Source organism: Nomascus leucogenys, chromosome 25, assembly GCF_006542625.1.
Source record: "Nomascus leucogenys isolate Asia chromosome 25, Asia_NLE_v1, whole genome shotgun sequence".
NCBI classification, from domain to species: domain Eukaryota; kingdom Metazoa; phylum Chordata; class Mammalia; order Primates; family Hylobatidae; genus Nomascus; species Nomascus leucogenys.
The window spans coordinates 13,327,369-13,399,457 of NC_044405.1; the positions used below are offsets into that span (position 1 = coordinate 13,327,369).

Here is a 72,089-nt window from a genome sequence, read left to right on the forward strand (position 1 = left end):
AATTAGATCAAGTTGGCTAATTATATTCTTAAGATCCTCTCTACCCTTACCAATTTTTTGTTTAACAAATTTTAAAAATTTCTGGCAGGAAACTGTTGAAATCTCCATGGATGATTGTGACTTTACTATTTTACCTTTCAGTTTTAATAGGTTTTATATTATGTATTTTGAAGTAATGCTATTGTGCGCATATGTATTTATTATTTATAGGTCTTCTTGATGTATTTTCCCCTTTGTCATTATGAAGTGTCATTCTTCATCCCCAGTGATATTTCCTGTTCTGATGTCTACTTTGCTGATCACAGTTTTAGCGGGTTTTGGTTTGTTTGTTTTTCTTTTTGGTTCAAGTAAGTTTCTTATAAAGAGCATATAGTTGAGTCTGGGTTTTTAATCCTGTCTTATGATCTCTGCCTTTTAATAAGAATATTTTGTCAATTTATATTTAATGCAATTATCAATACGATTGGGTGTATAACTACGCTCTTGCTATATATTTTCTAAATGTCTCATCATTTTTGTTCATTTTCCCCCTTTTTCTGCCTTCTTTTGAATTGAGAATTTAGTTTTTAAGATCCACTTTTATCTCCACTATTAACTTTTAACCATTCCTTTTTGTTTTAATTTTAACGATTGATATAGGGCTCATAAAAAAGACAGTTCTTGTTTTCCTTAGTTTTGATATGCAAAGACTTTAGTTATCACGCTTTAGTTACATAGCACAAGCCCCAAAACAAAACAGTTTAGGTACAGCAGTGTATTAATTGGGACTAACGGCTTGAAGTACAATTTTTTTCTGTTAACTCTTTAGTCCATAAAACTATTAGGTAAATATCAGATTTGCATCAAGATCCATGATTAGTCATGTCACTTTTCTCAATATCTATCAATAATCAATTACTATGTATCTGTTTTGTATTCATACAGAGACAGGAAAGCATACAGTAGTGTTGCTTCTTTGTCTTTCAGTGATAAAGGCATGACATTATAGAAAAATTGATAAATGACAGAAAATCAGCCAACAAAAATGAAAGTGCAGCAAATAAATGAAAAGTATCAACACTGAAAGTGAAATTCAAATTGGATCTTGATGGATTTATGGAAGAAATAGTTAATTGAGAGAATGCTGACACAACTACCATCCAAGAGATTTCATATGTGCAGTCAGGGGAACTTACGGAAGACATATTTACAACTTAAATGAAGAAGTTGATTGCAGGGAAAAGATGAAAGTTTTCCCAGAAGATGTGATGCTGAGAAAAAAAATTACATTGAAGAAACTCTCCAAGATGTTTAAAGACAATGAATTCACAAACAATAAAATGTTGGACAAATAATCAAATTTATAAAGAAGTATGGCAATTCACCAAAGCATAAAAAATATTGAGAGTCACATGATGAGAAGTTGTGCAAATACTGTACAAACTACTCTGAATACATTTCAAAGAAATATATAAAACCTGTATTTTAATTATCAATGTTTTAAATTACAGTGTACTATATAAATACTAGTTTTAGGGTTGTTTTTTGTTTTTTACTTTTCTATACATATGTAACCAACAGTAAGACATTTTTAATATTTTGAAAAATGTGTTTATTTATTCTTTTATTTAGAGAGAAGACCTCACTCTGTTGTCCAGGCTGGAGTGCAGTGGTATCAAAAAGGCTCATTGTAGCCTAGACCACCAGGCTGAGGTGATCCTCCCACCTCAGCTTCCTGGATAGCTGGGACTATAGGTACGTGTCACCGCTCCTGGCTAACTTTTTGTAGTTTTTGTAGAGACAGGGTTCCGTCATGTTGCACAAACTGGTCTCAAACTCCTGGGCTCAAGTGATCTGCCCACCTTGGCCTCCCAAAGTGCTGGAGTTACCGGTGTGAGCCACTGCACCTGACTGACAAGTGTTTTTAATGATTGCAGGAACAAGTTTGTGTTTTCCCATTAATTATTAAGATAACTTTGCCCAGTTTCAACTTGCACAGTGGTTACTAAGGCCCTGCACTGATGTGCATAAAGAATACCATCTGTACATTTTTTTAACTTAAAACACTCAACCTTCAAATAATATTTATAATACCTGCTATATAGTTGTAAAATATTGCAATTCTGAAGCCAGCATTACCATGATACTAAAACCTGGCAACCTATAATCCTGAAATGTAAGACCTCAAAATATAAGAATCCTAGAAGTAATCCTAGGAAACAACATTCTGAAAATCAGCCTTGGGAAAGAATTTATCACTAAGTCCTCAAAAGCAATTTTAACAAAACAAAAATTGACAAGTGGGACCTAATTAAACTAAAGAGCTTCTGCACAGTAAAAGAAACTATCAACAGAGTAAGCAAACACCCCACAGCATGGGCGAAAATATTCACAAACAATGTGTTCAATAAAAGTTTCATATCTGGAATCTATAAGGAACTTAAACAATTAAACAAGCAAAAAACAAATATTTTAAAAATAAGCAAAAGGCATGAACAGATACTTATCAAAAGAAGACATACAAGTGGCTAACAAACAAGAAAAAATGCTCATAATCACTAATCTCAGAGAAATGTAAATCAAAACCAAGATGAGATATCATCTCACACTAGCCAGAATGGCTATTATTTAAAAACTCCAAAAATGTTTAATAATATCTTTTATGGAAAAGTTCCTGCCAAGGCTATAGGAAAAGGGGAATGTTTATACACTGTTGGTGGGAATGTAAATTAGTTCAGCCACTGGGGAAAGTAGTTTGGAGATTTCTCAAAGAGCTTAAAACAGAACTACCATTTGACTTAATAATCCCATTTCTGACTATATATCCAAAAGAAAATAAACTATTCTACCAAAAAGACACATGCACTTGTATGTTCATTGTAGCACTGTTCCCAATAGCAAGATATGGAATCAACCTAAGTGCCCATCAGCAGTGGATTGAATAAAGAGAATATGGTATATATACACTACAGAATACCACACAGCCATAATAAAGAACAAAACCATCTATTTGCAGCAACAGAATGCAACTTGAGGCCATTATCTTAAGTGAATTAATGCAGAAACAGAAAATCAAATACCACATGTTCTCACGTGTAAATGGGAGTTAAACACGGGGTACTCATGGACATAAAAATGGCAACAACAGAAACTGGACACTGCTAGAGGGAGAAGAAGGGAGGGAGGGAGACCGGGGTTGAAAAACTATCTGTTGGGTACTATGCTTAGTACCTGGGAGATGGGATCAACCATACCACCAACCTCAGCATCACGCAATATATCCATGTGACAAACCCGTACATGTATTCCATAAATGTAAAATAAATGTTCAAATAAAAAAAATTATAACTGTCTATCCATTTTTTCTCTACAGTTCTTTGCCCTACTGTCATAGGTTTTTCCTCCTTTCTTTATATATATTTTGAATACCACAGAAATAATTATTATTTTGGTTTTAAATAATCCATTACCTTTAACATTACTTAAAACATGAAAAAATGTCTTTTGTATGTATTATTTCTTTTTCCTTTTATTTTTTTTTTGAGATGGAGTCTTGCTCTGTTGCCCAGGCTGGAGTGCAGTGGTGCAATCTCAGCTCACTGCAACCTCCACCTCCTGGGTTCGAGCGATTCTCCTGCCTCAGCCCCCTGAGTAGCTGGGATTACAGGCACGTGCCACCACACCCAGCTAATTTTTGTATTTTTAGTAGAGACAGGGTTTTACCATGTTGGTCAGGCTGGTCTCGAACTCCTGACCTTGTGATCTGCCCGCCTCAGCCTCCCAAAGTGCTGAAATTGCAGGCGTGAGCCACCATGCGTGGCCCTATGTATTATTTCTAACATGAGTCATCTCTTTTTAAAAATGTAAATTATCCTGGTACCATTTATTAAATAGGGAATCCTTTCCCCCATGTCCAACAATGATAGACTGGATTAAGAAAATGTGGCACATATACACCATGGAATACTATGCAGCCATAAAAAAGGATGAGTTCATGTCCTTTGCAGGGACATGGATGAAACTTGGAACCATCATTCTCAGCAAACTATCACAAGGACAAAAAAACAAACACCGCATGTTCTCACTCATAGGTGGGAATTGAACAATGAGAACACATGGACACAGGAAGGGGAACATCACACACTGGGGCCTGTTGTGGGGTTGGGGGAGTGGGGAGGGATAGCATTAAGAGATATACCTAATGTTAAATGACGAGTTAATGGGTGCAGCACACCAACATGGCACATGTATACATATGTAACAAACCTGCACATTGTGCACATGTACCCTAGAACTTAAAGTATAATAATAAAAAAAATGTAAATTACCATCCTGTTACTTTCTTTTTGTCTACCATTTCTTTCAGTCCCAGTATGCTGTTGATAAAATCTATCAGCTACTTATTGTCAAAATAGCTTTATTTGCTTTCATTTTTGTAAATTTCTTGATTTTTTTAGAATTTTCACTTGAATGAATTTCCAGGTTGACTTGTTTCTTTTGCTTTAAGTAATAGAATGTTGTGCTACTGTCTTCTGACATACATGCTTATCATAAAAAGTAGTTATTACATTGGTTCCATTGTTAGTAATACATCTCTTTTTCTCCAACTGTTTTTAAGTTTTCTTTTTAAAAATAGCTTTCTTCAACTTAATTCTTTTATTCATTTTGCTTTGAGTCCACTGCATTTCTTTTACCTGTTGGTTTATAGTTTTACCAAGTTTTAAAAATATCTCAACCACTGCCTTTACAAATAGTTTTTGCCCTCCCCCCATTTCCTGGGATTTCAATTATGTGTGTTGTTAAGCTGCTTAATATTTTCAATTCCATAATTTCTGTCTTTTCTTGGTCTGTTTCTATTAATTTTTTATCTTGTTTTGGATCAGTTTTTTTGTTTATATGCATTTCTGTCATTTTTTTAATGTCTAAGGGAAATTCTGAATTGTACGTTGTTAGGATCTGGATTTTGTTTTATTTCTTTAAAGAGAGATGAACTTTGTTTTCAAATGCAGTTAAGTTATCTGAGATCAGTGGTGATATTGTTTGCTTTTAAATGTGATTATAATGGCTTCAGAGCCTTGACTCTAGAGCTGATTCACCCCCCCTACTAAGGTGTGATTATTCTGAGAACTCTATCTGATATTATAAGTTTCTCACTCTGGCTGGAGCACATACAGGTTCTTCTAAGGCCCATATGACCTCCAGGAATTTCTCTGGCCCATTGCTAATGAAGACTCATTTTTCTCTCTCATGGAGTTTTGCTTTATGCAGGCACAGTTCAGTTCTCACTCAAGGACTCCAGAGGACCTCTATGTAAATCTCCACAGTTCTCTCTGTGCAGCCCTCTTCTCTCTGTTAGTCTGCCTTGATGATTCTAGGCCTCCATAAACTTTGATATCTTGCCCTTAAATTCAGCAAATCATGATATTCTCCCTCGGATTGTCTCATACCGTGCTGGATGCTGGAAATCACTTTCAGTGAGCACGCTGGCACAGTAAAGGGTATATATTGTTTTCTTTCTCTCAGAAATCACAGTTTTGTGCTGCCTATTTTTTTTCATGCAATAAAAACAGTTTATATACTTGTTCTGGATTTCTAAATGTTTAAAAAAGTTGCATAATTCTGGTAGTCATTAATTCTTCATCAGCAACAGTTGAATTCTCAGAGACTTCTTTAACTGCCTAGATGACAATTATCCTATTTCTTTATTCTTCAAATCTAGTAAGTGAATCAGAGTCAGTCTTAGTGATGATCAGTATCTCTGTATTTTTGTCTAAAAAATAGAATGCTATTTTAATCTATAGATTCAAGTGTCATTTTATCTCTTTGAAGTTTTCAACAAGTAATGTTTCCAGTATTAATGTTCTTTCTTATTGTTCAAAACATCAAGTAGGCAGAGGTTGAGTCTCCATTGTCATGCATCTATATTTACCAACATATTAAGGATTTTTATTATGCCTTTGTCTTTTCATATAATTTACTTTTGTGTGGTTTCTTCTAGATATTCTCCATTTTTCTGGATGCAATTGCTGATGTATAGTGCCTATGTATTTCTTTCTTACATACTTCCTTAGTTGTTCACTTCAATTTCTAAGTTGAGATTAAGTTAACTTCAATTTGTTCTCTGATTACTTTGGTAATTCTACTTGTGATGTAGTTTCAGCAACTGCATCTTGCTTATGCTTTTTGTTCTTTTTCATATTTGGAAAACAGAACACAGGCATATATATTTTACTGATTTTTTTCTCTCTGCATTCCTCATAGAACAGATCCAGATATTAGCTAAGGGATCCTCTGGGGCAGGAGTGGTGTGGCATTGCAGTTTGTATCTTTTTTTAAATCCGTGTTTTTATAATGGAATACCATCACACTAATTTTCTTACTCCCTAAGTACTGGATAATTGTTTCTCCCCCTATCAGCATTCACTTTTCTAAAGGTAATGTGGCTCAGATTTAGATTCCTAGGTTTCTAAATCTACATTTCTAATCTCTATATTATCACATGCTAGTTAATGCTTTTCTCTTTTGCTCCTCTCCACTTCTGTGAGCTTCATTCTGTTGGGAGCTCAGAGTATATGAAATGAATAGAATATATCAGCCTGAATTCTCTTACAACTTCAAATTCTTTCCTTTTATGGTTAGACAACACTGAGTTAATTTATAATGACTTTCCTACTTTTATTAATATCATAGTCACGTTATTCCATAAAATCTTACAATTTTAAGAAAAATAGTTTTTGAGTTACATCTCCCAGAGTAGAGGCAATGATACCTGGAAAAAACGACCATCCTGAACATGTAGTGATTATACGTGTGAAAGCACTCACTCTGATCACTCTTTGTTTTAGTTGAAATATAGCCGTATTTGGCAGGTTTGCTTCTCAGTTTATGGTTTCAGGCTATAGTTGTTTCTCTGAAGATGCTTATCTTCTTATTTTTTCCTGTTTTCTTTTTGTTCTCAATGAAATGAATTTTAATAGAAGAATGAAATGGAAAATATTCAAATTCAGTGTCTTATAGTGTCTATAGTTTTGGGCACTCATTTTAAAACTGAATAATACTTTTCAATGCATATGACACATTCTCTACCCTCCTTTCTTCCATTCTTCTGAATGTGTAACAAACAAGTATAGATGCTCTGAATGGTAATAAATTAAAAAATCATTTCATGATGGTCCTATTCCTGTAATTCTATTTTCCAATTGACCTCCACTTCCTATCCTAACTGCATAAAAGTGAAATAAATCAGTGACTATATAATTTTAAAAATAAGTGGTCCGAATGATTTTGCTGGGATAAGTAATAAAAAATGTTGAAATCTTTGAGGTTTTCAATTTGCTTAAAAAGAAAAAATTTTCAGGCTTTGGCAAAGCAAACATGCATTTTGCTAAGTAATATTCCCCCCTTAAGTTTGAGATTTATTTTGGCTTCATACATTTCTTTCTTATATGAATACTATTAAAGTAAAAGTTATTTCAGAGTTACCAGGTTGAAGACTTTTATAGATGTATGTGCATGCATATTTATTTTTTCCTAAAAATATAGTTGTTTTAGTCTGGGCTGCCAGAGCAAAGTACCATAGACTAGGCACTTTGTAAACTGGATGGGTTTATAAACAACAGAAATTTATTTCTCACAGATCTTGAGTTCAGAAATATGAGATTAGAGTGCCAGCATGGATGCAGTCTTGTGAGGACCCTCTTCTGACTTGCAGACTGCCGTCTTTTCTTTATATCCTCACACAATAGAATAAGAGCAAGAGAGTTCTCTGGGGTCTTTTTTATAAGGGTGCTAATCTCATTCACATGGGCTCCAGTCTCATGACGCAATTAGCTCCCAAAGACCCCACCTCCTAGTACCACACATTATGGGTTAGGATTTTGGCATATGAATTTGGGTGGGGGGAGAACAACCACCATTTAGTCCATTGCAGTAGTGAAGGTGGAGGAGACATAAAATGAAGTAAGTAAATCTTCCGTAAATCTTTCATAAATTATAGTATAAGAAAATATCATGAATGGTTCAAATTTGTGATTTTTATCACTAGAAAAGAGATTATGGGACTGTGATATGGTCTGGCTGTGTTCGCACCCAAATCTCACCTTGATTTGTAATAATCCCAATATGTCAAGGGCGGGGCCAGGTGGAGATAATTGAATCATGGGGGCAGTCTCCCCCATACTGTTTTCATGGTAATGAATAAGTCTCTGTTGGTTTCATAAATGGGAGTTCCCCTGCACAAGCTCTTTTGCCTGCTGCCATATAAGACATAACTTTGCTCCTCCTTTGCTTTCTGCCATGATTGTGAGACCTCCCCAGCCATGTGAAACTGTGAGTCCATTAAATCACTTGTTCTTTATAAATTACCCAGTCAAATATGTCTTTATTTGCATGAAAACAGACTAATATAGACTGATTCATCCGGCTCAGAAATATTTGAATAGGACATCTAAAAAGGGCCTTGCAAGGTATGTATTATGTGTTTTGATGAAGTTGGATGGAGTTTTCATGAAAGTTACACATAAATGCACAGACCAGCCAAGGTGAATAAAGAAAGAAATAAAAATTAGCAGAGATGGACAGAATAGAAACCAAACACGACTCACTTATTTACTTCTCTTTAAAGTGCCAAAGCACATACTTAATTTTTTTTTTTTTTTTTGAACTGGAGTCTCGCTCTGTCACCCAGGCTGCAGTGCAGTGGCGCAGTCTAGGCTCACTGCAACCTCCACCTCCCTGGTTCAAGCAATTCTCCTGCCTCAGCCTCCCAGGTAGCTGGGATTCAAGCAATTCTCCTGCCTCAGCCTCCCAAGTAGCTGGCACCAGCCACCACACCTGGTTAATTTTTTTTGTATTTTTAGTAAAGACGGGGTTTTACCATATTGGCCATGCTGGTCTTGAACTCCTGACCTTGTGATCTGCCTGCCTTGGCCTCCCAAAGTGTTGGGATTACAGGCATGAGCCACCATGCCCAGCCACATAATTAATTTTTATCAGAGATTTCACAGATTTTAAACTCCTCAAGTTACATTTCTCAAGTAGTAAAATCACTTATTTCTGAGTGCATTTAAGATGGACCTTGAGTTTATTTAAAATGCAGATTGCCAGGTCCTGTTCTATGCCTGTTAAATCAGAATCTCTGGACTTGGAACTGAGAAGTTTGAACTTTAAGCAAAATCCTGGTGAATTCTACCGACTAAGGTTTTAAAGCCATTCATCTGACATGTGGAGTACAATCTCTTTACTTATCTTTAGTGAATATCCTGCATAATATTCACAAAGATTGTAAGTAAATAGTTAAATGTATCAATGTTAAGACTTGAACAATTTAAGAAATGTTCCCAAATGCAGCTGGTTTTCTTACAAAATGGGAGGTATAGTTGAGTGTATGTATTGGAAGATGAAGACTAAAACTCTCTTTAAGGATAATACCAAAGGTAATTTTCTTAACCCATACTTTTTAAAATATTACATTGGCTTTGGTCTTCTTGTTGAACGGTTAATAATTTGACCGATAAATCTATAAATTCTTGTTAAGAACTTAACTATAATCTTAGCTACAGAAAGATGATACAAAAGGAAGGGAACTACATAGGGCATGAAATTTGACCTAAGAGTTATGAAGAGTTTGAGAAAACAAGAGAAAGTATGAAAGATTATCATAGAGCAGAAGGTAATTGCATGGTATTAATTTTAAATGCTGCCACTATACACAGGCTAAGGAAGAACAAAGAAGGTTTTTGTTGTAAAGTCAGGTTTCAGGAAGTGATGTGGCTAAGATCTGGACCTGAAAGCTAGGTAATATCACTTACAGAAAATACCATTACAGAAAATATCGAAAAAGTCACTACCCACAATTTAGAAGAAAAAACCTAAAGTTATCTTTGTCCCATAATAATCAAGCAGTTGTCATTTAGCTCCTTTCAAGGTAACAAGGGATTTCATAGAATATTATACTTCAATAGCACTTCATCAAACTTTCATTTGCAGTAAATCTAATTATCTCGTTTCTTTTTTTTTTTTTTTTTTTTTTTTTTGAGACGGAGTCTTGCTCTTTCACCCAGGCCGGGATGCAGTGGCGCGATCTCCGCTCACTGCAAGCTCCGCCTCCCAGGTTCACGCCATTCTCCTGCCTCAGCCCCGAGTAGCTGGGATTGCAGGATTATCTCATTTCTTACAAAAGTTACCCATGGTGCTGAGAAAACTAAAAACTGGCCTTTAGATGATGCTTGGTATTGTTCCCATTTATTTTTAAAACTTGATATTTCTTCAGAGAATAAACTTTGAATGTTATATTATGACAACATGTCGGGTATCGTCAATTTGAATTTTGTTAGATTCATATTTTTAGAATCCCAAGATAAATTGCTCAGTTTTTATGTTTAGTTCAAATTTGAGAGCCTTAATGTAAACTTGCACAATTTTGTTTCACTGTATGTTTTGGTATTCTTTGGGAGGTGAGGAGAGTTCATTTGCAGTACAATTTTAGCATATTTTGTAATATAGTCAGTCAAAAAAAGCTTCACATGTATATATTTCTTCTTTATTTTAGACTGTAGGTTATGTATTTTAAAACCAATGGTTAGATGTCCCGTTATACAGATTTACTTCTTCCTATTTGGTGATTTTTTTGATCCATTAAAAAGAGAAAATTGTACAAACCTAATGACTATTGACAAGTATTCAGAGAGATAAAAAAGATCCATAATTAGCACAATGGAAGGACTTCCAAATCCACACTCTTTTGACGTTTTCTCACCTAAAAAGTATTTATTGCAGTTTTACTGGTTGATTGGTTGTCATTTTGCTTTCAGTTGTGTTTCTATACAGAAATTGCGTGGAACTGAACAGGAATTGCATTACAATTGAAATTGTTTCTAATATTATTCACTAATGGGCAAATCCATTACTTTAGGTCCATTTCATATACAAGTAAATGCAGTTACTCCGAGGGCAATTCAGGTAAATAACTACCGCAGCAGGGACCCAAGGATAGCAGTAGAAAGTGGTGCTGCTCTAAGTTTCTCGTCTAGTGGATACCAAAAGAAAACATTCTTATCACTGTGTACATGCTAGGCGTAATTGTTTTGGTATGTGTTCAGTACAGGCTTTGGCAAAAGTCTTTCTATGTAAATCCAAACAGTAACTGTTGAATTACTCATTTAAACTTACATGTTTCACAGCACAAGTTGTTAGTGAAAGGTTTCAACTTCTTATTTTAGACATTAGACAGATACCTCAAATGTTTGGGAATTCTTCGTTTACATCTCAGCAATGAAAATATTTGGCTTTTTTCTTTTTTTTAGCTAGCCAAGAGTCCCTGTGCAGTGCAGCAATCTTTTGGGGTCTTATCTTCACAGCACTGAAGAATTTCTATGTGGACACTAAAGTAATATTAAAACCACTCACTCTCACCGGTAATTTACAGAATACAGTTTTAATAAATGGCAATATCGACAACAATAGCAATGATGAAACATCTGAGGTGAGAGAGAATGTTAATTTTAGCAGAGAGTGTCTTGTCATCTGGACAAGCCTTACCAGTTCCTAGCCTCTAGTTCGTATACATTTATGCAATCATTTTGAATATCTACTCCCTGTATGCTGGTAAAAAAACGAGTGTCAGGACATTACATGTGAAGGGATGATTCAACATTTAAGTTTTTAAGAGTATATTTTTTCAGATCTTGTTCCCCAAAGTTAAACATTGTGGTAGATTGAGACTTTCATTATTAAATATTCTTACAGAAAACAGGAAATCATAAGGTCTCATTTATAATCATTAAGAGAAACCTGAAGGACAATTACTCATTGGGTGGCAGCCAACTCAATTACATTATTGTATAGGACTTTGGTATCATAAAAGAATCCTCCGAACTGTATTAAAAAATTGTGAGAAGGAGTTTACACAGGTCAGCCTATAAAACTACTGCATAATTTCTATCTGTAAATTAAAATAGAAAAGAAATAAGATTGAATTAAATATGATAATAGTAAATTCCATGTCTAAGTGTGCTAAACTAGCTGGCCTTTCCTATTCTTGAATAAAATTATTCTGGTTGCCATAATGCATCCTGAAGCTTACCTAGATGAGGAGAAATTCAAAGTATTCCAACGTTTGCCCTCATGAATAGATCAAGCCTTGGGGCAAACCAGTGATCTCTTGGCAACAGGACCAGAAGGTACGTAATCTCTTGTTTTAATTATATTTCATCTGCTGAAAAATTGCTTATCTCTCTGAGATTTATCTTAGAGATGACTGAAAGTAATTTTGTGACCTTCACATTGTCCGTATTTAAGTTAGATAATTGAAAATTTGGTGAGGATCCCAAAACCTCAAGTATGTATGGAGATTATGATTTCCAACTCTGAAGAAAAACTGTGGGGTTCAAATCTTGGTCCTGTTCACCTCTGATGACTAGCTCTGTGGTTACAAAACCCTCCTGCCTCCCTTTATCCATCTGAAAAAAAAAATTGGTATGACTACATAGTTTGGCAAGTGGGGGCTAACTGAGCTAATAGACAACTTACACCATAAGTTGACACAAAGCACATGCACAATAAGCATAATTAATATTACATTATTTTATTTTGTATGAGGTGGCAACAAATAGTTATCACATGCTTAATTTTAAATAAGCATTAATAGTGGTAGAAATTAAGGAAATATATTTATTAGAGAAAACTCTGAGAAATATGAATGCTTTATCTAGTTATATTTGTTTCTTATGTATCACATCCTCAATTTTAAATAAGAAGCATTAATAATAGTAGAAATTAAGAAAATACATTTATTAGAGAAGTCTATTAGAAATATCAAGGCTTCGTCTAATTATATATTTGTTTGTTAACTGAACTTGAGACATATGAATGTTCACCTACTTTAAGATATTTTATCACCTATTTGAAGAGGGACTGGCCACTATAAGAACAACTGGCACGTAGCAAAAACTAGTCATTGGGTACATTCTAAAGAGTAACATACATTTTGAAAGTGAGCTGTTGTTGGCTGGGCGCAGTGGCTCACACCTGTAATCCCAGCACTTTGGGAGGCCGAGGCGAGCGGATCACAAGGTCAGGAGATCGAGACCATCCTGGCTAACACGATAAAACCCTGTCTCTACTAAAAAAATACAAAAAATTAGCCGGGCATGGTGGCGGACGCCTGTAGTCCCAGCTACTCAGGATGCTGAGGCAGGAGAATGGCGTGAACCTGGGAGGTGGAGCTTGCAGTGAGCCGAGATTGTGCCAGTGCACTCCAGCTTGGGGGACAGAGTGAGACTCTGTCTCAAAAAAAAAAAAAAAAAAAAAAAAAAAAAAAAAAAAAAAAAAAAAAAAAAAAAAAAAAAAAAAAAGGGCTCAATTATTATTACTGATTACCATTATTATTGTTAATAATAATTACTACAGCAATCTTTTCTAGACAAGGGAAAGTGAAGCAACTAATTAACCCTCAAGGAAAACAAGTTTTTTTTTCACTGCTAAAGACTATTAACTCTGACATGAGTTTTAGAATACTTTTGCTTTCTCTCTCTTTGCCTATATTTTCATTATTTTTTATTCTAATGTTTTCGATTTACTCAAGGATTTTGGTGCTAGCTGGTGGTTCTGGTAGGCTGATCAAAGTTCATACCACAGGCAGTTAATTTTACCCAGATGGCTCCTGGTTTCTTTCTTTTTTAAATAAATCATATCCACGGCCGAGGTTGATATGAGGACTTCTGTCCATTGGCAAGTAGCATTGTAGCCACAATCTCTTATTAAAGCTTGAAACAAAATTGTGATTACTAGTGCTTATAGCCAAATTTTGTTCATGCCTGCCCACTGAATTTATTTGGATACCAGGAAATTATGGACTGTGTGATTCGAATTAGGATAAGAGATTAAACCCTGGGAGCCATTCTTTAGCAAAGACTGTGCTGTTAAAAAAAAATGGAAAATATCCTTTTAACCAAGTCAGTGAAATTAGCTTAGTCATGAGGATTGCAAGTGAGCTTTCTGAACTTGCGATGTAAACACAGTGCCAAAAAATGTCATCAGGAGACTGGGGAGAGATGCTGATTCTTATTTTGTGAGAGATTTGTAATGCTAACTTAATCTTCTGACTGAACCCCTTAATTTCCCATTTTTAACTATTCTAGATGCTTGTCTCAGGAAATGGAAGAAGTCTACTCAATAATGTTACCAGAGACATGCCATTTCATTTCTATCTTCTCAATACAACTACTTAGTTCCTTTTCTCTTTCATTTTTGCATAATTTCCGTAGCAACATGTACATGGTGACTACATTACATCAATCAGCACCTCCACTCCTGGTCCCAGATTTTTCTTTGCTAATCCTCACTGTTGACTTTTGTTGTTGTGGTTTCATTATCATTTCACAAGGTAACTACTGTCACCTTGAAACTGTTTCTAATATTGAAATGAATTGCATGGTCAAAGCCCTTTAATACACAAAATATGTAAAATCTCCTCTTATGCATATTATACATGAAAGAAGGATAAGTTAGTTTTGTCTCCTCTGTAGAAATAGCCAGAGCATCAGGACAGCTGCATCCTCTTTCACAGAAGTAGGAGAGCAGATGCTGAGGCAGGGCACAATAGTTCTTCAGCCTGTGTTGCCTTCACTTGCATCCTAGGGCACTTGTTGAACTCCGTCTTAGGTAAATAGTAATATTTTCTGAAGGCACTGAGGGAATTTTTACCATGAGGGTAAATACCAATTGGCTATTATCTCCTCTTAGTAGGAGTGTAGCACAAAGAACTTCTGATTGATTACTTTTCAGGGGCAGGGATAATTTGTTTGCTTGTTTATGTATTTATTTATGATTTTAGTCAGATTGCATTCTAAGACTTTGGCAAGATTTCAATGAACATTTTCCTATTTTTTCTTTTTCTTTTTTTTTTTTTTTTTTTGAGACAGAGTCTCGCTCTGTCGCCCATGCTGGAGTTCAGTGGCGTGATATCGGCTCACTGCAAGCTCCACCTCCCGGGTTCACGCCGTTTTCCTGCCTCAGCCTCCCCAGTAGCTGGGACTACAGGCGCCCACCACCATGCCCAGCTAATTTTTTGTACTTTTTTTTTAAGTAGAGACGGGGTTTCACCTTGTTGGCCAGGATGGTCTTGATCTCCTGACCTTGTGATCTGCCCATCTCGGCCTCCCAAATATTTTCCTATTTAAGCCTTGCCACCGAAAATTTTCTGTCTTTAAGTCTCACATAACAACTGCAGCCTATAACATCTTGCTGACTAGCTTGACAGAGGATGGCCAATTTTTGTGTTTAGGCTCAGATGTGCAGTGCTAGGTTCTCAAATTGTGTCCCAGCCTGGGACAGTGTGGCTTTAATAACATCCTCATTATCCATCCCTTATAGAAAAAACCTTGTATCTGTATGCAAAGCCGTGGGCTCTTAAGATTTTGAGTGCATCATACATGCTACAGGCAGCAGATATATGAAGGATGTGCTTTCAGGCCAATCCCTGCCTAGTGTAGGCCCAGGTGGTATAATGCCTCATAACAGACCCCATTCCTTGGGCAAAGACATTGTGAATGGTGGGATTAGTATCCTCCTGTGATATGTAACATCCTCCTGTGACCTACTCACTATTATTTGGATGGTTCCCCTCAAGTTTGGGCTAGAGTGTCAGTGAGTGGATTAACTCAGGACAATTACAGTTCTTTCTATGTACCTTCCTTTCATCATGAGGGATATGAAGAAAACATTAAATCATGTTGGATGCTGTTTGTCTGTTGGTTGGTTGGTTGGTTGGTTGGTTGGGTTTAACAATAAGAGCACGTATCTAGTCTTCCAGTTTTGTAAGGCTGCCATAATAATTTACATCCAAGCTGGTGGCTTGAAACAACAGATATTTATTCTCTCACAGTTATAGAAACCAAAAGTCTGGAATCAAAGTGTCAGAGGACCATGTTCCTTCCAAAAGCCCTGGGGAAAAATTTTAATTCTTCCTTGCCTCTTCCAGCTTTTGGTGGCTCCAGGCGTTGCTTGGCTGATGGTAGCATAACTCCAGTCTCTACTTTTGTCTTCATATGTCATTATTCCCTATGTTTCTTTGTATTCTCCTTTTCTGTCTCTTATAAGGACAGTCACTGGTGGATTTCATGCTTATCTCAATCCAGCATGACCTCAAATTGAGATGCTAACCTTAATTACATCTACAAAGATTCTTATGCCAAATAAAGTTACATTCTGAGATTCCATTTGAACATATCTTTGGGGAGCCACTGTTGAACCTACTATGCCTAACAACTCAAGCCTGTCCCAAGGGCAGATTTAAAAAGAAAGAGAAATTCATTTTGCTTTCTGATTTTGAGATTGTTCCTCTTACCCCTACTCCATTTTCAACACCTGAACTTTATCAACAAAGCTCAAAGACAAAATGTGGCCAAGGTTGGCAATAAATACATTTTTGCCAATAATCTGATGGGAAACATATGTTACTTCTTGTAAATCAAAATAAATTGGATCTGCTGGCAATCTGGTTAACCTGCCATTTAGATTATGACAATGGTGTTCTTATTTTATACATTTTCACATGCTCCAAATCTCCTTCTGTATCCCTTTCTAAAATTTTGCTGAGAGTCCATCTTTTCTGACCAAAGGTGATTTGATTCTCCACTAAAGTAGTTATTAAAAATATCTTCTGGTAGATAAAGTGGTTCATGTATACCACTGGAATTGTACACAGCCATAAAAAAGAACAAAATTAGGTTACTTGCAGCAAAATGGATGCATACGGAGGCCATTATTCTAAGCAAGATAACATGGAAACAGAACCAAATACTGCATGTTCTCACTTATAAGCAGGAGCTAACTATTGGGTATTCATGGTCATAATGGTGGAAAGGACAGTCACTGGGGACTACCAGAGGATGGAAAGAGGGAGACAGGCAAGGGCCAAAAAACTATTTTTTGGGTCCTATGCTCACTACCTCGGTGAAAGATTGATTCATACTCCAAACCTCAACATCACTCAATATACCTTCGCAACTAACCTGCACGTATACCCCCAATTCTAAAATAAAAGTTGAAAAAAAAAGCTTAGAAAAGAATTGAAGGAAATATAAAAATAAGTTACCATGACTACCTCTTGATGGTGAGTATGGGTAATTTTTGTTGGTTTATATTGACACCCTATTTAGCAAAATTCCTGAAATGATCACATTAATGGGAAAATACAGTTTTCAGTTCCTAGAAAGTTTGCTTGGTTTATGTTTAAAAACAAATGATTCAACTGCTCTTTTCACAGACTTGATGGTGATTTGGGAGAAAATCCAGAAATTGTTGACATATCATGAGTTCATAATTAGGCCCATTATTTCTGATAAACCATTTCAATAGCATTAAAATGCTAAGCTGAACTAAGATGTTCATGAAATATATTCAAATAAACAAACCCAACTTAAATACGATTGTATAAAAATACTTGCATTGATAATATAAATGAAAAATTTGTGAATGTTTATTTATAGCTTCTGTAATTTGGGGAAATTAAAGTCACTTGGGAACAATGTTTACTTCACTAGCAACCAAAGGAGTACAATTGAAAAATAATGACTTGAAAACAAAATAAAAGTAAGGTGTGGAGCCAAGATGGCCGAATAAGAACAGCTCTTGTCTACAGCTCCCAGCCTGAGCAACACAGAAGACGGGTGATTTCTGCATTTCCATTTGAGGTACCGGGTTCATCTCACCAGGGAGTGCCAAACGTGGGTGCAGGACACTCGGTGGAGCGCACTGTGCGTGAGCCGAAGAAGGGCGAGGCATTGCCTCACTCAGGAAGCACAAGGGGTCAGGGAGTTCCCTTTCCTAGTCAAAGAAAGGGGTAACAGATGGCACCTGGAAAATCTGGTCACTCCCACCCTAATACTGCGCTTTTCCAATGGGCCTGGAAAACGGCACACCAGGAGACTGTGTCCCGCACCGGGCTCAGAGGGTCCTATGCCCACAGAGTCTCGCTGATTGCTGGCACAACAGTCTGAGATCAAACTGCAGGGTGGCAGCCAGGCTGCGGGAGGGGCGCCCGCCATTGCCCAGGCTTGCTTAGGTAAACAAAGCAGCCAGGAAGCTCGAACTGGGTGGAGCCCACCACAGCTCAAGGAGGCCTGCCTGCCTCTGTAGGCTCCACCTCTGGGGGCAGGGCACAGACAAACAAAAATTCAGCAGGAACCTCTGCAGACTCAAATGTCCCTGTCTGACTGACAGTTTGAAGAGAGTAGTTGTCCTCCTAGCACGCAGCTGGAGATCTGAGAACGGACAGACTGCCTCCTAAAGTGGGTCCCTGACCCCTGAGCAGCCTAACTGGGAGGCACCCCCCAGTAGGGACAGACTGACACCTCACTCGGCCGGGTACTCCTCTGAGACAAAACTTCCAGAGGAACTAGCAGACAGCTGAATTTGTGGTCTCACGAAAATCCACTGTTCTGCAGCCACCGCTGCTGACACCCAGCCAAACAGGGTCTGGAGTGGACCTCTAGCAAACCCCAACAGACCTGCAGCTGAGGGTCCTGTCTGGTAGAAGGAAAACTAACAAACAGAAAAGACATCCACACCAAAAACCCATCTGTACATCACCATCATCAAAGACCAAAAGTAGACAAAACCACAAAGATGGGGAAAAAACAGAGCAGAAAAACTGGAAACTCTAAAAAGCAGAGCACCTCTCATCCTCCAAAGGAACGCAGTTCCTCACCAGCAACGGAACAAAGCTGGACGGAGAATGACTTTGACGAGTTCAGAGAAGGCTTCAGATGATCAAACTACTCCGAGCTATGGGAGGAAATTCAAAACAATAGCAAAGAACTTAAAAACTTTGAAAAAAATTAGACAAATGGATAACTAGAATAACCAATGGAGAGAAGGGCTTAAAGGAGCTGATGGAGCTGAAAGCCAAGTTTCGAGAACTACGTGAAGATTGCAGAAGTTTCGGCAGCCGATGCGATCAACTGGAAGAAAGGGTATCAGTGATGGAAGATGAAATGAATGAAATGAAGTGAGAAGGGAAGTTTAGAGAAAAAAGAATAAATGGAATGAACAAAGCCTCCAAGAAATTTGGGACTATGTGGAAAGACCAAACCCACATCTGATTGGTGTATCTGAAAATGATGGGGAGAATGGAAACAAGTTGGAAAACACTCTGCAAGATATTATCCAGGAGAACTTCCCCAATCTAGCAAGGCAGGCCAACATTCAGATTCAGGAAATACAGAGAATGCCACAAAGATACTCCTTGAGAAGAGCAACTCCAAGACACATAATTGTCAGATTCACCAAAGTTGAAATGAAGGAAAAAATGTTAAGGATGGCCAGAGAGAAAGGTCCAGTTACCCAAAAAGGGAAGCCCATCAGACTAACAGCTGATCTCTCGGCAGAAACTCTACAAGCCAGAAGAGAGTGGGGGCTGATATTCAACATTCTTAAAGAAAAGAATTTTCAACCCAGAATTTCATATCCAGCCAAACTAAGCTTCATAAGGGAAGGAGGAATAAAATACTTTATAGACAAGCAAATGCTGAGTGATTTTGTCACCACCAGGCCTGCCCTAAAAGAGCTCCTGAAGGAAGCACTAAACATGGAAAGGAACAACCGGTACCAGCCACTGCAAAAACATGCCAAATTGTAAAGACCATTGAGGCTAGGAAGTAACTGCATCAACTAACGAGCAAAATAACCAACTAACATCGTAATGACAGGATCATATTCACACATAACAACATTAACTTTAAATGTAAATGGGCTAAATGCTCCAATTAAAAGACACAGACTGGCAAACTGGATAAGGAGTCAAGACCCATCAGTGTGCTGTATTCAGGAAACCCATCTCGTGTGCAGAGACACACACAGACTCAAAATAAAGGGATGGAGAAAGATCTATCAAGCAAATGGAAAACAAAAAAAGGCAGGGGTTGCAATCCTAGTCTCTGATAAAATAGACTTTAAACCAACAAAGATCAAAAGAGACAAGGCCATTATGTAATGGTAAAGGGATCAATTCAACAAGGAGAGCTAACTATCCTAAATATATATGCACCAAACACAGGAGCACCAAGATTCATAAAGAAAGTCCTGAGTGACCTACAAAGGGACTTAAACTCCCACACAATAATAATGGGAGATTTTAACACCCCACTGTCAACATTAGACAGATCAATGAGACAGAAAGTTAACAAGGATATTCAGGAATTGAACTCAGCTCTGCACAAAGTGGACCTAATAGACATCTACAGAACTCTCCACCCCAAATCAACAGAATATACATTTTTGTCAGCACCACAACATACCTATTCCAAAATTGACCACATAGTTGGAAGCAAAGCTCTCCTCAGCAAATGTAAAAGAACAGAAATTATAACAAACTGTCTCTCAGACCACAGTGCAATCAAACTAGAACTCAGGATTAAAAAACTCACTCAAAACCGCTCAACTACATGGAAACTGAACAATCTGCTCCTGAATGACTATTGGGTACATAATGAAATGAAGGCAGAAATAAAGATGTCCTTTGAAACCAAAGAGAACAAAGACACAACATACCAGAATCTCTGGGACACATTCAAAGCAGTGTGTATAGGGAAATTTATAGCACTAAATGCCCAAAAGAGAAAGCAGGAAAGATCCAAAATTGACATCCTAACATCACAATTAAAAGAACTAGAAAAGCAAGAGCAAACACATTCAAAAGCTAGCAGAAGGCTAGAAATAACTAAAATCAGAGCAGAACAGAGGGAAAGAGAGACACAAAAAACCCTTCAAAAAATTAATGAATCCAGGAGCCGGTTTTTTGAAAAGATCAACAAAATTGATAGACTGCTAGCAAGACTAATAAAGAAGAAAAGAGAGAAGAATCAAATAGATGCAATAAAAAATGAAAAAGGGGATATCACCACCGATCCCACAGAAATACAATCTACCATCAGAGAATACTACAAACACCTCTATGCAAATAAACTAGAAAATCTAGAAGAAATGGATAAATTCCTTGACAAATACATCCTCCCAAGACTAAACCAGGAAGAAGTTGAATCTCTGAATAGACCAATAACAGGCTCTGAAATTGTGGCAATAATCAATAGCCTACCAACCAAAAAGAGTCCAGGACCTGATGGATTCACAGCCGAATTCTACCAGAGGTACAAGGAGGAAATGGTACCATTCCTTCTGAAACTTTTCCAATCGATAGAAAAAGAGGGAATCCTCCCTATCACATTTTATGAGGCCAGCATCGTCCTGATATCAAAGCCTGGCAGAGACATAACCAAAAAAGAGAATTTCAGACCAATATCCTTGATGAACATTGATGCAAAAATCCTCAATAAAATACTGGAAAACTGAATCCAGCAGGACATCAAAAAGCTTATACACCATGATTAAGTGGGCTTCATCCCTGGGATGCAAGGCTGGTTCAACATATGCAAATCAATAAATGTAATCCAGCATATAAACAGAACCAAAGACAAAAACCACATGATTATCTCAATAGATGCAGAAAAGGCCTTTGACAAAATTCAACAAGGCTTCATGCTAAAAACTCTCAATAAATTAGGTATTGATGGGACGTGTCTCAAAATAATAAGAGCTATCTATGACAAACCCACAGCCAGTATCATACTGAATGGGCAAAAACTGGAAGCATTCCCTTTGAAAACTGGCACAAGACAGGGATGCCCTCTTTCACCACTCCTATTCAACATAGTGCTGGAAGTTCTGGCCAGGGCAATCAGGCAGGAGAAGGAAATAAACGGTATTCAATGAGGAAAAGAGGAAGTCAAATTGTCCCTGTTTGCAGATGACATGATTGTATATCTAGAAAACCCCATCCTCTCAGCCCAAAATCTCCTTAAGCTGATTAGCAACTTCAGCAAAGTCTCAGGATACAAAATCAATGTACAAAAATCACAAGCATTCTTGTACACCAATCACAGACAAACAGAGAGCCAAATCATGAGTGAACTCCCATTCACAATTGCTTCAAAGAGAATAAAATACCTAGGAATCCAACTTACAAGGGATGTGAAGGACCTCTTCAAGGAGAACTACAAACCACTGCTCAGTGAAATAAAAGAGGATACAAACAAATGGAAGAACATTCCATGCTCATGGGTTGGAAGAATCAATATCGTGAAAATGGCTATACTGCCCAAGGTAATTTATAGATTCAATGCCATCCCCATCAAGCTACCAATGACTTTCTTCACAGAATTGGAAAAAACTACTTTAAAGTTCATATGGAACCTAAAAAGAGCCCGCATAGCCAAGTCAATCCTAAGCCAAAAGAACAAAGCTGGAGGCATCACGCTACCTGACTTCAAACTATACTACAAAGCTACAGTAACCAAAACAGCATGGTACTGGTACCACAACAGAGACATAGATCAATGGAACAGAACAGAGCCCTCAGAAATAATGCCTCATATCTACCACTATCTGATCTTTGACAAACTTGACAAAAACAAGAAATGGGGAAAGGATTCCCTATTTAATAAATGGTGCTGGGAAAACTGGCTAGCCATATGTAGAAAGCTGAAACTGGATCCCTTCCTTACACCTTATACAAAAATTAATTCAAGATGGATTAAAGACTTACATGTTAGACCTAAAACCATTAAAACCCTACAAGAAAACCTAGGCAATACCAGTCAGAACATAGGCGTGGGCAAGGACTTCATGTCTAAAACACCAAAAGCAATGGCAACAAAAGCCAAAATTAACAAATGGGATCTAATTAAACTAAAGAGCTTCTGCACAGCAAAAGAAACTACCATCAGAGTGAACAGGCAACCTACAGAATGGGAGAAAATTTTCGCAACCTACTCATCTGACAAAGGGCTAATATCCAGAATCTATAATGAACTCAAACAAATTTACAAGAAAAAAACAAACAACCACATCAAAAAGTGGGCAAAGGACATGAACAGACACTTCTCAAAAGAAGACATTTATGCAGCCAAAAAACACATGCACAAATGCTCATCATCACTGGCCATCAGAGAAATGCAAATCAAAACCACAATGAGATACCATCTCACACCAGTTAGAATGGCCATCATTAGAAAGTCAGGAAACAACAGGTGCTGGAGAGGATGTGGAGAAATAGGAACACTTTTACACTGTTGGTGGGACTGTAAACTAGTTCAACCATTGTGGAAGTCAGTGTGGCGATTCCTCAGGGATCTAGAACTAGAAATACCATTTGGCCCAGCCATCCCATTACTGGGTATATACCCAAAGGACTATAAATCATGCTGCTATAAAGACACATGCACACGTATATTTATTGAGGCACTATTCACAATAGCAAAGAGTTGGAACCAACCCAAAAGTCCAACAACGATAGACTGGATTAAGAAAATTTGGCAAATATACACCATGGAATACTATGCATCCATAAAAAACTATGAGTTCATGTCCTTTGTAGGGACATGGATGAAACTGGAAAACATCATTCTCAGTAAACTATTGCAAGGACAGAAAACCAAACACTGCATGTTCTCACTCATAGGTGGGAATTGAACAATGAGAACACATGGACACAGGAAGGGGAACATCACACTCCGGGGACTGTTGTGGGGTGGGGGGAGGGGGGAGGGACAGCATTAGGAGATATACCTAATGCTAAATGACGAGTTAATGGGTGCAGCACACCAACACGGCACATGGATACATTTGTAACAAACCTGCACATTGTGCACATGTACCCTAAAACGTAAAGTGTAATAAAAAAAATGATAATTTTAAAAAGAAAAAAAATAAAATAAAAGTAAAAAAGGACTTCATTTCTTTTCACACAGTCTGAAAGAGTGAGTGCACAAGCTTTTCTCTGCCCAACTCTTCTTTCTTTTAGAAAAGATTCTGATTATTTTTGCACATTTTTAATTGTTTATATGGAGGAGATAATTTGCATATGCCCTCACATCATCAGTTGTATTGCTGTCACTCTTCTTTTTCATATTACGGTCAAATGTAATATCACTAGAAATAAAAATATTTTCATGAGCACTTGCTAATAAGATAAAAATAAGATTTCTATTACATATATAATTTAAATCCAATTTAAGATCAAGATTCAGCCTTAAACTTGACCTTTTCAGAAATGCTTTTCAATATTCAGAAGGTAGTGTTTCCTTCCTAAATAACACAATGTAGCTGTAAACAATTGGATCTGTTTCCTTTCCTTACCCATTTCATTCACCAAATGTCTTTTCCCTCAACTCCCTTATATTTTAGAATTATCTGACTCCTGTGGTCATCTTCTTTCCGAGGGTTAGTAATCATGAACTAACTTCTAAGCATATAAATTTTTAGAAATTCATTTACATGATGTATAGTAGGCACACCATCTTTCATGGAACTGAAACAAGATTCCTTTTTATCTCAAACCTGCAGGTTGTTGGTAAGCATGTAAGTGATACCGCTCACTTTGGCTACGTCACACCATTGAAAATTCATATCTTTTCAAGTGCTATTATTTCTGACATTTCATACTGTAAACCTAGAAAGGCAGTACTCAGATGTCCACTTTGTGGATTTTGTATTTTTCTATGTGATAGGCCCATTTAATAATATATTTTTCCCTTTCAGGCACTTCGAATAATTTAAAGCAAATTATTTTCATGGAAAACTGGTCGACGTTTGAGTCCTCGAGTGCTTACACTAGGAGGGAAGTAATCTTCTCAGATGAGTGTCTGTTTCACTATATTTCCGCAAGAAACATCGAATTTCATATTTCACTATTTTTAAACTAGAGAAACCTAGGAAATTGTCATTTTCCAAGAACAATATGATGCTGAATTTCCCCCTCTCCCTTCGCCAAACAATGTGATAGAATTTTCAGTCATTCTCACAAGAATTAATAATTAATTATTCTATTACTGTTTCAAAATAAAAATTCTCTGCCACTATCTCCACAAAATTTGTCACTTTGCCACCACCAGCACTATGATGACTGAGAATAATCAGAGCACAATTTGATTCCTATAATGTTAATAGAAGCCGACTAAATGGACATCATTTATTTGATAAGTGTTAGAGTGTAAGCTCCACGTAGATAGTTTTTTTATCTGTTTTTTTTCAGTGTCAGATACCAAGATTTGAGCACAGTTTCTGATGTATACTCAATGCTAAATAACATGTTGAATGAAGGGGTGAATGACTCCTGTGCTCAAATTCTGTTTGATTAATTCAAACATAATCTGCCTCTTGTGCACAGGACCAAATTATCCTGACTCTGTATTTTTAATTATGATAATAGCAATATGAAATATATCTGTATAATTTTATAAAATTTACAGAATCATTTACACACCACATTTTCTCATCTAAGACTCTAAACAGAGCAAGGCTTTATTATCATAATTTTATTGATAATCACATTTAGACTAGGAGAAATTGAGTGTGATTTATCCAAGAGTCACAGAGTGAGAAAATATCAAGAGGAGGATTCAAACTCAGGGCTTATGACTTCTGAGTCTCTATGTATTATCCATACATTCTATATAGTATTTTTCAAAGTTTGCAAAGCAATGCCCCTTACTTACCTTATGTGATCCTTTTATTTCTCCCCTTCCCCAACTTTGGAGATAAGCAGGGTTTTGTTTATCTAATGCTACACAAAATGTCACCCCAAAACTTGGAAACCAAAATAATTATTTATGGTAATGTGTATTGACTGAGCCCAACTGGTTATTTCTCACTTGAGATATCTCCTGGAATGTCGGTCAGATGGTAGCAGAATCTAGAGTCATCTGAAAGTTCAACTAGACTGGACAACCAAGAAAGTATCTTCATTCACATGTCTGACACTTCAGGTGGGATTGCTAAAAGACCAGACACTATAGCTGTTTTTCTTTTTGTGGACTCCCCATATGGCTAGCTTGGGCTTCCTCAAACTTAGAGTCCTCAGAGTGCTTGAACTTCATGTTCAAAAAGTTGGCTTCCTACAGACTACACATTCCAAGAGAAAAAGAAACATGCCACATTCTATTGTTTACATAGGGCAAGCCCTCATTTATATTGGTTAAAAACTATACAAAAAAGTGAATACTGGACAGCATGTTTCACTCAGGGCCATTTTTCAAAAGATAGCAGCACTCTACAATGGTGAACATACATATTGTAGAACTGAGTGGCCAATTTCTTTACCTATAGCCTGGGTTTGACTCACTTATTGGATTACCTTGGAAATCCAAGGTAAATCTTACTTAATTTCTCTTAGTTTCCATTCCTTATTAAAGTACAGCAATTGCTACCTCGTAAGGTTTTGTCACTTTTGAATTAATCAAAATAAATGAACTTTGCAAATTCTAAAGTGTTATCTATTTTTTTTTTTATTAATGGTGTCATGGGACATTGGCTGCTTCTCTTTGAAAATCAAACCTTTCTTCGCTGGTACCTTCTTAATCCTCAGAGACTAGAAATTTGAAGTCAAAATATATTATATGAACTGATCTTTCACCTCCACCACCATTTTATTCCACTGTTATACATACTCATAGAAAGACTTCTTACAGTTAAATTCATTTTCCAAAGCAGCCATTCTGACTAACCACTCCCTAATATTCTCTGTACTAAATATGTCTCACGCCTGGTAAAAAAATGGACCCTATAATTTTCCTGGACAACATTTCCTTATAAATTCAAATTCACCTAAAATTATCTCCTCCGTAATTATTCCTTAAGCTTCTTTGAGATCAGTAGCTTCAAAGTAGGTGAAGTCTCAGTAACTCGAGCAGAAGATGTTACCTATTAAGCATCCAGCACTATCACAGGAATTGGTTTTCATTCGATTGTTTAATTATCATCACTGTTCTCTCTCAATTAGGCAAAAAATAAGGATACAAGAGAATAGAAAGTAGGGCAGTATCAGGTACTGTATTGGAGAAAGGCAGAAAAATTGAGGAGCAATGAAGTGCATGTACAGAGAGTTACGCTGTGAAGATAGTACTTCAATAGTTTCCAACACGGTGCAAAAAGAACTTTTATGTTCTGAAGCAATCTTAATGTTAAATGTAACCTTTATCTCTCACTCATTGCACTAAAAGAAATACCTGAATTATAATTCTTCATTTGAAACATCATAATCGGAATGATTCAGTATAGGGGAAAACATAAGGGGGAACGCAGAAATGGTCATTTTCAGGAAAATGCTCTCTGGTAAAAGGATAGGATGCGGTGTGGTCTTTGGTAGAAATACTGACAGACCAGCCACTGTCAAAGGAAGGAAAGCAAAGAATGCAATTTTAGATGCAGGTATGCTGATGGATTTGACGGTGGGAGCATCAGGAAATTCTCTTTTGGCTGCTTTCATCTTCCCCGTAAAATGAAAAACAAGAATATTAGCTGAGAGAGGAAGGGCAGAAAAATTTGGAGGTTTAAGAAGAGAGGTCAAAGTGCACTTCAGAAAGGTACATGTCCCAGGTAGGACCCAAAAACTCTTTTAAGGGATTAGTATGAATGGTGGAAAATAAAGAATTTTGCTTTTCTCAGATCTGGAATTGCAAGCTCTATTGGCCTGGAGCTGCTAACAGCCATCTTTCCAAATGCGTAGAAAAGTCAGACTGAAAACAAAGTCAACACGGAAAATAATAGATCAAATATGGAATGGGAGAGGCAAAATTCTTACATTACCATTGCAGGGCATGAGAACAGCCAGGCTTGTACAGAGAGCACCCCCTGAGGTTTTCTACTATGTGAGTGAATAAACTTCTTTGTTGATTAAGCTTGTTTGAATGCATGTGTTTTTGTCAATTATAATCAAAAGAGTACTCAATACATCAGATAGTTAAGGAGTAGTGTTTTAAGTTTCAAATAATAAATTCTTAAAATGACCATAAAAATAGTGTAACAAATTCATAGATTATCAAGATGGCTTTTAGAATTAGAAAACTGAGTTTGAATTTTGACTGCTCCACATAATGAGATGTGTGAATTTTGGGCTTACTTAATCTCTCTGAGCTTCATATCATCTATAAATTGAGTATAATGATAACATCTCCCATGTAAGTCCTGGGCAATATATCAATGTTTTATACATATTATCTTCCCAATATTCCAATTCTCCAGTATAGCAGGTATCATTATCTTGCATTTACAAATGAGAAGAGTGAGACTTAGCAAGGTTAATAATCAGCCCAACATTCCACAACTAGTAAGGTGGTATTGAACCCATGTTTCTATTACCTGAAACCTGGAGTGACCATAAAATCTCAATTCACCTGGGACTATTGTAGTCTGTGCCTATTGCACCTGCATTCCATCCGATTAGCACACTCTTCCACTTACAAAAAAAAAAAATTGCAGATTTGACAATAGATTAGATGGTCACTGTTGAAGGTTGGGTTTTACAAGAAGCTGACTCTGAAGTCACAGATCAGCTTGTGGGAAGTTAACTGGGGAATGCTTTCTGGATCTACACCTTAGGAGGCAAAACAAAAAAAATCAAGATTGGCCAGGGGAAGAACAAAAGCCTCAGCAAACCCCACAGGGACCTTGGAAGGTGGAATGACACTTTGGAGTTGTTCCATTTGGAACAAGAGTTTCTGAGCCATGATATCACTGTATCATCCCACTCACCATATGAGATCTGGCCCTAAGAAAGGGAGTGCTCTTCAACAAGATAGCACTCTTCAGCTCAGGACAATTTCTGGAGAAAGCTGACAGCTGAGAGTTTTATGCTGGCAGCACTCCCAGTAGCTGGAGAAAGAAGTTCTTCAGAAGGACTGGGCCATGTATATCTCTACCACAGCTGTAAACTTTCATTTTTCATGATTGATTTACTGCCTCTGGACAATAATTTCTTTACAAAGTTGCTCTGAGTATTTTTTTTTTTTTTGAGATGGAGTCTCACTCTGTTGCCCAGGCTGGAGTGCAGTGGCACGATCTTGGCTCACTGCAAGCTCTCCGCCTCCCAGGTTCACGCCATTCTCCTGCCTCAGCCTCCCAAGTAGCTGGGACTACAGGTGTCTGCCACCACGCCCTGCTAATTTTTTGTATTTTTAGTAGAGATGGAGTTTCACCGTGTTAGCCAGGATGGTCTCGATCTCCTGACCTCATGATCTGCCCGCCTCAGCCTCCCAAAGTGTTAGGATTACAGGCGTGAGCCACCACGCCTGGCCGCTCTGAGTATTAATAAAAGCATGCCTATACTATGTTTAACAGTACCTGGTATATATTAATATACACTTACATATTTATACACACACCACACCTACTCCTATACATATAGATTCAATAAATGGCAGCAATTATTTTGTTAAATGTTATACTGTATTATGTGTGATATATATGATATTATAATAACATAAATATTATTATAAAGTTACCACTTCAAAACGAGGAGTCTGAAATCATTGAAAAATAAGATTTATAAAATTTTGTTTGGAGTTTGTCTAACTTGAAAGATCGCCAAGAGCAGCCCAGCACAATGTTCTGATACATAAACTGTTAAAAATCCTGAAGCTTCCTGAGAGCCACATAGGCAGAAAGAATCTAGGTATAGGTCAGTTAAAGGAATCCCATATGAGAAGTGGTGGTGGAGGAAGTGTGGGTTGGTGGGAGAGATGTATGGCTATTAACGTGCTATTGAAATCCACCAATTCTCATACTCAAAAGCCTTTGGGAAGAAGAGAGGGAAATGTTTTTCCTCTGTTTGCAATCTTCTTTAAGTACTAAGCCCATAATTGGGGTGGTTGTGGAAAAGGTAGATCTAGAACTCCATCAAACAACTTCCCTCTGGCCATTTCTGCATCCCCACTGTATTATTTGTAAATTCTACTCCTAAAATTGTGTGAAGGTTAACCAGGGCTTTAAACTAAAGATAGTAGTAGTAAAAGAGTGATTCCCTATTGAATTAATCTGACGTGATTACAGAAAAGACAACTCATTCCTCCAGGACTTGGAGCCTTTGAAGTGTGCACATGCATAGAAAATGTGGTGGTTAATTTTTCTAAGGTCAAATTGGCTGGGCTCAGGAATGCCCAAATAGCGGGTAAAGCATTATTTCTGGATGCGTCTGTGAAGGTGTCATTTTGATAGACTGAGTAAAGATTGCCCTCACCAATGTGGGTGGAGCTCATCCAATGCATTGAGGACCCAAACAGAACAAAAAGGCAAAGGAAGGGAGAACTGGCTGTCTCTGCTTGAGCTGAGACATCATCTTTTTCTTTCTTTGGACATCAGTTATTTGGCTCTCTGGACTTTGGACTCAAAATAGAATTCCTGCCATTGATTCCCCTGGTTCTCAGACCTTGAGGTTTGGACTGGCACTACACTATTTGCCTTCCTGGGCCTCTGGCTTGCAAACAGCAGCTGATGAAATTTCTCAGCCTCCAAAATCACATGACCCAATCCCTCATAATAATTCTCTTTCTCTATATTTTTATATAGTTATTGATTCTGTTTCTCTGGAGAACTCTGTCTAAAATCATTAGATATTTGGAAATAGCAAGCAAAAATTTTGGAAACTCTTCCTAGTCAAAATATAAAGTAGACAATTAATTACCCTCATGAAGTAGTAGCATCCTGGGCAATATATTTTGCTAACGCAGGAAAATACAATTGTTAGTTGACTCACTCTTGCTCTATCTAACTACATAATATATATGATTTTTTTTGTCTCAGTTTTCTTATGCTGATCAAGACGATCAGAAGACTCTGGTTTTTAGACTATTGGTAACTACTACAAGGTTGAAATATTTAATTTGAGTTAATTCATATGCCATTATGAGAAAGTTTGAGAGAAACTTAATGCTCAATTAACAAATAATTTAAATATTATTTCCATTTTATTACTTGATTCCCCAAGTCTTTCAGTAGCTGCCTTGGATAATAGGTATGCTTTGGAATGTACATGTGAGTTTTCAAAAGCAAAACAAAATGAATTATGACATTCTTTTTTGAAGTAGAATTTCTGAGTAATTCAGTGTAAGTAAAATCAATATAAACATCCATATTATCCCTGATTGATGGGAAAAGGATAATATACTATCAAAACTACCTTGAAAGTAATCATAAAGTGGATTTTCCACTCAGGATACCTTTCCACAGTTTTATTCCCTAGGAGAGAATGTTATGTGCTATTAAACCTCATGAACCCTTGACCTTGGTTCATATAAAGACAGTGAGAACTGGTCCCAGTTATTAAAGAAATTTGGCATAGACACATTCTTGCTTTTACAGTAAGAAATAATAAGGTTTTCTTTCACTCTGGGGAGAGGCTATTAAAGCTAAATATTACAATGTTTTTTAAGGGAGAGAGTTCGTTTTGACAATCCAAGAGAAGTGTGTTTTGCATAAATACATAATGTAGAGGAGATTTGTGATTTTATAAAGATGACAAAAAGTAAAAACAAAGTAAGTCTGTTAAGAACATATGGAAGAATAAGAAACATTCCTGTTAGACCAGCTTGTAAAAACAATTTAAATTATTAGATGGACATTACATTTCATTTTATAAACAGCAAATATTAGATAGGTAATTGTCCTGTTACAAGTTATTCGAGAACGTTTTATATATTTAAATAATTCACTACCAATGATGGCATGAACAGAAATACAGATTACATTTACTGTCAATCTCTATTTGAGGAAGTTTAATTTTGTGATTGTGTCCGGAATTGGTGGGTTCTTGGTCTCGCTGACTTCAAGAATGATGCCGTGGACCTTCGCAGTGAGTGTTACAGTTCTTAAAGATGGTGTGTCCGGGGTCTGTTCCTTCATATTTTCAGATGTGTCCAGCGTTTCTTCTTTCTGGTGGGTTCATGGTCTCGCTGACTTCAGGAGTGAAGCTGCAGACCTTCATAGTGAGTGCTACAGCTCTTAAAGGCGGCACATCTGGAGTTGTTCATTCCTTTCAGTGGGTTCCTGGTCTCGCTGGCCTCAGGACTGAAACTGCAGACCTTCCAGGTGAGTGTTACACTTCATAAAGGTGGTCCGGAGTTGTTCGTTCCTCCCATCCAGAGTTGTTCGACCCTCCCCGTGGGTTCATGGCCTTGTTGGCTTCAGGAGTGAAGCTGCAGACCTTCACTGTGAGTGTTACAGCTCATAAAGGCAGCACAGACCCAAACAGTGAGCAACAGCAAGATTTATTGCAAAGAGCGAAAGAACAAAGCCACCACACCAGGGAAGGGCACCTGAGAGGGTTGCCCCTGCTGCCTCAGGTGACCTGCTTTTATTCCCTTATCTGGCCCCACCCACATCCTGCTGATTGGTCCATTTTACAGAGAGCTGATTGGTCCGTTTTGACAGCGTGCTGTTTGGTGTGTTTACAAACCTTTAGCTAGACAGAGAGTGCTGATTGGTGTGCTTATAATCCTTTAGCTAGATGGAAAAGTTCCCCAAGTCCCTACCCGGCCCAGAAGCCCAGCGGGCTTCACCTCTCACTGGCACTGGCTGTGGGACTTTGCGGCACCTAGCCCGGGCACTCCGGCAGCCTGGAGGAAGCTCCTCCCAGACAATCAAAAGGAAAAGAGGGGAAGCGAGAAAGAGACGGAGACCCGCCATCATGGCCAAAGACCCCGGGAAGAGGGAAGGGCGGTCCACACACGGGACCCAGCCTCCGATCAAGCCCAGCAGGGGCCGAGATCGCGCCCACCCGGACCCCACACCGGCCGACCAGCGCTGCGCGCAGCCCCGGCTCCTGCCAGAGCCTCTCTCTTCACACTTCCTCGAGAGCAGAGGGAGCCAGCTCAGGCCTCTGCCAGCCCCAGAGAAGGGCCGTCATAGCGCAGCAGCAGGCTGAAGGGCTCCTGGAGCGCGGCCAGAGCGGACGCAGAGGCCGAGGAGGTGCCGAGAGCGAGCGAGGGCTGCTAGCACGTTGCCACCTCTCATGATGTTGTAAAATAAGAAAGAGTAAATGTTATTTAAGAATTCCTTCCTGGCCAGGCACGGTGGCTCACGCCTGTAATCCCAGCACTTTCGGAGGCTGAGGCGGGCGGATCATGAGATCAGGAGATCCAGACAGGAGGTAGAGACCATCCTGGCTAACACGGTAAAACCCCATCTCTACTAAAACTCCAAAAAATTAGCCTGGCATGGTGGCAGGCGCCTGTAATCCCAGCTACTCCAGAGGCAGACGCAGGAGAATGGCGTGAACCCGGGAGGCTGAGCTTGCAGTGAGCCGAGATGGCACCACTGCACTCCAGACTAGGCGACAGAGTGAGACTCCGTCTCAAAAAGAAAGGAAAAGAATTCCTTCCTTGTTTCCTGCTGTAGTTATTTGTCAAAAGATACAAAAAATCTGTAAGGGTTAAGCAAAGCTATATTTATTTTGCTGCAACACTACTATGCACAGTGACATGGTCAAGTTGCTTTTTATAATGATTTATAGTGATATTAATTTGCATCAGTCGTTTTCATGACCCCAAAGCCAACTCAATAATACCAGAAAATATTTGTTTGCTTGCCTACATTTTGTAATAATCCAATGTCCTGAAATAAAAATGAATATTTTCTTCCTGGAAATAAAGTGAGATAATTTTCTTCTTCCGATAGAGTCATGAAACAAGATCAGAATGACATTATACTAAACTATTTCACAAATATTGGTCAACAGTGGAGGCTTTTTTGTTCATTTTTGTAAATTTGATTTGGCTCTATTTTCCTAAGTTGCATTTTATGCTTCTTTCACCTGCCTTGCCAAATGAAAAGAAAAATCATTTATTTATTAAAACATACACTAATAGAAGAAAATAATTTCACTCTTCACAAACTTTGGCATTATGAAGTCACTGGTTACTGGAGATTTAATTTCTGTAACATATCTGAAGTGCTTATTTTTTTCTTTCCATGAAGGAAACCTTTTGGAATTAAGATATGGTACATTGAACTAAACGGGGATTGCATTTGCTGTTTCTGTGATAACATTTTACATCTGAAATTCCAATAAATATTTCTCTTCTTGCTTTGAGGTGGTTTACTTATTCATTCAGGTGGTTGGCTTTCATAAGAAGTAAAGGCATGCCAGCATTTATGGTTTCCCAGAGTTCGTTTTTTGCCTCAAGCTTGTATTTATTCTTATTACACTCACTAGCTTAGATACCAGGTGAATACCTGGGAGAAAGAAAAACTTAATTTAAAAAGTAATAAAAATAAAAGAACAAAAAAACACAAAACTATTCAACATGCCAGCAATCTTGTTCTCTTAAGAAACCTACTTGTTTTTTTCAATGCGTATAAGTTTTAGCATTTTATAGCAATTAGATGAGTCTCTACATCATTAGAACTTCTGTCCTTGGAATTAGGACAAAACTATTTTTTTGCAATAAATATTTGGCTCTGGAAATCTATTTTGACCTGTACTATAATGCATAGCAGCAAAATTAAAATATTGTGTGTTATCATCAAAAGTTTCAGCCTTATTTTTTCACATTTGAATATAGATACTAAAATGATGAAGGCCCATTTCTTTTAGTCTTTTTATTCTTAGAAAAGGCTGAATAAATGTTATAAAACAAGAAAAAGACTGTAAAAGAATAATTGCTAATTATAAAAAAATTTAAAAATATATCATCAAGCCACAATAGCGGTTCTCTATTTCTTTTTTTAACTTAAAATGGACATGAACAAACTTTCATAATACCTTTGTGGAATCTAGTTAGAGCTTTACTCCATTACAGAACAGAAACTTTTCACTGTGAAGAGATCAAAAGCACTGCTTTCCTTTGTGGCAAATGAATATTTGCTTATCTAATGCTAAATAAAATTTGCTGGCAAAAGATATGCTAGTAAAAAAACAACAAAAGACTTTTTTCTGACAGTATGATTTACATAGCTACGTTTTCATTACTTTTCTTTTTCTACATAACTAGTGTCTTTTCAGTTGCAAATGTTTGACATTCTGACAAGTAGTGTGGCAGAGTCTTAGATTACAGGTTGCATTTAGCCAAAAGAAAGACTTCGAATGGAATTTTTTTCTATTGACACACTTTCTAACAACATACTTATTTTCTAAAAAGGTTTTTATAATTTAGTGTTGATAATATCAAATATCTAAGCAATTTTGCTTAAAAAGCATAGAACATCGAAGATTAATTAAATAGCACACATTGACTACTTGTTTAAAAATATTCAGAAAAGTTTTGACACATGCTAAAGTGCTAAAGTATGGTTTTGGCCTTCCATAAAAATAATATATCGTGCATAAATGGAAGCAGAATTAAGAAAGCGATGGGAAAACATCTAGAAAATTGCTAGTGTGGTAAACATATTAAAATAATTTGGCATGGGAAATGTTTTTTCTCTTTTAAATTTAATTATGGTAAGAAAGAGGAGCATTTTAAAGAAGATGTTAATTTCCATCAACAATATGCAAGAGAAAATAATGTAGAGTATGTATATTAGAGAAACAGATAACTGCATATATGTATGGTTAAAACTTACTGCCTTCTGGCTTTGTCATTTATAAGAATTATTACCTACACAAGGAGTACTGTGCTGAACGCTTTGCATTTCCTTAGTTTTATCACATAAAAGCAAACATATCTCCATTTTCTGGATTTTCTTTCTTTTTTTTTTTTTTTTTTTTTTTGGTGTTCACCTGGTATTTACCTCTAAATTTCTAAATAACTGTGCAAAGGTGGGTTAATCCAATAGATGAGATTGCTCACAGCTTCCACATTCCCAAGAAATATCTATTTTCTGGACTAGTCCCTGGCTGGCTCATGGAAGCTTAAGCACTGGGTTTCTCAGAGTCATGAAAATAAGGTCGCTCCACTTTTTACTCTTTGGTTCTTGGACTCATACAGTCTATCTTAATGGTTAAATGACCGCCGGGTCAACACACATTCTGCATCTCAAAGGACAACACTACAATCCCAGACATATAATTTCCAAGTTTATGCTTAGCTTCACTTATAATTTTCTCAGGCCTCAACTTTTTGGGTGATATGGGGATTAGTATGCAATCGTCTTGTGTCCATTAACACCTCTTTCACCATAAAACAGGTTTCTTTGCCTGTGAGTATATAATACAGGGTCCCATGTCAATATATCTGTGAATAATACTATCCTTAAGTAGTGGTATGGTCCTAGCCATTGTTAGCAAGAAAAGCAAATTTTCCATGAGCCTTACTCAAAACCAACTGCTCCCCTTTTTGGAATGATCCTAAATGCTCAACTTGCAACCAAGTGGCTGGTTGGCCTCCCCATAGAAGAGTGTCCTGTTGAGGTCATGGTTTCTGATGACAACAGGATGGATATTCTGCAGCCACAATGGAAAGCTGGATGAGAGGGGGCCTATGCTGTTGGCTTGCCAGCAGCCATCTTGGCTACCTCCACCATGAGCGCCTCCACTATGAGCGGCTAAGGAGAGATACTAGCTGGCATTTGCTGGATAAAAGACATCCCATCCACTTTGTTGTTTACTGTCTGTCTTCAGTGGGTGTTCTCTGATGGGCATTGATGTAAGATAACAATACAACTTCTTTCTATCTGATTCCATGTGTTCATCTACACTACGTTTACCCAAATCGAGGTCAGTGTTACGGCTCTGAACACAATACCCTAAAGTTTGGTACCTGGTGGGCTGAGTACTTTGAACTAAAGGAGATTGGAAGGACTTCAGAAGCAAGGTCTTTCTGACTTCTTATCCTCTTGTTTCCTTCTTCTCGTTCTTTGCTGAAGTCAGTCATAGAACTCAGAATTCCTCTTCTCCAAGGTGGATCATAGAAAGTAAAATTCTTCTTCCCCAAGGCACGTCATGGAAACAAAAATTCTTCTCCAAAGCAAGCCATAAAACCTAGAAGGCTCATTCTAACTTTTTTCCCTCTCCCTTGAAGACACTTATTCTAGAAAGGTCCTGCCCATACCTAGGAGGAAGAAACCCTACACAAAGAGGCTAATAAATATTTGAATAGAAAGGCATTATTGTGTTTCCCCCTTAAGTCTATTACCAATGGATTACACACTTTTGTCCAGTCAACTTTCTATGTGGATACCCATTCTTCATGAGCCTAAGCATCAAAATAGACAGTTCCCCCTGGGTCACTGGGTCTTCATTTCTGAAGGCTTCTGTGTCATGTAAAAAATTGATTAAATAAATTGTTATCCTTTTCCCTTGTTAATCTCTGTCTTTTGATACAGGAGTGTCAGCCATGACCTATGATATGTGAAGGAAGATACCACACCTTTCTACCCCTTCACCACTGTCTATTCCACTCTTAATCTGCACTCAACTACTGTGACTCTCCGCTTGGTCTCTTATCCCAGAGTACTGTGACTCTACCTCCAAGCCTCGCTTCCTGCTCTTGTGCCATTTTTTACGTCTTTCTTTAATCTTATGGATTAAATTATATCCATTTGAACGTCTGGGATGAAATCTGTTTTCTGATGCATCCCTTACAAATATAAGGACATTTAAACAAATATTTAAGGGAGGATATCTCAGAGGAGACTGTTTTGGACAGAAGTAACAACAAGATTTAATAATGAAATCATACCTTGCCTGGATCTTTGAATAACAGTACAACCAGTGTGAATGAATGGACCAACCAAGAGGTTAGGCAGTAGGAGATGAGGCCAGAGAAGAAAGAGGGTGTGGTAGCCCCCTAATCCCGACGCACTTCCACTGGATCTAAAATACAGCACGGAATTATGCTGACCACATCAGCGTAACTAATATTGATCTAAGTTGTCACATGACTAGTAACATTTATGTTCTAGCACCTAAATCAGGAGTCTGCAAAGGATAGCCCACTGCCAAAATCTGGCCCACTCTCCAGTTTTTGTAACTAAAATGTTATCAGAACTCAGCCCAGTCCATTCATTTACAAACTGTCTATGGTGGCAGAGACAATATGGCTCACAAAGTCTAAAATGTTTACTCTCTGGCTCTTTATAGAAAAACTTTGCTGACTCCTTGTCTAAATTATAGCAAGTATGAAATCCTCTATCATCAGCAATGGCATAGAAGGCAGCATAGGAATTTTTAAATTTGCCCTTTAATTATATCGTAAGTCTTATGTTTGAGGTCCTATTTTTGCAAAATGCTGAGCACCCCTGTCCTATAATGAGGAGTGCCCACTTTCCTTTCTCAATTGGTCTGTCTTATAACATTTACGAAGAGACTCACAGTCTCTCTGTGGCCTTGTATTCTTGGCCAATATTCTTTTTTTTCTTCCTGGAGTACTCTCTACTCTGTCTTAGAGTTTCTGACCATTTATCTGAAGGAGTGGTGTCAGCCTCTGCAATGCTTTCTGTTCTACAGGGTGTAGGGTCTTTTTTTTTTAAATTAATTTTTTTTTTTTTTTTGAGACAGGGTTTCACTTCCTTGCCCATGCTGGAACACAGTGGCATGAAAATGGCTCACTGCAGCCTTGACCTCCTATTCCCAAACTAATCATCCCAACACAGCCTCCCAAGTAGCTGGGACTACAGGTACACACCATCATGCCTGGCTAACTTTTGAACTGTTTTGTAGAGGTTTCCCCATGTTGCCTAGGCTGGTCATGAACTTCCAGCCTCAAGCCATCCAACCCACCTCAGCCTTCCAAAGCACTGAGAGTACAGGCATGAGCCACAGTGCCCAGCTGAGTGTAGGGTCTTGATCCTCTGGTCTGTCCCACCTTGTCTTCTTTTGCCACAAGTAATTAGACAAAGTTCTAAGGTACAACAGGGATGCTGAGTCTAGTTTGTTTAAAGATATTATTCAGTTCCTATAAAAAGATACATGAGGCCGGGTGCAGTAGCTCACACTTGTAATCCCAGCACTTTGGGAGGCCGAGGCGGGCAGATCACGAGGTCAGGAGATCGAGACCACGGTGAAACCCCGTCTCTACTAAAAAATACAAAAAATTAGCCGGGCGTGGTGGCGGGCGCCTGTAGTCCCAGCTACTCGGAGAGGCTGAGGCAGGAGAATGGCGTGAACCCGGGAGGCGGAGCTTGCAGTGAGCCGAGATTGCGCCACTGCACTCCAGCCTGGGCGACAGAGCAAGACTCCGTCTCAAAAAAAAAAAAAAAAAAAAAAGATCTATGAGTGTGTAGCTTGGTTTTTAGAACAGCCTTGACAAGTTAATCCAGTAGAGAAACCTGCATGCAAACGTGATTTCCGATTATAGCCTTGGCTACTTATGCAGTTTTTGGTGTTACTGAATTTTTTTAAACAACTTTCCAATTTCACAGGCTTACCCAAGGGTATGATCAATGAAAACCACAGCTTCTTTGTTAGTTGTAAAGGACTCGGAAGTCAGTGACGGCTGTTATTGACTCACTCATAAACAGCACATTAAGGAAAAGGAAGTTGAACAGTCGTCTACAGTTGTAAAAGGAGCACAAATAGTCTCTGTTTAATTTTTTTTTCTTTCATATGTGGCCCGTCTAACAATTCTATCATGATCATCATCAATCATTATCATCCTCCTCAACAAAGCTCTAATTTTATTTAGTTTCAGAAAAATTTAAGCTGATGGCAGTTCAATATCTTTGAACCTGTGATTGAGATCATATTGTTCTTTAATTGTGAAGCCTCCTTTAGATTAATATTAATAAAATATTTATATAAATTTTGATGATTTTATAAATGTAGTCTTGACAGAATGATATGATCTCAATCACAGAATAGTATTTGTGAGAAACCAATGCTACCTCATTCGGTAACTTCACCTTACGTAGTTACTGGCTGTTTAGTTTTTCTTCTTCATGATAAAACAAAACATAGTAATCAGATTTACAAACCTAGTAATCAGATTACGAGATTATTCAACTCAAATTTATACAATATAATTGTAATACAAGAGCTGTTTGTACAAACATTTTCACTAGCATCACCAGAATTGAGAAATATGTATAGTAATGTATATTTTTTTATTAGATAGTTTAATTCCAGCCAAGTATCAAGCCGTTTCCATAATTTGACATACTAGCTAAGGGAAAATAATGAGGCCACTCAGAAGTTTCTTCCTCTAGTTGTCTCAGTAAGTTGGATGTGATAAGCATGAAAAAACATGAATTGCTAAACCAAATTAAAAAAAAATGTCCGAAACTATATAACACTCCTAAGAGGGCTGCAGATTTGTTAGTAGGTTGTTTTTCAGTCTGAAAAAAATGATTAAATATTTCTGCTGGAATGGAACATTTCAGTCATAACAAAATATAAACTCTAAGGAAGCTAATACTGATATTGTTTGTTAAAATCCTTTTGTATTCTTTGCATTTCATGGAGGGAGAAAGTTAAGTTACAAGGGAATGGTGAACCACAACAAATGAAAAGTCGTTTTGTGAGTAGCATACCTTTGCACTGCTGCATTTTGAAAGGTTTGCAAAATAAAAAAAAAGAAAAAGAACGTCAATTATTTTTCTCTAAAATTGTGCCTAATTATGTTATATGATATTAAATTAATTAATATTTAAAGAGAATACATAGTATGCAAAATACTTCACACTTCACACGTATCATTTTTAATTGAATTATTAAAAAAATAAGCACAATTGCCACTGTTTCACCAATGATTAAATTAAGATGACCATAATCTATGGAAGTTGCCCAAAGAAAAACAGTGATGGAGTCCGATATAAATGAGTCAGACTCCAAATCCCAATCCCTTTTTCATAAAGTGTTTAGTAAGTATTTTTATCTAAAATGTAAGAGTGTGGCTATAAAAATGCCAACTATATAGTAATTTGATTCTTGTTTCTATTTATTTGAAACCTAATTAGTGTATTTCCACAATATATAACATAATGCTAAAAGAGAAATTTGGTATTTTCAGTTTCCTTTAAATTTTCTGACCTGATTTTATTTTATAAACAATTTGCATTTACCAGAATGTTATAAAGTCGGTAATTATGTTTTGGTTCAGTGTTTTTTACCTGCCATCTACATTACATAAAAAACATTTCTGTAAAAGGAAGCAGATTTTAATGAGCAAGCTACACAGAAATTTTCATCTCACACTTAACAATGGATATTATTGTTCTTATAATTTGCACTTCTCAGTCATAAGACATCCCTCTGTGGTTGTCATAATTGGTCTAATGAATTTCTTAAAATAAATGAAAGTCTAATTTGATCCGGTGCCCATGAACAATCCACTCATTCAAATCTAAATCACTGACCTGATTTGAAGACGAATCATGCCAAAATGAAGTCATGCTTTCCTACTAAGTGTGTTGCCTCAGTGCAAGCTTTTGAATGGCTTGTTCTTAAGGTTTGAAGTGGGGATTTCCAGTGACAAAGAAACACAATTTGATCTCATAACCCTAGACACCCAGACTTATTTTAAGTGATAGAGAGTTAAGATTGAAAGGAAATCTGACTCATCATCCAGTTCAGTATTTTTCACTTAGTGGGAAATGTACTGGTCACCCTGGGTTTGAACAGTTTAGCGACATAGCAGGATCTTCTACAGATGCACACATAAGCGTTTGAACAAATTCTCTAGGTAGGCAAAGATCATTGCAGCCGTATGTCTAATGATCTTTATCACAGTTATCTATCTAATGTTCCAGGGTAAATGTTCTATTATTAACATTCCTGAGGAAATACATTCATGGATACTTATGTTTAGCTATATTATTTAACTAGTATTTCAAATCTATATCAAGACTGGTCTTAACATTTCTAAAATAGGTAACAATATCAACATCATAAAAAATGCTGCCACATTTTTTTCGAGGAAGAAATACTCTCTATACGTAGTGTTAAATCTTTCTGCATTAGAACTAAAGACCGTGAAAAGAAGAACAGTTTTTATTGTGTTAAGACACTGATTGCTGGTTAGAAAAGAGTGTGTGTGTGTGCGTGTGTGTGTGTGTGTGTGTGTGTGTGTCAGAGAGACAGAGAGAGAAAAGCAGGGGAAGCTTGTAATGCATAATCAAATAGTAAGGTTATGAGAGATTTATCCCAGATTATCTATAATTTCCATTGGTCCCTGAATGGTAGAGGAAAGGTGAAAGTATCTTTAATTCCAGATTTCATCTTTGGCCACCAACAAAGGGGCAGCAGTTATCCTATTGGTTTTAAATACCAATGAACTAGTGTAAAAGAGGAGGATTCATAAATTATTTCACTCAGAACAAAGCTTTCAAATGTCTAAAACTAGCCAGAATCTTGTCAACAATTTCCAAAATCAGATTCTGAAATTTGATGTTGTTTGCAAAACTCCTTCACCAAGATTCCCAAGAAAGGAAAATGATAGGAGTGAAGTTTGGGAGAGAGGACATAATAAAAACATAAAATTAAAGAATTTGTTCTTGATCATTGTGGAAATAGGAGAATACTATATTTTATATTTATTAATTAAACTTGTCTCTAATGACAGAAAGAAATGTAAAGAAATACTGTGAACACCCCAAAATTAGACAGCCTAGGTGAAATGGACTGTACACCTCAAAATTAGAAAACCTAGATGAAATGGACAAATTTTTAGCCACGTATAAATTACCTAATGTGATTCAAGAAGAAGAAATTCTTAACAGACCTATAACAAGTACAGAGAATAGACTGGTAATCAAAACTCCTCCTCAACAACAACAAAAGCCCAGTATCCGATGTTTCATTGGTGAATTCTGTCAAACATGTAAAAAAGAATAAACACCAATTCATCTTAAATTCTTACAAAAAATAGAAGGAGCATTTCTCAAGTCATTACATGAGACAAGCATTATCCTTATACCAAAGTCAGATGGAGAAATCCAAAGAACAGAAAGTTACAGACCAATATTTCCTATGAATACAGATAGAAAAAGGTAATTAATAAAGCATTCCAATGTACAATACTATCTCAAAGAATAAAATACCTAGGAACAAATTTGAACAAGGAAGTGAAAGACTTGTACACTGACAACTACAAAACATTACTAAAAGAAGTTAAAGAAGACCTACATAAATGAAAATACTGGGAGACTTAGTATTGTTATGTTTCCAATTCTACCCAAAGTGATCTACAAGTTCAATGCAATTCTTATCAAAATTCCAACAGCCCCTTTGCAGAAATGAAAAAGCCAGTCCTCAAACTCATATGGAGTTGCAAAGGGATCGGAATACTCCAAACAATGCTGAAAAAGAAAATAACAAAATGAAAGGACTCACACTTCCCAATTACTGCAAAGCTGGATGATCAAATCAGTATGGCCATGGCAAATGGATAAACATACAAGCCAATGGAATTAAATAGAGAGTCCAGAAATAAACCTATACATCTATGGAACACTGATTTTTAATAAGAGCACCAAGTATATTCTATGGGGAAAAGATAGTCTTATCAACAATGGTGTGGGACAACTGTATTTCTACATTTAAAAGAATAAAGTTGGATCTGTGTTTTATGCCATACATATAACAAATTAATTCAAAATGATTCATTGACCCAATATAAGAGCTAAACTTATAGCATGCTTAGAAGAAAACATGAGTAAATCTACATGATTTTTAAATTTGGCATTTACTTTTTTTGTATAAAACCAAAATAATGAGCAACAAAAGAAAAGTTAGACAAATTGAAATTCATCAAAATTTAAATATATTGTTCATCGAAGGACATTATAAAGAAAGTGAAATAACGTATAGAACTGGATAAAATATTTGCAAATTATATATCTAATAGGAGTTTAATAAGCAGAATCTACAAGGAATACCTACAACTCAACAACAGAAGTACACACAACCCTCCGGGCACAGTGGCTCAAGCCTGGAATCCCAACACTTTGAGAGACCGAGGCGGGTGGATCACTTGAGGTCAGGAGATTGAGACCAGCCTGGCAAACGTGGTGAAACTCCGTCTCTACTGAAAGTACAAAAAGTTGTCTGGCAAAGTGGTGGGTGTCCGTAATCCCAGCTACCTGGGAGGCTGAGGCAGGAGAATCGCTTGAGCCTGGAAGGCGGAGGTTACAGTGAGCCAAGATCGCACCATTGAACTCCAGCCTGAGCGACAAGAGTGAAACTCTGTCTGAATAGGTGTTTCTCAAATAAGTTATACAAATGACCAATAAGCACACAAAAAAGATGTCCAACATTTTTAGCCATTAGGGAAATTCAAATAAAAGCCACAATGAGTTGTTACTTCATATCTACCAGGATAATTATATAATTTTTTTAAAAAGAAAAATAATAAATCTTGGTGAGAATGTGGAGATATTGTAACCCTCAGACATTGATGATGGGAACGTAAAATGGTGCAGATGCTGTAGAAAAGTATGGCAGTTCTCCAAGATGTTAATAATAGAACTCCCATATGACCCAGCAACTTCTCTCTTAGGTATATGTCCAAAAGAATGGAAAGCAAGGTCTCACACAGGTACTCATATATCAATATTTATTATTCATAATTGCCAAATGGTGAAAGCAACCCAAGTATCTATCCACAGATGAATGGATAAACAAAATATTCTATATAACTGCAATAAAATATTATTCAGCAATAAAAAGAAATGAAGTTCTGATGCATGCTAAAACATGGATTAACCTTGAAAACATTATGCTGAGTGAAATAAGCCAGACGCAAAAGTATTAATATTGTATGATTCCACCTATATAAAATATGTATTATAGGGACATACAGTAGAGGAGAGGCTACCATAGGCTGGGGGAGAAGGCAAATGAAGGGAAACGTTGAAAAACAAAAGAACAAATTGAAAGAACCCACACTACCCAATTACTAAAAAGCCAGGTAATCAAATCAGTATGATCCTGGCGCATTGATAAACATACAGGCCAATGGAATAAAACTGAGAGTTCAGAAATAAACCTATACATCTATGGAAAATCGATTTTTAAAAGAGCACTCATACTTGCTTAATGAGTTTCTATCTGAGTTGAGAATTTCTCCCCGGGATGATAAAAAGTTTTGCAAATAATGATGATGGTTGCATAGCATTGCAAATATAATCAACACCACTAAATGATATATGCAAAATAATTAGGATACCAAATTTTATTTTATGTGTATTCTACCCCAAGGAAAAAAAAAACATAAAAAGGAAATAAAACAATGTATGAAATATTGATTTTAGTTGATCAATATGCTATTCTAAGTAGTTTTGATTTTATCCCATTGAATTTATCCTGGTTATTTTTAATTATATCATCATAACTACATTTAATAAAAATATTACAAAAATTAAAAATTTAGAGATTGGCAGAATGGATAAAAGTATAGTTAACTATATGCTCTCTAAAAGAGATACTTTATATTCAAAGACACAATACGTTGAAATTAAAATGAAGGAAGGGGATATACCATGAGTAGCCAAAATAGAGCTAGATATACTAACACAGACACATATGTTTTAAGACAAAATTTGTTACTGAAGTCAAAGACATTATAAAATGACAAGTGATTCAATTCATCAGGAAGTTATAACAATTATAAATGTATATATGCCTAGCTACAGAAATCGGAAACAAAATAAACAATCTAACAATGGACCTTAAGGAACTAGAAAAGCAAGAACAAAAACCCAAAGTGAGTAAATGAAAACAAATGATAAAAATCTTAGCAGAAATGAAGAAAAATTAGACTAAAAATAATACAGAAGATCAATGAAAAAAAAGTTGTTTTTTGAAAAGACAAATTCAACAAACCTCTAGCCAGAATAAGAAAGAGAGAAGATCCAAATAAATAAAATCAGAAACCAAAAAATGAGTCATAAAAACTGAGACCACAGAAATACAAATAATCATTAGAGACTATTACAAACATCTACAAATCAACAAATTGCAAAACTTAGAAGAAATGAATAAATTCCTGAACCCATGCAACCTACAAGTTTGAACCATGAAGAAATAGAAAACCTCAACAAACCAATAGTGAGGAATATTGAGTACCTTTATTATGATTGAAGTCATAATAAAAAGTTTCCCATCAAAGGAAGACCTTATAGCTTTGTTGCTGAATTCTACCAAATATTTAAAAAAGAGATTATACCAATTATTCTCAAACTCTTTTAAAAAATTGAAGTGGAATGAGTACTTCCCAACTCCTTCTACCAGGCCAGCATTATTTTGATATGCAAACCAGATGAGGACACACAAAAAGAGAATACTACAGACCAGTATCACTGATAAACATAGACACAAAAATCTTCAACGAAATACTAGCAAACCAAATTCAACAACACATTAAAAAGATCTTACATCATAATCAACTGGGATTCATTCCAGGGATGCAAGGATGGTTCAACATACATAAATCAATAATTACATTAGTAAGCAAGAGCAAAAAACATGATCATTTAAATAAATGCTAAAAAAAATCCATTCAATGAAATTCCACCTCTTTAGGATAAAATCCTTCCACAAACTGGGTATAGAATGAGCATACTTAAGAATAATAAGAGCCATATATGGCAAACGACAGCTAGCGTCTTACTCAATGGAGAAAAAAAGCCTTTCCTTTAGGATCGGGAGCAAGACTAGGATGCCTACTTTCACCACTTTTATTCAACATAGTACTGAAAGTCTTAGCAAGAGCAATTAAGCAAAATAATTATAGAGTATTGCAAATTGGAAAGGAATAAGTTGAATTATCCTTGTTTGCAGATGACATAATGTTTTACTTGAAAAAAAGCCTGAAGATGCCATGAAAAAACTCTTAGAACAGATAAATGAATGCAGTAAAGTTGCAAGATGGCAAATAAACATACAAAAATCAGTAGCATTTATATATGCCAACAGTGAACGATCTGAAAAAGAAATTTAAAAATTACCATTTACAATAGCTACAGAGAATATGAAACACCTAGATCAATTTAACCAAAGAAGTAAAAGATGTATACAAGAAAAACTGTAAAACATTGATGAAAGCACTTGAAGAGGACAGAAAAAAGGAAAACTATTTCATACTCATTAATCAGAAAAATTAATTTCATTCATATGACAATATTACCCAAAACAATTTATAAATCCATTTTGCCCCCTATCAAAATACTCATAATGTTTCTCACATAAATAGAAAACAAATCCTGAAATTGATACAGAACCACAAAAAGCCCAGTAGCCAAAGCAATCCTGAGCAAAATGAACAAAGCTTGGAGACATCACACTATATGACTTCAAAATTTACTACAACGCTATAGTAACCAAATCAACACGGTCCTGGCATAAAAACAGAAACATTGGCTGGGTGCAGTGGCTCATGCCTGTAATCCCAGCACTTTGGGAGGCTGAGGTGGGTGGATCACGAGGTCAGTAGTTTGAGACCAGCCTGGCCAACATGGTGAAACCCTGTCTCTACTAAAGATTAAAAAAATTAGTGTGGTGGTGCACACCTGTAATCCCAGCTACTAGGGAGGCTGAGGCAGGAGAATCTCTTGAACCTGGGAGGTGGAGGTTGCAGTGAGTTCAGATCACACCATTGCACTCCAACCTGGGCAACAGGGCGAGACTCTGTCTCAAAAACAAACAAACAAACAAAACCAGAAACATAGACTAATGAAACATCATAGAGAACCCAGATGTAAATCATGCATTTACAACATTTACACAAATGAGCCAACTCATTTTTTGACAAGGATGCTAGAAATACACAATGGGAAAAGGACAGTCTCTATAATAAATGGTGCTAGGAAACCAGATAACAATATGCAGAAGAATGAAACTAACCCCTTATTTCTTACCATATACAAAAATCAAATCAAAATGACTTAAAGACTTAAATCTAAGATGTAAAACTATAACACTAGAAGTATACTTTTGGGAAGCACTCCAGGACATTAGTCTGGGCAAAGATTATTTTTAAGACCTCAAAATCACAGGCAAAAGCCAAAGCAGATAAATGGGATTACATTAAGCTAAAAAGCTTCTGTCTAGCAAACAAGACCATCAACAAACTGAAGATACAGGCCATGGAGTTGAAGAATGTATCTGCAAACTGTCAATCTGACAAGGAATTAGTAACCAGAATATATGAGATGCTTAAACAGTCCAATAGAAAAAAAATCTGATTAAGAACTGGGCAAAAGACTAAACAGGAATTAGGAAACATGCAAATGGCAAATAGGTGTATGAAAAAGGTTTAACATGATGGATCATCAGAAAAATGCAGATCAAAACAATGAGATATTCTCTAACCCTAGTAAAATGGCTTTTTTCAAAAAGAAAAAATAAGAGATACTGCTGAGGATGTAGATAAAGAAGGATGCTCATTTACTCTTGGTGGGACTATAAATTAGTACAGCCACTTACAGTTCTTACCAAACTTCTACCTTTTTTGTTTGTTTTTTGAATGAACACTTTGTGGATTTCTCAAAGCATTTGGCTAATTTTTCAAGTTCTAAATATGTTGATCCTGATTATTTTTGCCAGTTTTTAAAATTGCCTTTATGGAGGAAGTAATTTGCAGATGCCCTCACTCCATCATTTTCGTTGATACCATTCCTTTATCTTTTGTATTAGAGTAGAATTTAATATCACCTGAAATGAAAATATTTTCATCAGCACTTGATAATAAGTGCCAATTATAAGATAAAATAAGATGTCTTTTACATTATTTAAATCCAAGTTAGGGTCAAGAACCAGCAATTTCACTGCTGACTATGTATCTAAAAGAAAGGAAATCAATACATCAGGGAAGTATCTGTGCTCTCATGTTTATTGCAGTACTATTTGCAATAGTCAAGATACGGAATCAATCTTATTGCCCATAAAAAGATGAAAGAATGAAGACAATGTGGTATATATACTCAATAAAATATTATTCAATCTTAAAAAAGAATAAAATCCTGCCATTTGCAGCAACATGGACAGAAATGGTGGTCATTACGTTAAGTGAAATCAGCCAGACACAGACAGACAAATGTCATATGTTCGCACTCATAAATGGGAGCTAAAAAGGTGGATCTCCTGAAGATAGAGGGTAGATTGGTGGTTTACCAGAGGCCAGGAAAGATAGAGGGTGAGGAGTAACAAAGAGAAGTTGATTAGTGGGTACAAATACTTGGTTTGGTAGAAGAAATAAGATCTACTCTTTGAGAGATAAGGAGAGTGACTATTGTTTACTCTAAATGTACTTCTATTGTGTACCAAAAAAACAAATAAAAAATAAAAAATAAGTTAAAAAACATAAAGCAAAAATACACAGAAATGATAGAGAAATAAACAATTCGACAGCAATAGTTGGAAGTTTCAGTACCTCACTACCAATTGTAGATGGAACAACTAAGCAGAAGATTACAAGGATCAATCTTAAAAACAAATTAAAACTAAAAGACACCCATGGAACAACCACACCTGGAACATTCTTAGACTATCCATTGGCTTACGAAACAAGGCACAATAAATGTAAATGACTGAGATCATACAATGTATGTTCTTTGGCCCAAATGGGATGAAATTTGAAATCAATTACAGAAGAAAATTTGGAAAAACCCCAAATATGGGAAAATTAATGAACTCCCTAAATAACAAAGGAATCGAATAAGCTAAAGAAAAATGAGAAAATACTGTGAGATTAAAAAAATAGAAACAAAGCATACCAAAACTTAGACGATAAAGATAAAATAGTACTTAGAGGAAAAAGTATAGCTGCCAATTTCCATATTTTTAAAAATCCAAATCAATAATATGACTATCTTAAGAAACTAGAAAAAGAAGGGCAAATTCTAGTCAAAAAAGCAGAAGGAAGGAGATAATAAAAATTAGAAAGGAAATAAATAAAATAAAGATTAGAAAAGTTATAGAGAAAACCAGTGAAATAAAAGATGCGTAATTCTTTAAGAAAGTCAACAAATAATGACAAAACTTTAGATAGATGAAACAGGAAAACAAAGAACATCAAATTACTAAAATCAGAATGAAGAGGAATAGCAGCACTAACAAATTTTCAGGTAACTAAAAATAGTATACGTCCACAAATTATATAACCTAGATGAAATTAACTCCTCAAAGACATAATCTAATTTAAATGACTCAAGAAGAAATACAAAATCTAAATAAACCAATAACAATTAAAGAAATTGTATTTGTAATAAAATCATTTTCACAAAGGGTAGTCCAAGCAGATGGCTTCATTGGTGAGGTCTACCAAATGTTTATGAAACGGTAATATCAATCCTTCACAAACTATTCAAAATTAAGTTAAAAGGTAGAGCAAGCACTTCCCAACTTATTCTGTGAGGCCCAAATTACCTTAATACCAAAACCAAACAAAGCCATCATAGGAAAATAAACTACGCACTAAAATACCTTATGAGTATAAATGCAAGATTTCTAAACAAAATTATTAGCAAACTACATCCAGCAATATGTAGAAAAGAACTGATTATTTTCCATGACCAAGGATTTGTCCCAGGAATACAAGCTTGTTTTAACATTCAAAAATAAGTCAGGGTAAAATACCGTCTCGATACAATAAAGGACAAAAAAATACATGATAGATATAGAAAAAGCATTTGACAAAATCACATGCTATTTAAAAAAAAAAACAACAACAACAAAAACAAAACAAACAAACAAAAAAAAACAAGACCCAGGAAGCTAGTTATAGAAGGAAACTAGCTCAACCAAATAAAGGTTATTTACAAAAGCCCCAAGCCAACATTATACTTAATAGTGAAGACTGAATGATTTACCCGTAAGTTCAGGACAGATGGATATTCTCACAGTGACTGCGCAACATTGTACTAAAGGATCTGGCCTGGACGATTTGGCAAGAAAAAGAAATAAAAGTCATCCAGATTAGAAAAGAAGAAATACAACTATCTCTATTAGCAGATGACATAATCTTGGACATGGAAAATTCTAATGAATCTGCATAAAAACCTCTTAAATCTAAGAAATGAATTCAGTAAGACTGCCAGATATGAGATGACTACCCCAAAAGCAGCTGTATTTCTATACACTTTCAATGAAAAATTCAAAAATTAAGAAAACAACTCCATTTAAAATAACATCTAAAATTTAAAAAGCACTTAGGAATAAATTTAACAAAAGAATCAAAGTTATGTACACTGAAAACTAAAAATTGCTGTTGAAAGAAACTAAATAAAAGGTAAGCCACCTGATGTTTACATATAAGAAAATTAATATTAAAATGGCAAAATTTTCAAAATAATCTACAGATTCAGTACATTCTCTATCAAAATCCAAGTTTCTTTTTTCAAAATTTACAAGGTGATATTTAAATTCATAAGGAATGTAAGGGACCAAGAATGGCCAAAATCATCTTGAAAAAGATTGTAGTTGGAAGACCCTGACTTCCTGATTAAAAATTTACTGTAAAACTACATTAATCAAGGCATTGTAGGATTGGCACAAAGATAAATATATATATATATATAGATAAATATATATATATAGATAAATATAAATATATATATAGATAAATACATATATAAATATATAGATAGATAGATAGATAGATAGATAGATAGATAGATAGATAGTTGCCCAGACAATGCACTGGAGAAAAAAGTCTTTTCAACAGGAGACCGTTCTAAAATTTGGGGATAATGTGGTCCTTCTTAGAGGCACTTGATACCTCAACCATATCCCATGATGGTGAACAAAGTTTCCCTGGCCTTGTGAAGGGTGGGCAGAAACAAGCCGTGAAGCAGGCCTAGAATGGTATCCAAGAATCCTTCGGTATAAGCAGTCTTCCTTTCTTTGTCACGTATATCCAGGTTAGAGATATTTTTCTTGTGTTTCTGTAAACTATGAGAACACGTATCACGCTATCTAGATTCCTACCTATATACTCTATTTATATTGATGTATTTCTGAATTTACCACCCTCCTATGGGAATGTAATCTCTCGAAGGAAGGGACCAAGGGCATCTTGCTCAACATTTTGTACTATTCACTTAATATGCTTAGCATGTCACACTTGATAGCAAAGTATTTGCTTATAGACTAATCAATGAATTTTAAAAATCCATACATCAACTCATATTCCCCCAGAAATGAATTATTGATCAGCCATTATAAGAAAGAAAAGAGAAAGAAAGAAAGAAAGAAAGAAAGAAAGAAAGAAAGAAGGAAAGAAAGAAAGAAAAGGAAAGAGAAAGAAAGAAGAAAAAGAAAGAATGAAAGAAAGAAGAGAGAAAGAAGGAAAAGAAAGAAAGAAAAAAGAAAGAAAGAAAGAAAAAAAAGAAAGAAAGAAAGAAAGAAAGAAAGAAAGAAAAAAGAAAGAAAGAAAGAAAAAGAAAGAAAGAAGGGGAGGGAGGGAAGGAAAGAAGAAAGAGTGAGTCAGACAAGGAGATGTGAGTTAGCTCTGTAAATATCCATAATCCATTTTTAACTATAACTAAGAAATCAAGTTGCCCAAGGCCTTGGGAGTCCACTCCTTGTACCAGTATGCCTTGGATGTCAGACACGAAATCAAAAGAGATTATTTTGGAGCTTTAATTTTAATGACTGACTTGCTGGGATTCGAACTTGCTTGGGGCCTGTATCTTCTTTCTTTTGGTCAATTTCTCCCTTTTTGAACAGGAATACTTATCCAATTCCTATACCTCCCTTGTATCTTGGATGTAAATAACCTGTTTTTTATTTTACAGGATCATAGATGGAAGGGACTTGCCTTGTCTCAGACAGGACTTGGGGCTTTTGAGTCAATGCTGGAATCAGTTAAGAATTTACAAATCTGCACATTGTGCACATGTACCCTAAAACTTAAAATATAATAATAATAAAATAAAAAAAAGAAAAAAAGATTTTCATTATCATTCTGAAAAAAAAAAAAGAATTTAGAGGACTGTTGGGAAGGCATGATACCATTTTGAAATGTCAAAAGGGCATGAGATTTGTGAAGGGCCAGAGCAGAATGATATACTTTTCAGAATGATATCCCCCAAATATCATGTTGAATTGTAATCCCCAATGCTGGGGTGAGGTCTTGTGGGAGGTGTTTGGATCACGGAGGCAGATCTCTCATGACTTGGTACTTTCTTCATGATAGTGAGTTCTCATGGGATCTAGTCCTTTAAAAGTGTGTGGCACCTCCTCTGCTCACTCTCTTTCTTGCTCCTGCTTTTACCATGTGACGTGCCAGCTCTCCCTTTACCTTCTGCCATGATTGGAAGCTTCCTGAGGCTTTCCCAGAAGCAGATGCCAGTACGCTGCCCTTACAACCTGCAGAACTGTGAGTCAATACAACCTCCTTTCTTATAAACTACCCATTCTCAGATGTTTCTTTACAGCATGCAAGAATGGCCTAATACACAGTTTAATGAGGATGCTGTATTTTGCAAATATATTTGTCTCCCCTCAAATCACCTGATGTGTTTTGATCAGATAGCTCTTCTAATTAATATTAGAGGATATAATTTATAGAAATTAATGTATTTTTGTAATTTTTGTTCTGTAAAACTATTAATAATATGTAGTTTGCTATAATTATAAAATATAAGCTAAGTTTTTGAAAATTTATTCACAATTTTGACAGTGAAATAAACACAAGTATGTTGGTAGCAACGTTATTAAAATTTAATCTATTTTTTAAAAATGGTAATATGTGCATCTAGAAGAAAAGTAAAAGAGCATAAGAGAATACAAAGTAAAAATCAAAATTCTTTTGCCTTTCTCCTCCAGCCGACCAAGGAATCAACCGAGATAGAAACAACTCTGTGTTTGTAGGTTTGAATATGTGTTATATGCACTTACAAATTCTTCCAGAGAAACTCTATACATGTAACAGAAGCTTTTTACACAAATGTTGCTTCCCCTCACCTCCCCACACCCCAATCAGTTGAATGCTATGTATTAGAAAACCTTATGTTTTTATATAACACTATAGTATAATGTTATTTAATTATTATTTGAAATTATACATAAATTATAATTTTTATTGAATAGATATTATAGAGCTAATTAACACAAATTACTTTTAATTTTCTTATTTAGTGTTGTCATTTATAGCAAAATTCTGGTAATACTATTTTAATAGTCTTCTGAAAATGTACTTCCCAAACAGGTATTAACGTAATGTCTTGCTATTGCGTTGAAAATGTCTCTAAATAACTTGCACTGTTATTGTCTCTAAATAATTGCAGTTATTGTCTCTAAATAACTTGAAATTCTGTATATTGTGCTTTCCTTATTTTGAAATGCTTAAAAATAAATTGGTCTTTATTTACTTGTATAAATATATTAGATTTTTCTAAATACTATTTTTATTTTTTACATACTTTCACTGAAATATGTAAACACTCTCAAAGAAGTGTCTGGGAATTTTTATTTGCTGATTTATTTATTATTTTTATGTTCTCCTATTTTCTTCTCTTCTTGATTTTGAAAACCTATAATCCCTTAATTAAACTCATTTATTTCCTTTAATTATACCTTCCTGTCTCATCAAAACATATTCCTTAATTTTGCCTAAAAAAGTTACGCACAAAATGAGTTTCCTTGAAAATCAAAAAGCCCCAAACAGTAAAACAAATACAAATAAGCATACTGTTCACCATTTATAGTTCTGATGGAAGGGAAAAGGTCAGAGGAAATGGAAAACACGAAACTAGCACATTTCCAAGCTAAAATGTGTATAAGGATTGTGTCAGGTCTCCCAGTCCATTTATAAGTGGAAAGTATGTTTTAGTTCCACACAATACTGAGTAGAAGCTTCAAAGTACAGATGCGCTCAGGAACAAATGCGTGCTTGTTACTTTTAAATCACTTGTATATATTGTAATGTTCTTTGTCCTCTTGGAATCTCCAGCTCAGATTAATATTTTATTACAGCAGTTACTGTTTGTAAAATGGACAGCCTGACTTAATCTCAATTTGTTAACAGTGATTTAAATGAAATATCTTTGAATAATTAATATTAAGTATTCACGGTATGTAAAAGACTAGTTAGCTAGGTTAACTTTGCTTAATAAAAATGAAGTGATTGAAGTCAATGTACATGATGAGCTCTATTTCTTGAATGCCTTTATACTTGTATTTGTTGATTTGTTGGAAAGAAACCTGAACATTTATTAAGGTTTCACTATATGGCTAAAGAATTGTATACTTTTCACCTACAGTGCACTCTTTTTTTTGTTATTAAAGAAGAAAGCTCAATTTAACTAAAAATGGAGATTTGCCTGTTAGACGATTGTTTTTAAGAATAATTGTGTTTTGTTTCTACATGCAGAAGCTAATTTTAAGTACTTATTGAATTAAAAAGAAAAAAGTTTGCAAAATTATAAAAATTTTGGCCAGTATTTTTACTGCTTAAATAGTATAAATCATTTTTAAAAGTCTTTAATTTGCCTATTAGGCATAATCAATGGATGTTACATAGCATCTTTCTGCCTCTATTAAGAAAGTTTTTAGCCGGGTGCCGTGGCTCACGCCTGTAATCCCAGCACTTTGGGAGGCCGAGGTGGGCGGATCATGAGGTCAGGAGATTGAGACCATCCTGGCTAACACAGTGAAAACCCATCTCTACTAAAAATACAAAAAAAAATAGCCAGGCGTGGTGGTGGGCGCCTGTAGTCCCAGCTACTCGGGAGGCTGAGGCAGGAGAATGGAGTGAACCCGGGAGGCGGAGCTTGCAGTGAGCCAAGATCACGCCACTGCACTCCAGCCTGGGCGACAGAGGGAGACTCCATCTCAAAAAAAAAAAAAAAAGAAAGTTTTTTGACACAAACAAAGCACTTAATAAAATATTTGAAATTAAGATATTTCAATTAAAATCAAATAATAAAATGCGAATCTGCCAAAGAAAATATTTCGTTTGTTTATATTTTGTTAAGACACACTGTCAACTTTTCAAATGCGTAGTATAGTATCGTTAACTATAGGCACAATGTTATGCAATAGATCTCTAGGTCTTATTTATCTCGCATAATTGAAACTTGGTACACATTAAGTAGTAACCTCTCATTTCCTTTCTCCACAGTCCTTGATAACCACTATTCTACTCTGTTTTTGAGTTTGACGATTTTAGATATTTCGTATAAACGGAGTCATGCAGCATATGTCCTTCTGTGACTGGCTTATTTCACTTAGCATAATGTCCTTCAGGTTAATCCATTTTGTCACCTATAACAGGATTTCTTTCTGAAGTCTTTATAATATTCCATTGCACATGCAGACACATTTTCTTTATCCATTTATCTATTGATGGAGATTTAGGTTGTTTTTATTTATCAATGCATTTTTTAAAAATAATAGCCATCTTAACAGGTTTGAGGTGAAAACATTGTGGTTTTGATTTTCATTGCCCTGCTGATTAGTGATGATGATTATCATATTTTTCATATACCTGTTGGCTATTTGTATGGGTTTTTTTTGGCTAAATGTCTATTCAAGTCCTTTGCCTATGGCGTAATCTGCTTTTTTTTAATTATTGCATTGTAGTTCATATATTTTACATATTAACATCTAACAGATACATGGTTTGGAAAAACATACATTTTCCCCGAGTTCATATGTTGCCTTGTCACTCTGTTGATTGTTTCCTTTGCTGTGCACAAGCTTTTTAGTTTAATGTAGTTCTGCTTGTCTATGTTCGTTTGGGTTGCCTGTGCTATTGCTATCACATTCAAGAAATCATTGCCAACACCAATATCATAAAGCATTTTTTCTATATTTTTTCTAGGAGTTTTACAGTTTCAGGTCTTACATTACAAAATTTAATCCAGGTGGAGTTGATGTTTTTTGTATAGTGTAAGATAAGGATCCAATTTCATTGTTTGCATGAGGTTATTCAGTTTTTCCATCACCATGTGTTGAAGAGATTATCCCTTTCCCATTTTGTATTTTTGTCCCACTTGTCAAAATTCAAGTATATGTGACAGTACATAACAATATATGTATGGATTTATTTCTATACTCTCTATTCTATTTCATTGGTGTATCTGTCTGCTTTATGCCACTATTATGCTGTTTTAATTATTGTAGCTTTGTAATATATTTTGAAACCTGGTAGTGTTATGCCTTCAGCTTTGTTCTTCTTTCACAAGATTGCTTTGGTTACTCAGGGTCTTTTGTGGTTCCATATGAATTTTATAATTGTTTTCAATTTTTATAAAAACTTGCCATTGGGATTTTCATAGGGATGTTATTGAATCTATACCCTGTTTTGGATATTATGGACATTTTAACATGAAGTTTTATTCAATGTTTACTCTCATCTCAGTGAATGAGAACTGGAAAAGAAAACTTAAAACAGAGCAGCATTTATTCTACTGGTTTTGATGATTTCTGTTTTTCTGATTCATTTGGAAGTGGGTGAGTGGGTGACTGAGGAATCTCAGTGGAATTTTTAAGCCTACCAAAAAAAACAGCTTTACTGGGTCAAAAATTACTCAGGGTAAGTCAGAGATATGACTCTAAACTTATTTAAAGATCCCACTGTAATTTCCAGCCACCCACTACCAAATCAGCCAGTGAAGCAGAGATCATCAAAACCATTTGAGTAAGTGCCATTCTGCATTCTTTTCTCAATTTTCTTTTCTAGTTTTCATTCATTGAAGTGAAGAATAAGCATTGAATATAACTTCGTGTGATTTTATGGTTCTTAAGTGGTGTCCAATTTCAGAAAAGAAAAAATAAGTCTCTTTCCTGATGTACTTCATGCTGCTTTGATGACCACTGCCTTGGTTTATGCATTTTTCTTCATATGAATTTCAGCAGTGACCTTTTTATGGGTATGTTATTATTATTATTATTATTATTATTATTATCATTTGAGACGGAGTTTTGCTCTTGTTTCCCAGGCTGGAGTGCAATGGCGTGATCTCGACTCACTGCAACCTCCACCTCCCAGGTTTAAGTGATTCTCCTGCCTCAGCCTCCCCAGCAGTTGGGATTACAGGTGCCCACCACCATGCCCAGCTAAAGTTTTGTAGTTTTAGTAGAGACTGGGTTTCACTATGTTGGCCAGCCTGGTCTCAAACTCCTAACCTCAGGTGATCCACCCATCTCATCCTCCCAAAGTGCTGGGATTACAGGCGTAGGCCACCACGCCTGGCTTATGGGTCCATTATTAACAGTTGCTTTATATTTCTATTTTTCAGTCAAATAAGGACTTACTATTTGACAAGCATTGTTTATATATGTAAATATATGTATAAATTAAAATTCTAAGCAATGTTCACACACATGCATACACACACAAACACACGCATACACACACAAACACATGCATACACACACACATACACACTGAGAACGTACTATCCACCAGGAATGGTCCTAATTGACATACCAAAGATACATAAAAATTAAGTTGATTTTCACAACAATCAAATGGGTGGGTATCATTATTATCCTATTATGTGGATGAGTAAAGAAACTGGACTCAGAGAGATAATTTGCTCAAGTTTGCACAGCTATTGAAAGAGATTTGCCTGATTTCAAACCCAGTTAGGCTTATTCTTCATCTTAGGCACTACATAGGTAAGTTTTGTGTACAAATATTGGCATTGTTTTAAATTGCAAATAATTAGCGAATTGATCTGAAATTAGCCAAACGGTTTGAAAATTAATACAGGATAAGTATCCTTAATTTGAAATGCTAAGGAACAGGAATGTTTTGGATTTTAGGGTTTTTTGGATTTTGAAATATTTGCATTATTCTATTTGAGCATCCCAAATCTGAAAATTCAAAATCTGAAATACTTTAACCATTTTACTCAGCATTTTGTTTGAGCATCACTTCAATACTCAAATGTTTTAAACTGAGCATTCAGAATTACAAATTTTCAAATCTAGGGTGTTCAACCTGTATCTCAGTATGATATATTCAAATTTTACGATATTTGCTGGCTACAAATACATTATGTTCAATCCAAAACATTGTGTTGAAAAATATTTAATATTCTAGAGAGTATTAAAAATGTTATAACAATCAGTAAAAAAATTACACTATATATGAATGCTGAATGAGTCTAAAATACCAATGATAAAACAAAATATTTAAATTGGTTAACTCCCATTAAAACTGTGGTTGTGGCTGGGCACAGTGGCTCATGCCTGTAATCCTAGCACTTTGGGAGACCAAGTTGGGTAGATCACCTGAGGTCAGGAGTTTATGACCATCCTGGCCAACTTGGCAAAACCCTGTCTCTACTAAAAATATAAAAATTAGCCAGGCATGGTAGCGTGCACCTGTAGTCCCACCTACTCAGGAGGCTGAGGCAGGAGGATCACTTGATCCTGGGAGATGGAGATTTCAGTGAGCCAAGACCACACCACTGCATTCCAGCCTGGGCAATAAGGTGAGACTCTATCTAAAAAAAAAAAAAAAAAAAAAAAAAAAAAAACTGTGGGTGATTTATTTTTTCACTTTCCTTTTGGATAGGACACACTAAAAATACTGAGGTTGGTAACGAAAAGAGAAACTTTTTTACAGCGTTTTTTCTTGGGAAGACAGCTCAGAGTAGGGAACTCTGAGCAACACATATATAAAACCATAGACTTGATAAAATTTTCATCATGCTTTTCACCATTTCACCTGTCATCCACCTAACATTGTTCTAGAAGGAATATATAATGAATGATTGAACTTTCCTTTGCATATTTGTACCCACCATTGTTTCTAAGAAATAAAGCCACATTGCAGCAACTAGCTAATTAAAGAGAATGAATGAATGACAAGGATTTCTAGAAAAGCATGTTTCCAGATCTCTGCATATAAGCGAAGTGCCTGCCTAGGTTTCTTTGTGATTCTCTTGGTATAAATGAATTCAGAAGGTGGGAAGTCTTTTATTATCTAGTTATATCATAAAGATGATAGAATACTTTATAAGATTTAAATGTCTAAATGCACAGAATATGCTTTTAAATTAATTATCCTCACATGACAGTTGGGGGAATATCCAGTAAAATTATCGGAAACCAAAATTCTTACACAGCAGTTCGAGAAATGAAATAGAAAAGTGTTGTGAAAGAGAGTAGCAAATGGAACATGTGCCAAGTGGGCAAATGAGTGTCTAAGTCAACATATTTTACGCCAGAATTTTCTCCTCACCACATTTCTTCTCATTCTGGTCATTGGCAGTCTGTGACAACAATACTTCCTGAAAATGTGTTGCAGCTGTAGAGTAATTCCATAGCAGATTTATTTTCCTTTGGCACTTTTTGTAATCGGCATTGAGGAAACATACAAGAATTTTTCCTTATCTTTTTTATGTTGGCAAGTTTTATATTGTTTAAACGATTTTTTTAGTTGTGTAAAATATCATTTGGTAGAATATTAGAAGAAGTTTGGGCTTTCAAGTTTGTTGATTTGAGTCAGAGGAATATTGACCAGTTTTAGCACAAGATAGAATTTAATTATCTTGGCTACTTAGGAAAAAATACACACAGATACATACACACAGACAAGCAAATATCTTCAATAGTATAATATCTAATGTATATGTTTTCCTTAGAGCCTTAACTGAAACATACATGCTAAATTTTATACAGATATTTTATCTCAATATACACAAGTTACATATGTGGATATAATATGAAGTTGAAAATCCTGAAGATAACCATATGTGATGAGTTTATTGTTAAGATCAGAAAATACTAATGTTCTGAACGCCACGAAAACTTGGCAAATATAATTACAAAAAACGCAAAAATGTTCAAAAGTGTATTTATTAAACTTCTTAGTATTACTGTTGTTTTTATTCTTTTTATTGATATATATCATAGTTGTATATATTTTAGGGGTACATGGGATAGTTTGATACATGTATGTAATGTGAAATGATCAAATCAGGGTTACTGGGTAATCTATTTTTTCCTTGTATTGGGAACACTATGGTTCTTTTCTAGCTATTTTGAAATATACAATAAAATATTAACAATAAATTAGAACTTATTATTTCTGTCCAACTGTATTATTTACCATTAACTAATTCTTTTTCATCCTCCCTACCCCTCTCATACTTTGATAATCACCATCCTACTCTCTACCTCAAGGAAATCCACTTTCTTCGCTCCCCCATATGAGTGAGAACATGGAATGTTTGTCTTTCTGTGCCTGGGTTATTTCACTTAACATAATGACCTCCAGTTCTGTTTATGTTGCTGCAGATGACAAGATTTCATTTTTTTATGGCTAAATAGTGGCCAGCAAGAATACAAAAACAGTGCTCACTATTACTATTCATCAGGGAAATGCAAATCAAAACCACAATGAGATATCAACTCATCCCAGTTATAATGGCTGTTATTAAAAAGAAACAAAATATGTTAGCTACAATGCAAAGAAAGGGGAATGCTCATACACTGTCATGTGAACGTAAAGTAGTACAGCCATATGGAAGACAGTATAGAAATTCCTCAAAAACAAAACAAAACAAAACAAAAAAAGCCTGTAATCCCAGCACTTTGGGAGGTGAAGGCCGGCAGATCACTTGAGGTTAGGAGTTTGACCAGCCTGGTCAACATGGGGAAACACTATCTCTACTAAAAATACAAAAATTAGCTTGGCGTGGTAGTGCATGCCTGTAATCCCAGCTACTTGGAAAGCTGAGGCAGGAGAATTGCTTGAACCCAGGAGGTGGTGGTTGCAGTGAGCCGAAATCATGCCAATGCACTCCAGCCTGAGCGACAGAGCAAGACTCTGTCTCAAAAAAAAAAGAAGAAGCACAACGTAATCCATCAATCCCATTACTGGCTATATATCCAAAGAGGGGAAATCAGTATATTAAAGACATATCTGCACTCCCATGTTCATTGCAGCAATATGCACAATAGTGAAGCTATGGAATCAACCTAGGTGTCCATCAACAGATAAATGGATAAAGAATATCTATATGTATATGAGTACATATATGAAAAAATATATATGCATACTAAACTTTGAAGGAAATTAGCATAGTTTTAGGCTTATAAAAAAACTGTGAGGGTGACAGAGTTTTCATGTGCACCACACCGAGTTTTTATTTTTGTAAACATTATACATTAGTATGGTAACTTTTTTTACAATTAATAAACAAATACAAGTATATTATTTTAACAGTAGTCTACCCTTTATTCAGGTTTCCTTAGCTTTAGATTTCTGTCCCAGGATCCCATCAAGAATATAATTACATTTTTCCATCATGTCTCCTTAGGCTACTGTGGGCCGTGACAATTTCTTAGAGGTTTTCTGTTTTTGATGACTGATATGGTTTGACTGTGTCCCCACCCAAATCGCAACTTGAATTGTATCAGTAGTGTGGAGTGTTGCTGAAAAGATACCCAAAATATGTAAGCGACTTTGGAACTGCATAACAGGCAGAGGTCGGAACAGTTTGGAGGGCTCAGAAGAAGACATGAAAATGTGGGAAAGTTTGGAAAGGCATGATTAGTTCTGAAATGTGAGGACACGAGATTTCGAGGGGTCGAGGTGGAATGATATGGTTTGGCTGTGTCCCCATCCAATCACTTGTTGAATGGCTTTGATAAAATGCTGACAGTGATATGAACAATAAGGTCCAGGGTGAGGTGGTCTAAGATGGAGATGAAGAACTTATAGGGAACTGGAGCAAAGGTGATTCTTGTTATGTTTTAGCAAAGAGACTAGTAGCACTTTGTCCGTGCCCTAGAAATCTGTGGAACACTGAACTTGAGATCATTTAAGATACCTGGCAGAAGAAATTTCTAAGCAGCAAAGCATTCAAAAGGTGACTTGGGTGCTGTTAAAAGCATTTTGTTTGGAAAGCGAAATAGCATAAAAGTTCAGAAAGTTTGCAGCCTGACGATGCAGTAGAAAAGAAAAACCTATTTTTTTGTGGAGAAATTCAAGCCAGCTGCAGAAATTTGCATAAATAGCAAGGAGGCTAATGTTAACCCCCAAGACCGTGGGGAAGATGTCTCCAGGCCAGGGAAGATGTCTCCAGGCCATGTTGGAGACCTGCAGGGCAGCCCCTCCCATCATAAGCCCAGAGGCCGAGGAGGAAAAAGTGGTTTTGTGGGCCAGGCCCAGGGTCCGCATGCTGTGTGCAGCCTAGGGACTTGGTACCTTGTGTCCCAGTTGCTTCAGAAGCCCTAAGCCTTTGCAGTTTGCACATGGTGTTGAGCCTGTAGGTGCACAGAAGTCAAGGATTGAGGTTTGGGAACCTCCATCTAGATTTCAAAAGATGTATGGAAATGCCTAGATGCCCAGGCAAGTCTGCTGCAGGGGTGGGGCCCTCAGGGAGACCCTCTGCTAGGGCACTGTGGAAGGGAGATGTGGGGTTGGAGCCCCCACACAGAGTCCCTACTTGGGCACTACCTAGTGCAGCTGTGAGAAGAGGGCCACCATCCCCCAGAATGGTAGATCCACTGACGGCTTGCACCATGCACCTGGAAAAGCCACAGACACTCAGTGCCAGCCCGTGAAAGCAGCTGGAACGGAGGCTGTACCCTGCAAAGCCACAAACGTGGAACTTCACGAGACCATGAGAACCCACCTCTTGCATCAGCATAGCCTGGATGTGAGAACTAAAGTCAAAGGAGATCATTTTGAAGCTTTAAAATGTGACTTCCTCACTGGATTTTGGACTTGCATGGGGCCTGTAACCCCTTTGTTTTGGCCAATTTCTCCTATTTAAAACAGCTGTATTTATCCAATACCTGTACCCCCATTGTATCTAGGAAGTAACTAGTTTGATTTTGATTTTACAGGCTCATGGGTGGAAGGGACTTGCCTTGTCTCAGATGAGACTTTGGACTGTGCACTTTTGAGTTAATGCTGGAATGAGTTAAGACTTTGAAGGACTGTTGGGAAGGCACGATTGGTTCTGAAATGTGAGGACACGAGATTTTGAGGGGTCGGGGTGGAATGATATGGTTTGGCTGTGTCCCCATCCAAATCACAACTTGAACTGTATCTCTCAGAATTCCCACATGTTGTGGCGGGGGGCACTCAGGGATAGGTAATTGAATCATGGGGGAACAGTCCTTTCCATGCTATTCTCATGATAGTGAATAAGTCTCACACTATCCAATGGTTTTATCAGGGGTTTCCCTTTTGCTTGCTCCTCATTTTCTCTTGCTGCTGCCATGTAAGAAGTGCCTTTTGCCTCCCGCCATGATTCTGAGGCCTCCCCAGCCATGTGGAGTTGTAAGTTCAATTAAACCTCTTTTTCTTCCCAGTCTTAGGGATGTCTTTATCAGCAGTGAGTAAACAGACTGATGCAATGACCTGAGAGTTTTGAGGGGGTACTCATCATGTACTTTGCAGAATGCTCAATCAGGCTTTTTCTAATGCTTTTCTAATCATAAGACATAGGTTATCGGTTTTGAAAAGGAAGATCACAAGGTAAAGTGCAATTCTCATCGCATTACATTAAAAGTAGATACTATAAGCATAATCTATCACTGATTTTACTGTCTATGTTTAAACTGTACAACATGTCTTGATATACTTATACATAGTGAAATAATTAGCATAATCAAGCAAATTAATGCATCTATCACTTTACATTGTTTTTGTGTGTGAGGTAAGAGCACCTAAAATGTATTACTGTTGATGTTAATCTTGATCACATAGCTGATGGAGTTTGTCATTTTCCTTGACCACAAACTTACTTTTTTCCCCCTTTCTACACTGTAGTCTTTGGGAGAAAGTCACTGCACAGCCTACAGTTAAAGAATGAGGGCTTATTCTCTACCCCCTTGAGGGCAGAGTGTAATGTAGATACTCATCTATGTTACTTTTACTCTTTATGTAAATTACTTTGAATTTTCCTGCATCCGAGGTTTGTCTCTTCTCCCCTATTTGTTTATTCATTTATTTATATTGCAACATATTTGTATGGACTCACAAATATATTTTTTAAGCTGGGGTTTATATTCAGTATTTAACACTATTTTGTTTTTCAAGGTGTTCTAGCTTTGGCCATTGGGAGCTATTTTAGTTAGCTCCTGTGTCTTTTGTGTGTCTTTGACACACTTCTATCATTGTGAGTATTTTTGTTTGTTTGTTTTGGTTTTTTGCACTTGCTTGCCTTCTGCCCCTACAAGGTATTCCAAGCACATCTCCTATATTTCTTGACTCACTCCTAGAACCAGCCATTTCTCCAAAGATTCATGGTTTCTTTTATCAGAGAATAATATTAGGAACCAAGATCTAAGTGCTAAGTAGGCTTATTGCTACTTCAGTGTTGATGCTTCCAGACTATCTCAACTGACAGAGAAAAAAAAATATGTGCCAGCATATTAACCCATGTATATACACATATTTATAAATAGATCTATATTTCTATATCCAGAAATATCTATATTAAGCAAAATGTAAGTTCATACTGGTGTATTGAAGTCTACTGTAATAACACATGTATAATTCTAGCCGTATCTCCTTCGTCACTGCAATCTCTCATTCCAAACGTAAGAAAACTGCCTGTCAGCCACTGTCAGCCAATCATTTATATACTTGTTCAAATCCATTATGTTTGTATAGTGGTATGAGGATTGTTAATCTATACCCCTGTGTGAACAGCTTTTTCAACTAGAATATAGTGCTTATGTACAGTTTCTTTTGCCTTTACTATTACAGACTCATCTCCATATATTTTCAAAGTTACTTATGTCACCACTGTTATCGTCCACTCCCTTCAGATAAGATATTTCATACATTTGCAATACAGTTAGATATTTTTTATCTCAGCCTGAATTCCATCTTGGAGTCTCCTGACCTCTAAATGACTTTTTTAAAAATCTGTGTAAGGTTAGGTTTACTTTTTGTTTTGTGAAGTTCTGTGGATCGCAACAGACTCATAGTGTATGTACTCAATATTTCAGCATCACATAGAATAATCTTAGCTCCCTAAAAAAACCTCTGTGTTCCATCTCTTCACTACCATCACCCATCCCACAAACCCCCACTGAATGCCTGGCAACCACTGGTATGTTAAGCATATCTATAGTTTAGCCTTTTTTTTTCTAATAGCATATGAATATAATCATATGGTAAGTAGCATTTTCCAGCTGGAGAGTTTTCCTTAGCAATATGCATTTAAGATTCACCCATATCTTTGCATGGCTTGACACCTCATCCTTTATTATTATTTAATAGTATTTCATTGAATGGATTTCTTGTATTATGCTTATCTATTTACTTATTGAAGGACATTGTGGTTGCTTACAGTTTTTGGTGATTCTGAATAAAAATACTATAAACATAGCTTTGTTAAGAAATTGTCAAACTGTCTTTCAGGGTGGCTGTATCATTTGCAGTTGCACCAGCAAGAATTGAGAGTAATGGTTGCTCAGCCTCCTATCCTGTGATTGACGCTATCAGGTTTATTTGGGAGACAGGAGGGAGCTCTTAGCCGCAGTCCAACAGTTGTGTAGTGGTATATCATCATTGTTTTCATTTGAAGCAAATTTTCAAGCAAATGATGTATCATTTGCTTAGGTGCTATCTGTTACATTTAGTAACAGTTTATATATTTTGCTCATTTTTAATTGGGTATTTTGGTTTAATATTGTTGACTTTTAGTGTTCCTAGCATGCTTTGGATACTACTCATTTATCAGATATATTTTGCAAATGCTTTCCCCACGTGCATGGTTTCACTTTTTATTCTATCAACAGTCACTTTCACAAAATATTTCATTTTTAATGAAATAGAAGATCAATATTTTATTTCATTAATCATCCTTTTGTTGTTTTATCTAAAAATTTGTCATCAAATTCAAGGGCATGTAGATTTTGCCCACGTTTTCTTCTAGAGCTTTTATAGTTTGTTTTGATAAGTTGTGTCATTATTGTCATTCAGTTGGAAGAATTTTTTAATTTCCATCCTGATTTTGTTTTTGACCTGATGCTCATTCAGGGGCAGGTTATTTAATTTTCATTTATTTGCATGGTTTTGAAGGTTCCTTTTGGAGTTGATTTCCAGTTTTATTGCACTGTGGTCTGACACAGTGCTTAATATAATTTCACTTTTCTTAAATGTAATGAGGCCTATTTTATGGCCTATAATATAGTCAATATGGGAGAAAGTTCCACACGCTGTTTAATAGAATGTGTATTCTGTGGTTGTTGGATGAAATGTTCTGTGTATATCTGTTAAGTCCGTTTCTTCCAAGGTATAGTTTAAACCCATTGTTTCTTTGTTGACTTTCCGTCTTGATGACCTATCTAGTGCTGTCAGTGGAGTATTGACATCCCCTACTATTGTTGTGTTGCTGTCTATCTCATCTCATTTCTTAGGTCTATTAGTAATTTATTAGTAATTGTTTTATTAATTTCGGAGCTCCAGTGTTAGGTGCATATGTTTAGGATTGTGATATTTTCCTGTTGGACAAGGCCTTTTAGCATTCTTATTTCTTTTTTTTCTTTGAGATGGAGTCTCGCTCTGTCACCCAGGCTGGTGTGCAGTGGCGTGATCTCAGCTCACTGCAAGCTCCGCCTCCCAGGTTCATGCCATTCTCCTGCCTCAACCTCCCCAGTAGCTGGGACTACAGGCGCCCACCACCATGCTCCCCTTCCCTTAAGGGTTTGAGCATCTATGGTGGCCAAACAGACAAGCCACATCCCTGTCACATGTCCTGCAAGGGAGGTCGGGGAACTCTCCCATTTCACTATCAAAAGAATTTACTGTTTGTTTCAGTCAATACTTAACTATAGGGCACTAAACTCCCTTATTTATTTTTGACAGCTTACAATTGTCAATTATTTCTCTGATCCTTTAAAATGTAGTCTTCCCTTAAGGGAAGGGGAGCATGCAGACGGGCGCAGGTGCAGGAGCCAGAATGAGTGCCCCTGGTCTCCAGCCCCACAGCAGCATCCAAGAGTGGGTGCCTGCAGCTCCGAAATCACAACGGGGTGAGTGTTATAGTGCACTCTCTTAGATTTACCATCTATGGATGGCTTAAGTGTTAACCAGCTCAATGCCCTCTTGGTATCCAGGTCTTTGTCTGACATCCAGGAAGAATCAGGTCACACAAGGACTTGAAGGATGAATGCAGGAATGCAGGGGTTTTATTAAGTGGTGGAGGTGGCTCTCAGCAGGATGAATGGGGAACTGAAAAAAGGATGGAGTGGGAAGATGATATTCCCCTGGAGTTGACGATCCAGCAGCTGATCTCCTCTCTGACTGCCCCAAGCCAATTCCTATTGGCGTTCAGGTGCTCCTTCTCTTCTCTCTGCCCCATTTTCCTGCCATCCTTCTGCTCTTCTGTTAGTCCTCTCGTCTGCTTGTATGTTTCTGGAGCCTGGGGTCTGGGATTTATATGGGTACAGAATAGGGGGGTGTGGCAGGCCAAAAGACAACTTTTGGGTGCCAGAACAGGAATGTTTGTTCCCATTCGGGGCCACAGGTTTCCAGGCTTGAGGGCAGGGTCCTTGCCAGGGAACCGCCCTCTTCTACCCAGTATTTCCCTGTCTCCTGTCCATATCAGTAGCACTGAAATTTCTAAGGCTGGTATTTTAAAGGGGTTGAGGTAACCCTAGGGACATGGTCCAGGATTACCATGGCTAGAGTGTGATCAATTTCGGTGTGCTGGGTTGAACAGAGACTGTTGCAGTTCTCACCCAGTTCCCATTATACTAAAGTTTACTGTACTTATCTACCAACTTGTTGACTTTCTTGTACAACTTAACACTTGGAGTGTTAAGATTGCAGAAGCATCTGGAACCCCAAATAGTCTTTGAGGAATTTTCTTTCTACTGATACAGTCTGTAATATCTGGTGTACCCACCTACTATAGGTTGTGTTTCACAGGGATCATGTGGGTTTTTAGGGGCATATAGTTGAAAGTGGACTCAAGTACAGAAAGTCACTATTTGCAGCCTCGAACCATTGTTTCCTTCTTAGATGTAAGATTTTTCCTTATGTGTTTATTTACAGACGCCTTCCTCATTTTTTTCCTTAAGAAATTTCTAACTTTTTTTTACCTTCCATGCTTTCTATTGAATGCATTCCTTTATTTATTTATTTTTTATTTTAGTTTAGTTTTTTGAGAGTCTCACTCTGTTGCCCAGGCTGGAGTGCAGTGGTGCAATTTTGAATTTTGGCTCACTGCAAGCTCCACCTCCCGGTTCACGCCATTCTCCTGTCTCAGCCTCCTGAGTAGCTGGGACTACAGGCGCCCACCACTACGCTTAATTTTTTGTATTTTTAGTAGAGATGGGGTTTCACCATCTTGGCCAGGATGGTTTCAATCTCCTGACCTCGTGATCCGCCCGCCTGAGCCTCCCAAAGTGCTGGGATTACAGGTGTGAGCCACCGTGTCCAGCCACATTCCTTTATTTCTATCAGACAGATCACCGTATGTTAGAAAGCACCTTAATTTTGGATAAGATTTTTACCTTTCATGGGCTAAAAGCCTCCATTAAAGAGTTAATAGATAAATATATCAACATCTTGGTATTAGTTTATTTGAACCTGAGCTCATACTCAATCAGTGTTTTCAGCAATATTTAATTCTGCTTTTGTAGGTTTCACATTCTACTTGCAAAATAATGGATGATTATTACCTTATTATTATGATGATGTTTGTGAGTGAATTTTCAGGCATTTTTATTGGAATTTGTGATCACATTGAGAGCCATAAAACATTTTACATTTTTCAGATAGAAGTAATAGTACGGGGCCGGGTGCAGTGGCTCATGCTTGTAATCCCAGCACTTTGGGAGGCCAAGATGGGCAGATCACCTGAGGTCAGAAGTTCGAGACCAGCCTCCCCAACATGGTGAAGCCCTGTCTCTACTAAAAATACAAAAATTAACCAGGCATGGTGGTGCACACTTGCAGTCCCAGCTACTAGGGAGGCTGAAGCTAGATGATATCTTGAACCCGGGAGGCAGAGGATACAGTGAACTGAGATTGTGCCACTGCACTCCAGCCTAGGAGACAGATGGAGACCCTGTCTCGAAAAAAAAAAGTGAAGTGATAGGGGGACCCACTTCTGAAAGAGATCCTATTGCATCCTTATCCCTCTTTTAGTTCTCTCATATATGCAATGGGGAGTCTCTGTTAAATTTTTTGATTTATGAAATGATACACAATGTCAGGAATGACACTAATTAAAATCTGTATATTTACTCATTTGAATCTTGACAATCATTCTTATTTAAATGAACCTCATTCGAATAGTTAATATTTAACATGTTTTCTTCAGGAATTTTTATTAGCAATGAGAATATTAATTGAGGATGGCTGGGCTTATATTCTGTAAGAATTGTACCCTTTTATTGAATATTTAAACTAAGTTTAAGTATATATAAAAGATCAGATATTGCAACATGTTTCTGGTATTAATTTCCAAAAAATTTTTTTATACGTGAAATTATGAAATGGTACTTCCTATAGTCTAGTACTAAAAATTAAAAAAAGTCTTTTATCGTTCTTACTGCATAAAAATGCTTTAGTGCGTATTGTTAAGAAGAATAAACCAATCCACTTTAGTTTTCTTATCCCTGTGACTTATTTATGCACTTGATATTTCTCAGTGTAGCCCTACAACAACGTCTTTAAATTATGTAATTATCTATAAACTCAACAGAAGAAACCTAAAAGTTGACTCTCAGCATTTTCTTGGCCTTTCTCATTTTGTGGTTGATTGTGGCCTACATAATTTCCCTGAAATGAGTCAGCTTCCTTCCAAACAGTTTAGGATTCCAAGCCCTCTATATAGGCTGCTGCTCAATACTTGTTCTTTGCTCATTTCTACTGCCAATATATTTTGTTATAAAAATGAACCACATTTTTTGGCCAATAATAATATATTTGCTATAAAGGTTATATTGCAAATTTCACTAGGTTCCCTAAAGAACCTTATCATCACCATTGCTATTTCTCTAAATAAATATATGCATGAAAATTGTGTAGAGGGAGAAAGTTTTAAAACATTAATTATGTATATAGAAAGTTCCAATTGATATCTAGCAAAAACATGAATAATTTTTCAGTTTCATTCACCTAGTGTGCAAACTAGGATCAATCATAATGAAAAAAAACCCTCCCCCAAAACAGCTACAGCTTCATTTTCCTCGTCTTCTCTGTAATGAAGGCTCCAAGTTGACACAGATGGTAATAATAAAGAGACCAGTTCTGAGAGCTGCCAACTGCGTCATCCTGACCCCTTTCAACACACCTCATCTGAAACGATAACTATAATTCCTGTCCTACATTACACTCTGCTGTAGTGCCACACATCTTTTAAAAGTATTAAGGAAACCATTCAGAGAGCATTATTGGAAAATAAGAGAGGGCAACTATTCTGGTCAACCAAGTAATGAGTTTTAATACTTCCCAGCAGTTACCTAAAATCCCAGCTGATTTCAAAGAATTTAAGAGGTAAAAGGGAAAAGGCTCAATGGCAGAGTGGGGATGGGCTGGGGAGAAATCCTTTAGAGCTAATATGTTATCTGGCAGTGTTATCTTCCTCCACTTGTATCTGCAGTATTTCAACATATATAAATCTATTATAGTGTTGGAGAAAGGGCCCACTGTCTGAGCTTTTATTCTTTTAGGAGAAACATCCATGTAAAGCTCTTTGTAGATTAAGCAATTCAATTTTATACATACAGAATGCCTAATTGGCCAAAAAAATTCTATTCTACCTAAAGCTATACCATAATTAAAAAATAGTAAATAGCAATAGCACTTTAAAATAAATTTGATCAATGAATATTCCTTGTCCATTTGTATAAAATACTTAAATAAAAACTTTTGTAAAATGTTATATTTATCTGCTTTAAAATATTTTACTATTAACTAAAAGTTTTACCCTAGGACTGATTCATATTTACACAACTTCAATGTTGAAGTAAAACCCTACAGCCTATCATGTGAATTTATACAAATCATGTATGTAGTATGTAGGGTTTTTTTTCTTTTTCAAATTAAGAATATCAGAAAATACAAAACAAAATTTTATTTATTATTCATTATTTCAGATCTACAGTAAACAGAATCCTGCTCAGATAATTTGAGAAATTTTTCAAGTAAGAGTATGAATGAATGAATGTTGAGACATCTAGAGATTAGCAGCTGTGGGAAGTCATTGCCAGCTCTAAGCTGAACAGCAAAGGAGGTAATAGCACTACAGGATCTGAAGAGTAATAGAGCCTTAAGGTAGTGGTCTTCCACATTGGAACTGCAGTCATTGAAGGTATTGACCACTGACAGATAATGCTGCCAAATATGATACGGAGTGGGGAACAAATACCCCAACCTTCCCTCTTGCGTTGTGATTGGCATGCTATTGCTCCCCATTGCCTGAACCCAGCAATCTGAAGCCAAATGGAAAGAAAGTCAGTAACACAATCCAAGGGAGTCAGCCTCTCAGAACAGAAAAAAGAACATGAAAAGACAGAGACTTGA

General features: G+C 36.4%; 1 protein-coding gene across 1 annotated transcript; it reads left to right on the forward strand.

Annotated features, from left to right (window-relative positions):
* Window positions 1–8,225: 8,225 nt before the first annotated feature.
* On the forward strand, window positions 8,226–34,330 carry LOC101176806. Its single transcript, XM_004092289.2, has 3 exons — window positions 8,226–8,307; window positions 31,716–31,790; window positions 32,308–34,330. The coding sequence occupies exons 1-3, from the start codon at window positions 8,275–8,277 to the stop codon at window positions 32,710–32,712; spliced, it is 513 nt and encodes a 170-aa protein (XP_004092337.2). The 5' UTR covers window positions 8,226–8,274; the 3' UTR covers window positions 32,713–34,330.
* Window positions 34,331–72,089: the final 37,759 nt, after the last annotated feature.

Excerpts from the sequence above, each read along its gene's own strand:
- LOC101176806 (XM_004092289.2), top strand. The coding sequence starts at position 8,275 with ATGATTGTGAGACCTCCCCAGCCATGTGAAACT. Across the intron at positions 8,308-31,715 it reads CTCCCCAGCCATGTGAAACT|ATGTGTCCAGCGTTTCTTCT; the intron begins GTGAGTCCATTA and ends TCATATTTTCAG. Across the intron at positions 31,791-32,307 it reads TGAAGCTGCAGACCTTCATA|CTAGATGGAAAAGTTCCCCA; the intron begins GTGAGTGCTACA and ends ATAATCCTTTAG.